The sequence below is a fragment of the Amblyomma mixtum genome, chromosome 5 (genome assembly GCF_055824585.1).
Source record: "Amblyomma mixtum isolate Tamu chromosome 5, ASM5582458v1, whole genome shotgun sequence".
NCBI lineage: Eukaryota > Metazoa > Arthropoda > Arachnida > Ixodida > Ixodidae > Amblyomma > Amblyomma mixtum.
Genome location: NC_143016.1, coordinates 141,673,230 through 141,745,318, shown reverse-complemented (window position 1 = coordinate 141,745,318; position 72,089 = coordinate 141,673,230). Strand labels below are relative to the sequence as shown.

Sequence of the window (72,089 nt, the reverse complement as noted above, 5' to 3'; positions counted from 1 at the left end):
TACCTCCCCTCCCCTCCCCACCCCCCCCTCCCCTCTCTATTCATCACCACCTGGCTCGACTGGCAGAACAGCGACTTCTGGTCACCCAGGCGGTCGTCATGCTCGGCCTGTAAATTATATTTGAATAAAGGTGTTTTACTACAACTACCATTTCGACGTCACTGAAATTATTGTTCTGTGCTGTATTGAGCGAATGTTTTTTCTATCCGGTCACACTGTTTGGTCTTTCGTCCTCAAACCTCCCCATTATACGATTTTGGCAGGCCGTCTTTCGATGGATCAAAGCTTCATTACCAGATCGTCCGTGGAATTAATGTTGATTTTTCAAATGCATGTTACCCACTTAACCGTAAGTTCATGTTACAAAAATGGGAACATTACGGAATTGTAGCAGTCACTTTACCACAGCTAGAAGCATGCAAATTGCGTCGAAAAAAAATTCTTGCTCACAATCACAGCTTGTAGAGAGTAAAGCCGATCCTGTCAAGTGTGCCCCAAGGCACGATACTGGCGTCTTTATTATTCCTTTCATATAGCAATGACCCATCCTTCCTATGACCTTGCGGATTTTGCTGTTGATTTGAAGGAACTCCTCTCAAGTAGCAGAGTAAATGAAACATTTTAGCAAGCCAATCAGTTGCTCTATTATCTAGACCAGTGGCCAAGTAGCCAAAATTTTAGGCTGAATTCTACAAAGACAAATGTAGTACTATTAAGGGCAAGAAATACTAGGGAGCAATACGACTGAAATTGTGCAAAGTATAGAATGCCTGGGTGACATTTTTTTGCATGGTATGGCGTGGGACGCGCAAGGGAATCACGTTCATCAACAAATGAACCCCGCTATATGTATTCTGTTCAGACTTAGGCACACCATTAAAACTCGAAAAAAGGTCTTCATATATCAAGCGTTGTTCCTCCCACAACTGACACAATATTTCAAATTCTGCGCAACAACGACCAAATACAAGACAACCAAATTGCCAGTACTACAAGAACAAGAAGATGTTTAATAGCCCAAGCTTGGTATCCTAAAGTTACTGTAATGTTTCCTTTTTGAACTATTTTAGATGTACACAACCGCGATAACGACTAAAACGAAGCCGCTCTCTCGTTTTTTTAGATAATCTAGCTACACAACCGCTTCGACACAAGCTCCCACGTTCCCTGGTTTTCGCAACATATGTGGCTATTAACATTAGTTATTAATTATTAACATATCACTTATGCACATGCCTACGAAGAGTGTAATAACTTTTCTGTACCTCTTAGACGGCAGTTAGGTGTATGGCTGTGTTGCAAAAATCTTCATTACGTCGAATCTCTAAGCACAGTTACACGCACTCATGTTGCAAGTGCAGGCAACGCGACAACACTGTGGCTTTCGGTATACATGTTACACCGCTGGTACGCGCATTGCACGTGCCGAGCTTCTGTGGAACGCAGACGGACGCTCGTGATAGAAAGAGCGTGTATTCGAACCGATCAGCCAGATTACATAGCGTGACCGGGCGAAGGTGAGGGGTGGAAGGAACGAGGGAAAGCGTGAGGAACATGCACTTGGCGTTCGCCACAGTGAAGACAGAGCGTTACAACACTACTTGGCGTTCGCCACAGTGGTAAGGAAGAGCGTTTACAACATTTCTTGGCGTCCGCCACAGTGAGAAGGCACAGCGTTTACAACATTTATCTTCCCCTAATAATAAAGTCGCTGTATTGGCTTGTTTTGGAGCGTGTAACGTAGCTGTGGCTGCGGCGTGCATGGTGGCTGCGCCGATGCAGTTTCTTTCTGCTGCTGCCGCGCCGCAGAGCCTTTTAAGACTGAGCTCCATGTACGCGAAAAAGTAAGCGACGCGACGAGGCGGCGCGGCGACGACGGCTGGCTGTCGCTCCTTCGCCCACCGGCCAAGCTCCATGCATAGCGACAACGCGAACGCGAAACGGAGACGACGATCAGTGTTGCTGGCATAATACACCGCAAAGCTGTTTGCGTTTATAACAGGAGTCACATTATTTGCAAGGATTACAATTTTGGGCAGAAAAATGTCAAATAAAACGTGTTTACAGCTTTGTCATTGTATGTCATTGCATGTCATTTTATGTTATTGTCACGGGCGGCGCCATGTTGCCTGAACGTGGGGCGCACACCTGTTTGAACCTCGCGCGCTTTCTGACCTCAAACGACGCATACTCGCTAAGCCTAGCAGCACAGTAAACACAAGCAATCTGAAAATCTGGGGTGTTTTATCGCTAAAAGTTTGTGGTTGACGCAAGTTCAGAGAAAGCGAAAGCTTCGTGAGCATTTAGTTTGCCCTGAACGTGGGGCACAGCGTAGCGACAACGACGAATCGGTGGTGAAGCAAGATTCCCGGCCAGAGCCAGCGCCATCTTTGCCAGAGCCGGCAAGAGGCTCGGTAGTGACGTACGCTGCCAGGTTAGCTGCTATTGGCTAATCGCGTTGGCAACTTCCGGGCGACGAGCGAAATTTTCTGTGAGTGCAGATCCGAGCGACGGGACAAGCGACACGGGTATTTCGCTTCGCGCGACGGTGCCGCTCGTCGCTTGCCGCTGTCGCGTTCGCGTTCGCGTGAGTTTTCGCGTACATGGAGTTCAGCCTTTAAGGCGAAAGCCTTTAATGCCTCATACTGTCGTGACCAAGGAATGTTAGCCAGTTTGTCCGCGTTTCGGCGTCACTACTTAAAAAAAAAGTGTGTCGAAACTGGGAATCGAACCAGGGCCTTTGGCATTAGAAGTTAAGGCGCTACCACTACCGCGCTACTAGAGACGATACCCAGGGGTTACTTTTTGGACGCTGTCCATGCCATCTTTTGGAAACGACAGCGAAGGGCAACTGACATGCGAGTGGCAGGTAATGTCAGGCGGCAGCAGAACGGGACAAAGCATCGGCGTCGTGTTTTCGGCCGGAGGGATAGATAACACGGATAATGTGTGTTTACAGGCGTATCGCCCAGCGAGCGAGGCGCCTTAAAGGATGTTTCAAGGAAGACAGCCAACACAGGGGATGGTAGTCCGTGACGACGTCCAATGAGAGGCCATAAACGTATTCATGAGATTTCTGGAGGAGTGCTGTTTCACAGCTCAATGGAAAATATCCACCGATGCGAAACGGCTCTTAATTAAAACAGCCTGAGCTTGAACGCACAAGCAAAAGTCAGTCGCAGAAAGGAGAACTGAACCTTTCACCTCGAATTCTGTGCACTCATGCAGCGCGTAGCCGTTTTGCTCACCAGGCTCTCATCGCAAGCTCTCAAGGGTGTTCAAGTTCAGTGTGGTTGTACGCTGCCGATGAAGTGGTAACAATAACATTTCAGCCGTCGAATCAGGGACTTTTGTGCAGGTTGAGGACGGCTTGGAATTTCAGTTTTTTTTTATTAATACGCGCCCACGCTTCAACGTGTGAAGAGAGATACGGGCGTGTGGTGTTGCACGTTTCATGTGCAGACGAAAGGTGAATATGCTTTGACAGGTGTGCTTGAGAACATGTTCCGTTATGGTCTACAGTGAAGAAGTTCTGCTAGATTTTTTGACATCTTCGTGCGAAAGAGCTAAGAGATGCACGAAATACTGCAACCCAAATGCTAGCAGCAATCTTTCCCGAATCCAGCATAAATGTGCTAAGAGCGCAGCGCTCAGAGTTAGATTGATAATCGATAATCGTGAGTGTAATCGACGAATGTGATATGTATTTTGATTATGGTTCGGTAATCGCTGCGAAATAAGAATGGGAAGGAAAAAAAAACGAGGAAAACGAGAAGGCGCTACCGCGAATCTCGCGGAGTGGAACTTGAACGTCATATTACTTAAAAAGAACTAATCGCTCACAGAAGAAGTCAGCACGAGCGAGAAGACATGGACAACCACTTGTAGTGCCAGCGTAAGTGAAGTGCATTGAAACAAGCAAGAAACCTAATGCCGGCAGCTTTCTCCGGGGCGACCGTAGTGCTCGAGAAACAATGCAGTGCGGTATGCACAAAACAAGAACGCAAAAATCCCAATTAAGGAAGCAAGCATTGCTATTATGAAGCTGAAACAGCAGGTCTTCGCAACAGTGAGAAATATAAGGTCTTGCTATTTGGGCATGCTAAGCCCGATTAGACCAGCTGTAGGATATACAATTACGCTAAATGTTAGAATGTCAACTTTGCCCGCTTAGAGTTAATGTACAAGAGTCTGTCGATAGGTGCCTGCAACTCGCTAATGGATCACAACGTTGCTGCACTGTGATGCCTAGAGTAATCTGCGCTTGGCTTCGGGAGGCTCCTAGCGGATAGATAGTAGCTGTTTTCCCACTGCCTTTGATTTGTCAGGGTGCTGCATGGGAAGCCCTTATTGCGGGTGTCCGCAATTAGTCCTCATGCAGCCTGCGTCTTTCATGCAAACTCTGCATGTTACACCACTGCGCAGCCCACGCTTCGATCTTTTCTACCAGATATGCAGGTTACAGGCCGGGAAGATGTGGAAATGGCAAATGCGCCCATGCCCAGCCCATTCAATTTTCTATGTAGGACCATGTAGACTTCTGGCGGCAATACTGGTGTTATGCCACACACAGCCTGATTGGCTCCGTCACGGTGGTGCACGGGAGGATTCTATCAGGGGCACTCACACTTCCCCATTATGAAGCCGCATCTTATGTGCACACGAACTGCATGCAGCCCATGCTTAGCCCGTTTATAAACTATTTTGGTTGCAGGCGGAGAATATATGGGAACGTCAACGCACCCATGCCCAGCCCAGGCGGTTCCGTCACGGTTGTGGCTCAGATAGCTGAAACTGCATGCCCATATACGTTTCATTACTCTGAAGCCTAAAGTTTAGCCCCAGTATTTTGCACGCGGGATCCTTGTAGGCTAAAGGCGGGAATACTGGCGCTTCACCCTTAAAAAAACACTGCGGCTTCCTCACCGTTATGTATGGGCAGTAGTGATGAAAAACTATCGATAGTACTATCGATACTATTGATAGTTGACTCACTATCGAACTATCGATGGTAAAAAAACTATCAATAGTACTATCGATAGCGCGCTATCAATGGTAGTATCAATAGTACTATCGATAGTACAATCAATTGTACTATCGATAGTTATATTGATAGTACTATCGATAGTACTATCGATAGTACTATCGATAGTACTCAGTTCATTTCTGTCAATAATCATCTTTCGTCCCCCTCACCCGTTTCGTCCGGTGTTCCCCAGGGTAGCGTTTTGGGTTCTTTACTTTTTCTAATCTTCATAAATGACTTACCCGCCTGCGTATCATCCAAAATCAGATTATTCTCTGATGATTGTGCTATACCGTAGCATTTCTAACGACTCTGACCGCCAATCTTTGCAAACTGATTTAGATTCCATTAGTAAGTGGTGTTCTTGGTTAATGACCCTTAATTCCTCTAAAACTAAACTTGTCTCTTTCACTCGCAAGTCTTGTCGCATCCCAACATCTTACACTCTCCTTAATAACCCGGTTGAACTTTCTACTTCCTACAAGTATTTGGGACCACACCTTCAGGCTAATTTAACATGGAATTACCATCTTAGCCATATTCTTGCAGCTGCTAACCGCTCTCTGGGTCTTCTAAAACGTAACCTTAAACAAGCGCCTTTCCACCTGAAAAAACTAGCATATGTTACCTTAATACGGCCTAAAATCGAATATGCGTCGGCCATCTGGGACCCGGATCAAGCATACCTTATGATGACTTCGAATCTTTGCAAAACCGTGCCGTTAGATTCATCTTTTCTGATTATTCTCGTCATACTAGCGTCACCGCACTAAAGGCTCGCGCCGAACTTGATACGTTATCACATCGCCGTAAAAAATCACGCTTGACCCTTTTCCATAAACTTTACCATCATGTTCTGCTCCATGACGATTTTTTTCAATCACCTGAATCTTTTTTTCCACGTCGCGACCACCCGCTGAAAGTTAAACGCATATCATGCCACACTTCTTCGTTTGCTAACTCTTTCATACCACGTACTATAGTCGACTGGAATAATCTTCCATCACACATCGCTTCTGAACGGGTTCTTAATAAGTTTCAGGACCTCCTTACCCAAATGTCTGTTTAGCTTCACTAATTGATTGTACCACATGCTGCATTCAGCTTTTTTGTTATTTTGTTTTGTTCTTGCGGTTGTTATGCCTCTAAAACACTATCTGTTCTTTTTTTTGTGTAAATTACAATGTATACTACAGGTTTTTGTTTATTTCTTTTGTTTTCTACATGTGCTTTCTGTTCTTATGTATAGCACATTGGCGCTTGCTCAATATTATTTTGTGTTGTGTGTCATTGCTCCCCCCTATGTAATACCCCGATTGAGGGCCTTTAGGGGTTTATTGAATAAATAAATAAATAAAATAGATAGTACTATTGATAGTTCTATTGATTGTACAATCGATAGGCGTATTGATGCTACTTTTTATATATAGTACTATCGATAGTATAAAATCAACCACGCGTCCTGATTGGTTTGTTGGTTTATGGGGTTTAACGTCCCATAGCGACTAAGGCTATGAGAGACGCCGTAGTGGAGGGCCCCGGAAATTTCGACCACCTGGGGTTCTTTAACGTGTACTGACATCGCACAGTACACGGGCGTCTAGAATTTCTCCTCCAAAGAAATTCTGCCGCCGCGGCCGGGATCGAACCCGCGTCTTTCGGGTCAGCAGCCGAGCACCATAACCGCTGAGCCACCGCGGCGGCAACCACGCGTCCTGAACTTGGTTAGAGTGTGTGGTATGAGTAACTGACAGGACTCGCCCGTTTTCGCACCCTACGAGTCACCCAGCTCTGCAGATGTTCCCTACGTAAAGTTTCTGGATAAAATGTCAGCGTGCGAATGTCCTAGTTGCGAAGCATGGTTGCGAAAACCATTTCTGCAGCGGTTACGTCGGCAAGACGACTTCTGCAGGGCACGATAGTGTCGTGTAAGCCAGCACAACCTGTGCTGTTTGTACTTTCATCGGATGCAGTTCCAGGTATTTTTCCTAACTGTCCCAGTGCGCTTTAAAGAACCACAGCTGGTCGAAATTTACCCGGAGACCTCTACCATGGCATCCCTCATAGCTTTAGTCTCTTTGGGACATTAAGCCTCGTAAGACCATCAAACCAATCAGGTATCGCAAATGTTTTGGTTATATCGCTGGCCAACAAATGCATAACATTAATATTGTTACTATCAATAGTCTTACCATGGACATTTTCACTAGCGATAGTCTTGCTCGCGATAGCGGCACTATCGCTAGTAGTACTATCGATAGCAACACTATCGATAGTGTTGCTATCAGTAGTATTACTATTGATAGCAGACTATCGATAGTATTACTATCGATTCTACTATCGATAGTAGCACTATCGATAGTTTTTTTACACTATCGATAGTTTCAAAAAAACTATCGATACTATCGATAGTCAATTTTTCGATAGTTTTGCATCACTAATGGGCAGCCACTTTTGGGGTTACTCGCACTATCAACATAATATAGCCCGTATTTTTGCCCGCATGTATTCGCGGTTGTACATAGGTGCGCTTTCCAGTTTGTGGAGGTAATGCATAGTTTCAGTTTAGGTTCCCACTAAAGAATGAAATGGATAGTCCAAGCGTTTTGTGCCAGCTGTGCAAACAAGGTGGACCCATCTTTTTTTCGCTGCAGGCAACAACCAGCCCTCACTCCCCTTGTCGAAACCGCATGGGTCGGCCACCTTTTGCTTCTGAAGAGAGGAAAGGACAAAATTTTTCGAGGACGCGCACACAAATTTTGCCTTCAAGGAATTAGTAACTTTCGAAAACTGAGTGAACATCAGGTTATTATGCCATTACAAATCTCGCCCCCTCTTTAGCATACGCTCACGCAGGCTAAAATGACTGCTCCAATGCAGTTAACAGAGAGCAGCCCTCATATATGGCTCAGCAGGATGCATTACGAAGACCGCAGACCACACCATCAGTAATTGTCTGGACAGGCAATGGATGCCTTTTCTTCCCTTCAGCTCTGACAACTTACCAGATGTACTATGACACTCGCCTAGCTCGTGCGGTTGATTAGTCATTGGCGGGCTGCGCTGAAACAATCATTAAGTTTAAAAAAATGTCAGGCATTTGGGTAAAAAGGCCAAATGCGGATGTGTGCGCTAGCATGACGTAAGTTGTCGGTTAGAGCTGTGGCCTACTAGATGATAGCAGGCTACCAGCCAATTAATTACCACCCCATTTTTTCTGTTTGGCTACTGTGCACTATCATTCAATCACGTTTTCCTCCTAACCGCTGCAGGCCATTACGCTTATTTCACGCACCTATGTTTGGTGCAGAAAAATTAGCACCCCAGGTTCTTGCCTGGTTATCACCAGTTACACCTCCGCTTGTGTACCATAAACACGCGGAAGAGTTGTCGTTCCCGCAGATTTACCTCGGCCATGCCAGTAACATTGGCCCAGAGGCCAAACCGAAGCCGTTCAAGATAACTTTGTCCGAAATGCGACGCACCGACAGAAGAGGTGCATTACCGATGCACGCACTGTAAATGGCGATGAAGATTATTCGTCATCGGGTATGTGGACACACGAATGTAATGTTCCGAAATAAGTGCGCGGCAAACAAGATGAGATGGGCCGACATTAAAAACCCCGAGAAGGTTAAGCAGATGATTGAACAAGATATGGGGTTATGGACGGTGTGCCTAACACTAGGCAGTACTGGCATACGCATAAATCCGAGCTTTTTACCACGATCCGTCAACTCAGCAAACCTACATTCTTTCTGACTCTGTCGGCATCTGAAGTTCACTGGCCTAACCTTTTCGATCTGCTTCAGCATTTAAAGGTCAACCCCACTGAGTAAATATTGCCGTCCATGAGATGGAGCGCCAGTAGGCTGCGGCACTCGTGATTGATGATCCGGCCACGTGTGTGATTTACTTCGAGCGCATGGTGAAGATAATAAATTAACATCCATTCTGTTTAAAAGACGGATAAGTCCCTTCAAGCCCAACTACGTGGTGGAACACTTTAAGCGCATAGAGTTACAACATAGGAATAGTGCGCACGCGCACTTACTTCTTTGGCTAAACGAGGCGCCCGACGAAGAGGTTGATAACTACAACATGCCGGAGACTGTAGCTCTGGCCGAAAGACTTCTGGGCGTCGACCACTTGGCTCTGATAGACCGAGGTGTCAGGGACACCAACACACACATACTTGCTGCAAAGGGAGCCGTCAAACCTGTCGATTTCACGTCCAGTTTTGGCCTATTCCCGTGACCAAGGGGCTCGCGCCGCTGACTCCCCGCAGGGGGTGACTAAGAACTGGAACGTTACAAGCATTTCAAGGCTAAACGTAAAACCTTGCTCGACGCTCTTGGCTCTACGGTCTACAACGATGAGGAGTCTATGTGTAAACACCACGACATCATCGACTGTGCTGAGTACACGAAGGTTGTCCGTACAGGGCTCGTTTGTGTTACAGTTATAGTTAGGCGAGGCGTACACCAATGCAAGGTGAACCCCTTTAATCCCTGGATGGATTTGGCGCTTGACCAGTACGGCTCGGTAGATGATACTCGACGTTTATGCCCGTGCTACGTACGTTGTGGAATATGTGAACAAGGCTAACCGGGCTGTTTCGCCTCTCAGCAGAGCAATGAAGAAGATGATTGAAGAAAACCTAGAGGCAGAACTTTCCTACGAAAACGCTCTCTGAAAGCTGGGGGTGCAGATGATTAACGCCATTTAAATGTCAGCCCGGGAGGCTGCTTGGATGCTACTGAAATTCAGTACGAGTAGCACTAATCTAGAAGGGGTGTATGTCACCATCTTTGGCCCGAGGAGATGACAAAGTCTCGAAAGAGCAAAGAGCAAATGGAAGAAGAACGGCTCGCTGCCAATAGTTTGACATTGGCATAAGAGTGCCGTTGAAAAGTACGGGAAACGTTCGGTGCAAATGAACGAAGTGACATTTCCTGAAGTTATCACTCACTACAATCGTGTAAAGACTGCCAAGCGACAAAAGACGGCCATCTTGAGATGTAGGATTACTGCTTGGATGACCCGGTTAATTACAGGTGGAACACGTTATGCTATACCATCCGTTTAGAAAGAAGATTGACATCCTCGGTGGGAACGCTTTCTAAAGGTTCTTTGATGAGGACCTGTAGCGCATCATGGAAGTTCACAGCACGTGTGCTAGTTTGGTGACCACATCCGAGTTGCTTGCTTTATGTCAAGACTTGACCGCTGATAACACCAACAACAGCGTTGTGGATCAGCGATAGCCAAACATGGGGTCTGTGGCTCCCAACCACTACACTGGTTGACATTAACGAAAACAGTGACTCGGTCCAGGAAGTCACGCCCTGCCGTTAGGCGTAGGGAATATTGCATGAGACTGGACGACTACTACCAACGAATGACACTAGTCAATCGCCGCCAGGCCATGCTGACCGAAGAGGTGATTCACCGCGTCACCGACGCAGACTACAAGCCACTTCAAATCTTCTTTACTGGTCCGGCATGATGTAGTAAGCCGTTCAGACTATGGCTCGTCATGGCCGTGTACAACAGGTTCTGTAAGAGTAGGAGAATCAGCTATGGCGAGGCTGAAATTTCCGGTGTGAACGCTCATATAGCGTGCGCCACTACGGGAAAAGCGGCAGTTGCCCTTAACGGAATAACATTACACTCAGCCTTCAAGATACCCATGACCACGTCTCGGGACGAAAACGGTCTCTCGGCTGCCGACTTGAACACGTTTCGTATCTTCTTTAGAGGTGTACGATGTGTTATTATAGACGAGGTCAGTATGTCGTCGGCCGATCTGCTAAGGCAAATGGACAGACGTCTGGGCAAAATTCGGCCCGACCGAATGCGAGAACCGTTTGGCAGTTTCGATCTGATTATGTGTGGGGATATGAGACAATTACCACCTGTAAGAGCTAATGAAGTGTGCAAGAGGCCCTAATCTGCCGAGGCCGTGTGCAACACCGATATATTAACCTGGCACCACTCGCAATACTTCCCCCTCAAAGAAATTTTCCGCCAAAGTGACGTCACGTTTTCGTCTTTGCTAACCAAGTTTGGCGACGCAAAAGAGATGAACGATAAGGAGATAAAACTGCTCAGCTCCCGTTTCGTCACCCACGAAGAAGCAAGTGCCAAATACAACGAGGCAGTGAGACTGTACTGTAGCAGTAAGAACAATGACGCATACAATCAAACTGTCAACGAAAGGAGTAGCAAGAAAATGATACACACAGCTCTGGATATGGCTTATGGCCATGGGTCTTGCGAGGAGAGGAGTCTTGACCAAGAACGCATGAGTGAAGTCGGTAGAGTCGAGGGTGAGAACCTGCCGGCTTCGGTAACTTTGTCCCTCGACAAACCGTACATGCTCCTTAACCGTACATGCTCGATGTGACGGATGGATTGGTCAACGTTATGATTGGCAGATTGCAAGAAATAGTTTAACGTAGGAGAAGACTTCTGCAGGCTCTGCTGAGTCGTCCGCATAACGTCGGACTTATGGCGAAATCTACATTGGTTCGACAGGCAGGTAAGCGCCGCCATACGTCGTGTATTCCCATTGACCCCGTGTCGATGCAATTTCAGTTGAAGGTGAAGAACGTGAAACACAAGTCGTTAAAGCGCGCCCTATTCGCAGTGGTTCCGGCAAGTGCAATGACAATTCACAAGTCACAGGGCGGAACCTTTCACGCAATTATCGACGACTACGATGGTAACCATCCTCAGAATTTGGTGTACGTTGCTCTTAGCAGGGTGGCCAGCTTGCAAGTAGTATACCTGACTAACAAGGAGAGTCGTCATGAATTCGTACGCACTATGCCTAACCCAGACCGGGCGCTGCGAGCAGAGTTTGAGCGCCTGGACCGGCATGCACTGGCTACTGCGCACGACTGGTGCAAGAACCTCGTCGAGACTCAAGAAATCGCAGTGGCGACACTCAACGTTCGGTCATTCATGAGTCGCATGAATTATATATGCAGAGACTCTTTATTGATGTCTTCCCACGTGCTAGTACTAACAGAGACGGGAGTCGCCGGAGACACCTCACAGTTGGTTGCCTGTTTTAAACTTGTCGGTGCAGCTCGGAGAGTTGGACAGGAGCGAAACGCCGAAGTTCGCGTTTACGTGAAGGACAGTGTTAACGCCGCACGACTCCTAAACTCTGTGCTCGGAGAACATGGCGAAACCGTGTGTGTTAACCGTGTGTGTTAAGCTAACGGGTGTATACATATCTCCGCGAGCCACTACCGAGACCGCTCTGGGCGTCATGACTACCGGGATGCCTACCCGTACTGAATGGGAGTTAGTGATTGTGACTGGCGAATTAAATAAGGACCTCAAAAAGACCCTACTTTTCTACAGGACGCTGAAGAAAGGTTCCAAATGTAGGTGAACAAGGCTCAACCGAGTACGAATACACTATGGGGCTCAAGCTTTCATTTCGATCTGCAGCACTCCTTCGCAGAGTCAAACCATGCAATCAACAGTGTAGAAACAGTCTCACTGCTTTAGTGATAATTGGAGCGTGTTGATTGGGATAAATAAAGCTCATGTCGGTGCCTAACAATGCGTTTTCGCTTCATATATAAATTATGAAAGGCCGTGGTCAGCCAAGATAAACAAATCCAGCCACTAAAAGCATGGCCATAGCGAAACTACGCGTAACCAGTGGTACGTAGTTACCGCTTCTAACCAGGTTTAACCAGAGCTAAAGAACAGCCAATTTTCCAATCACGGTCCGCAAATTCAGACTTTTGGGTAGAGTCTGAATTCCTGCACACACACACTCCCCTCACCAAAGTGCACGGAGAAAATTTCAATGTCTCTTGAGACAGGTCCCATCCCTGAAAATATCGATGTCCGGGTACTGGGGCTCTTTATACATCAAGACAGACGGTCAGAAACAACATTGGCCAAACTCCCTCAAGTGGAAGGCCAGGTGGGCTGCTTGGTCCCTGGGTCTCTAACAAGCGCGGGGGGCGGTAATTTTTCGAGAGACGACCAACACTCACTTTTTAACCACCACAACAGCAACTTGCGACCGTGCCATCTGCGTAGTTTTGCTTTATTTCTTCGTTTTGCTCTCTTGTAGGGCATTTCTAACAGACGTACTGACGCCCTTCTTCCCATAATTATACTAGGCTGTTTCAACCCATGCCCGGCAGTACGCTTCCCGTGAAAAAGCGGCATCCGTCGAGGAAAATACTGAGCTAAGCCCAAGTACGTAATGAGAATGCAGAGATGAGTTTTGAAGTACAAAACAAAACAGAGAAAGAGCATGAGAAGTTAACACCAAAAATATTTATACAAAATATATAACACAAAAAAATATTTACACACACACAAATAGAAAAACAACAACTATTGGTGAAAGGTGGCGCCAAACAAGTAAGACATGGTCATAGAAATCTTATAAAACTTGGCCCAGTGCACGTTGTTTCGAGAGCTGCGTGCACGCGCAGTTTAAATCATTCTGAGATTATCGAGTCAAGTCCATGTTGGTGTAAGTAAATAACAAATGACTAGGAATATGTAGAAAAAAATTAAAGCGAAAAAGGCACGGAAGAGGTAAAGTATAATACAAGAAATAATAAAAACATTTTTAATATATAAAAATAATAATATATCTGTGCGAAAAACGCGAAAAGCCTGCGGCCCGCCGAGCTGCAGCGTGGTCCCGATGAACTAGATGATAGACAGATTACAGGTGTCTATTTGGGATTAAACACGCATGCTGGCAAGAGGTTGGGCAAAAGAAGTACTCATAAAATAAAGTGCTATATTCCCAGGCATTCCAGAGTGCGGCTGAAGTCGTCAAGTTCCGGCGTATTCTGATGAATAACGCTGTTCAATGCCTATGACGGGTGAAATTTCCTACGTTGGCTCCTTTAACCAGGAAAGCTGTGGAGTGGCAGACGCACGTGTCTGGAAAGGGATAAGTTGGGTAAGGATGACTCATGGGCTTTGTGGTTGTTAAAGCGGAAACGAAATCAGGTCTTGGTCTGACCAATCTACTCTTGCCAAAAATCTCGCACTGAAGTTTGTAAATCACATTGCTTGAGGCGCAGTCCAGGTCTTCACTTATGTGAAATACAAAACTATCGAACTTGAATTTTGCCAGTTTGATATCTGAAATGTGTGGACATACTTTGCGAAGAGGCTTTCCGCATGGGTGGCACCCAACCCGGGTAGAGTTCTTTTTTTCGCACTGACGAGCAAGTCTCTCAAGTTCCTGTCTCTGTGGTACACCACTCGAGGTGGTTCCTTGAATATTCGTGACAACCTATTATTCTGTCTCATTAAATTAAAATAAAGGATTAGTATTTTGTTTACCCTAAGAGCCATTTCGGAGTGGGTAAGAACTAGGTTTGCTTTGCTGTCGTTTTTCACCTTCTCCTCCGCCAAGATGAACGAGTGGTCCAATTTGCAAGACCGATGCTGCACTTCTTCGCGGACGATTTACTCAAGGGTCGCTACATGAGGCTGATTGGAAGAGGGTAACAGGCGATGCAGCTCTTCCTGTACACTTTCGTGGATGACATCCCGCAGATTGCCTCCGAATGCTGTGCCATCCACGAGGGTAGTCACTTGGAACTGTCGAGGGAAATAGCGGTTTGGTGCTTCAAAGGTTTCGAAAATAGCGGATGCTTCGCTGCTGAGTTCAATGACTGCCTTCGGTAGATTGCGGTTCACACCACCAAAAAGTGCTTCTTTAGCATCACCGATCAGAAGCTCTATATTTTCTCCTCCCTGATGTCAGGGGCAACACGTCGAAATTGAACTTCATGTCTTCTACGCACTTGGTCACTATCTCATTCGGGTGCTGGGTGCGTGACTGTAGAAGCAGCTGAACTATTTCTTTCCCCATGATGCTTGTGAATGCCTTTAGGACCTTTCGCTTGAATGATTCTCACATCGCCAGAAAAGATTCGTGGTTGTCGAAGTAATTCCCGATGGTCCGTGCAAGGCAATGAAAATGTGGCTTACTTTGCTATGGTAATCCCAACTGTTGAATACGGCCACACGCTCAAGCTGTTCCAGCCATTCTTCAGGATCCTCACCTGGGTGAACCGTCGCACGTAGGCGGCAGTCGGGGTTTTTGAAAAAAATGGAGGCTTGTGTCGCGGCCATGGTTGACGTCGGAATTGTAGAGCTCTTTGGTCGCGTTCGGTCCGGTAGTAGTCCGTATTCAGGTGAACGCCTCTGGAGAAGACGGCTACTTCGCCCATAATCTTCGTCTTGAATGGCTTCTGCGGCTTTCTCATGATATACTTCTTCGATAGGGCTCGGGCTGCTTTGGCGGCTCCCAGGGCGTGCTGGTCACAGGGGCATCTGCTAGCACTTCCACCAGATGCCACGTAGTGGTGACGGCATTCAGCAGACGAGGAAGGCAGCGAAAATAGCTTCTGAACAAAACTGTTTATTTGGGATCATTTGCGCCCGCAACGAGCTGAATGAGTCGGCGGCGGCGTAGCAACAAGCGGGCTTGGCGGCCGTCGAACCGAATGCCCGCCGCTCTCGGCCGTGCTCAATTTTTAAGCTAATAGCGAACTTTCTAGACAAATCATGCAACGTTATTAGAACCTTTTGGAAAAACCTCGACTCGGCTCCGCCTGGACGCGATCAATCGAGGTAAACCTGCTCGCATCTTGCAACACAATGAAAGTGGTAAAGAAGCGTGCTGGAAGCTTTGAAGAATGAAATAAACACTGCGAAGATTGGCGGCAGTATGAAAAGTCTATGGGAAAGAAATATCTTCGCTTCAAACTTTTAGCTTGCCCTTGGTCGTGAAGGCGACATCCTGCTGGCGGAATCTGACGTTGTCTGCACGTGTTCTGGTTTAACGGGATCAACATCCCAAACAGCCTCAGGCTATGAGGGACGCCGTAGTAAACGGCTCCGGAAATGTCGACCACCTGAGGTTCTTTAATGTGTAATGACATCGCGCATTAATCGGTCCTCTAGAATTTGGCCTCCATCAAAAGTCAACCACCACGGCCGGGTTTAAACCCGCCTTTTTCGGGTCAGTACCCGAGCGCCATAACCGCAGAGCCAACGCGGTGGCTGTCACGCGCTCTCCTGCACGCAAATGGCAGCAGGGCTTTTGCCGCTCGCACAGCGGTTCTGCGCAGATGAGATGTGTCAAAAAGCCGAATGTTCGTACCAATTGTCTGCGGTTCTGCGCAGTTCAGATGTGTCAAAAAATCGCATGTTCGTAGCAATTGTCTGGTTAGTTATCCGCGCCTAATATCTGTCGGGGAATACGTAGCAAAGCCAGCGTTACAAGCTGCAGTTAATTTTTACTTCTCCTGTTTTTGTAACCACTCATCTCAATGCATCCGTGCCCACGTACCGTGAAAAATGAAATTGTTGGCCATATTCATGCGTGAGGTTGTTTTTGAAGATTGTTCAGTTCAGTAAAGTCGATAAGCAGAAAAAAAGCTTAAAGAGCTCAATAAATCATATAGCTAATGGCATTTCAGCGTTTATGCTAGCATTCTGTGGGCTGTGGCCTGTGCTGTTATTGGTTTCTCAGGCCCACTTCGCCGTATATAAATACTGCGTAGACCTCTCCTCGGTGCTAGCATGGTGGGACTGAGAACGTCGAGAGGGGTAACGTATTGAATGTTATTTTCAACGTAGTTGAGGATTTTTTTCTAGTCGGCAGGCGCAATAGAAATGTATTCTTGAATCCCTGGACATCTTCTGTTTCCAGCATTATAGTCGTATTATGCATTATAGCTAATGTCATTGGTTTTGACTTGTTACCTACGCTTGAAGGTATAGAATTTGGGGGATATTTGAACGTGACTCAACAGCTTCACTTCACGGCCAGCATCTTTTTGTGGCCTCGCCTTATTTCTGTGCCGTTGCATATTCCAGCGCTAACGTCAGAAGTCCAGAAGCGTCCATGCACGCTCATCCAGTTCAGAAGAACATACCAGATCATCAGTACCTGTCCAAAATATTCTTAGACCTTGCATCAACACACGATGTCATATTACACATATCGCAGTTGAAATGTTATTTATTAGCACCGGACTAATACGATTGACCGGCTACGTGCACAATGGTACCCTTAGCAAAAACTAATACGTTTGGAATATACGGCAATTTAAATTGTATTTTAAATATATCTTGTATTCAGGAATGCACTACAAATATGTAGAAAATACATTCCCGAAATTTCATGCTTGGTATTCGAAATATATTCTTAAAATATATCAAAAATACCTCACTTAAAGTATACTTCGAGCACTTTTCAAATACGTCAAAAAACATGTATGCAGTTTTAGCATCTTGTCAGTGTATTAAAAGTGTATTTTCGGAAATACTAAATTAATTCATCCAAAGTATACTTCAATTCTAAAAAAGGGGCTGTCCTTGTAAATGTATACGTATGCAGTTTTCGAATCTTGTCAATGTTTAAAAGTGTATTTTAGGAAATATGAAATTAATTCATCCGAAGTGTACTTCAATTCTCAAAAACGAGCAGTCCTTGTAAACGTATATATATGCAGTTTTAGTATCTTACCAATGTATTAAGAGTGTACTTTCGTAAATATGGAATTAATTCATCCCAAGTATACTTCAATTCTAACCAATGGGCAGTCTTTCTAAACGTATTTGCAGCATACTTCTAGCTGCTGTTGAACAGTCGAGTGCTCGAAATCGTGTTTCGGGAAAAGGCATTTGCTTGTTGTCAACGTATTTGAAGTGTACTTCCGTAAATACGCAATTAATTCGTGCAAAGAATACTTAAATTCGAAGCTAATTGGCAGTCCGCCGTAGCATATTTGCAGCACACTTCGAGCTGCCTTTGAACAACCTAATGCTCTAAATCGAGTTTACGGAAATCGCATTTCGGTGTTGGCAATGTTTTCAGTCTACTTTCGTAAGTACGCAATTAATCTGTCCAAGTATACTTCGAATCGAACAAATAGGAAGTCCGCGTCAACATATTTGCATCACACTTCAAGCTACCGTGGAACAATGTAGAGTTCGAAATGACGTTCCAGGGAACAGTGAAAACTCTCCCTTTCCTGTCCTTCTTTCGTTGCAACACAGTAATCATAGCGCGGGAACAACGCAGGACAAGGACGAGCCCGGACGAGAACGCCTGTGTTGTTCCCGCGCTATGATTACTATGTTGCAGTGAATTACCAACCTGTCCAAGCCTTTTCTGTTCTGAAGTCCTTTCGTTTATGGTAACTTCTAGCTGGAAGGTAATCACCAATTATTTACACTACGTGCGGAGAACGTGATAGCATGATACCGGTAAAGGCGCCTTGGGTATTTCCGGGCCCGAATATGCCAGCGAAAAGGACCACGGCCGGCAAGGCCGACCGGCTCCCATTGACGCCCGTGTATCTGTTGGTTGACAGACTTTTGACCTACTTCTAAAGCAAGTTTCGACGAACAATTCTGTTCTAGATCGCCTTACGATTCGAACGCGACCAGTAGGGCACTTCTCGTATAATTTTTGGGCCCACAGTCTTTGCGCAAATAAATGCCTCACAGGGCAAGATAGTGCGTCGCTCTCGGTGGGTATATAAAGCCAAGCCAAGCATGGTGCTTGTCGGAGCATTTGCTGTTCGCTGCGTCCATTCCGCAATGGTTTCCTGTGTAGGTATCTTCGCCGTTCCCATGCCGTCACTTGACCTTATAATCTCGTGTACAATGTGACTGATAATAATTACGCTTATACAGTTTGTTCTGAAACTGAAGCTTTAACCCGTATTCTGTGAAATCCGCCTTTTATTAAGCCAAAGTGAATATCTCTTTACTGCATTAAATGTATATTTTTTGTGTATTTCTATTGTAACCTAATGTATTTAATGGGTATTTTTACTATACTTTTAATGCATTTTAAATATGCTAATCGGGAAAAATGTACTTTTCACGTATTTTAAAGAACGTTCAATATATTATTGCTACTATACTTTGAAAGCATTCGTATTGCAGTTTAAGCATAGGGACAAAAATTGCGAACTCAATATGAAATTAATAGAATATGTTTGAAATGCATTTTAAGCACATCCTCTTTTTCGCTAAAGGTAAGTTTCACCACTGTGCTAAGGCAGCGCAATAAAGGCTGTTGCGATGTATGTATTGCTTTCGGATTAACACATTTTATGCTATATCAGCTTTACTTCACGCTTTGTTACAGTGATAGCGAAAACGATAACAGAAGCTCCTCGAGGTTCAATATGCTGGCTCATAAGCGGAGATTTTTTCTGTTTGTGCTTGCCGTTCATATCATTCTGCCGTGGTGAGTGCCTTTACCATTTAATTTTTTTTCCTTGCGCTACACGCAAAACACTGTTTCGAATGTTTTTAAGAAGAGTTTATTAGTTACAGACTACTCTTTTGCGGGTTATATGCGAAGTCGAGAACTTCTTTGCAAGAGAAGTTTTTTATACTCTCTAGGTAATTGCTACCATTAACTGGTTAACTTTCTAATTACTATACTGAAGTTGTGTAGCTATGTTTCTATGTGGGAAAGATTGAGCATGTAGTTTTCCAGCTTCTTTCTATATTGTTATAGGCCTGCAATGGGCTCGTACTACGGGATAAGCGTGGTCCTGCTTTCCGTTAAAACAGCGCCAATCTGAAACCAGAGTGCACGACCTGCGCCGGAAATACCACTGACGTTTTGACGTTATGAATGGCGTTTTTTCAAGTTTTCTTCTTATTGATCTGCTGTTCCCCGACTTTTCTCTCGCGCTAGAAGCGCTCCAGCACCACAGCAAAAAGAGAAAGTAAAATTGAACTTTCTTCGCGTGTTTGTAAGACGACGGTTCGCAGCTTATCGCAGTTTTCTTGTATTTCAATCTATTGGACTTGCTTTTAAAACAGAGCTGTGCTTATTATTAGGCTGCCTTGCACACGTTGCGAAATGCAACAGCCTTACGCACGCATAAAGAAAGGCCGTACTTCTGTAAAAAATAAAAAACAAAAACAAATTATGTTTACTGATCAGAAAACGTTTGGCTTCCCAACAGGAAAACCCGGCATCGCCCAAGAATTGTTTTTACAGAACTCGTGACTAATCGAAATGATGACGTCTTCGAAGAGCGGGAATATACGAAATTCAGCCAGTGGCATTTATTACCACCCATTACAATTCCACCTGTTGCAATTTACGATGTAATATTGTAAAGTTTGAATAATATTGTAATATATTTGTATTATAGGAAAAATAGATTTGGTATAGAACTGGATTAGATTTCATATGCTTTCGCATAATTCGCACGTGAGTTCCTCAGGTGTCCTGGTGCGTTTCAGAGCTTTAAGCTATAGTTCTAGCATTTCAGGTCACAACATTACATGTGTAGGGGTGCGTTTATTAGGCGTCCTCAAGAGACCGAACCGCCGTGCAGGATCTGGCAGCGTAGACGGGCGTAGCCAGCACCAAGAGAGCGGGGCAATTTCGTCGTCGTCAGGCGCAGCGTAGTGTCGGCGCATAACTTCGTCGTCGTCAGGCGCAGCGCAGTGTCGGCGCATGGCGGTAGCGGAACCTGTCACAGTTGGCACACTACAGTTTCCCCCGGGTGAAAAGGAGCCATCCTGGCGTCTTAAGGGGAAGGAAGAACAGAGGCGTCGTAGTACGGCTTCAGTCGGTCCACGTGGACGGTTTCGCGGCCACGACGACGCAAGTCCGCAGCGGGTGCAACAGGCTCAACAATATAATTGACCGGAGATGTTTGCTTGAGAACCCGCTAGGGACCATGATACCGATGCAGCAGTTTCCGCGAAAGGGCGGGAGTTGTGGGAGGCACCCAGAGCCACACAAAGGAGTCGGCAGGGTAGGAGGTAGAGGCCGCGGAAGTGTCGCGGTCATGTTTTTGCTGCCACAGGGTCTGCGTGGTAAACGAGCGAGCAAGCTGGCGGCATTCTTCGGCGTACCTGGCAGCGTCGGACAGTGGCGTGGACTCGGAAATGTCGGGTCGGTAGCGAAGAAGAGTATCCATCGTGCAGGGGGGCTCGCGGCCGTACAGAAGAAAGAAGGGAGAGAATCCAGTGGTGGTTTGTGTCGCAGTGTTATATGCGTAGGTGACGAAGGGAAGAACTTGGTCCCAGTTGGAGTGGTTGCCGTCGACGTACATGGACAGCATGTCACTGAGGGTTCGGTTGAAACGCTCGGTCAGGCCGTTGGTCTGAGGGTGGTAAGACGAAGCGGTTCGATGGATAATGCGGCATTCCTTGAGGAGGGCCTCAAGAGCGTCAGACAGGAATACGCGTCCACGGTCGCTGAGCAGTTCTTGAGGAGCACCATGGCGAAGAATCAGGTTCTTTAGAAGAAAGGAAGCCACGTCGCGGGCGGAGGCAGATGGTAATGGAGATGTTTCAGCATAACGTGTGAGATGATTCACGGCCACGATAATCCAGCGGTGACCAGCGGGAGTGGTAGGGAGGGGGCCGTAGAGGTCTATGCCGACGCGGTCAAACGGGCGGGCAGGGCAGGGTAACGACTGCAGTGGAGCAGGCGAGGTGTGAGGCGGACATTTACGCCGTTGACAGGATGGGCAAGATCGCACAAAGTGGCGAACAAAGCGGTACATGCCACGCTAGTAGAATCGGGGACGCAGACGCGTATAGGTTTTCAACACGCCGCCGTGGGCACACTGGGGGTCCGCATGGAAAGCGGCGCAAATGTCGGTGCGTAGATGGCGGGGGATCAGTAGGAGCCATTTGCGTCCGTCGAACAGGTAATTGCGACGATAGAGGAGACCGTCCCGAATAGAAAAGTGACGGGCTTGACGTAAGAGGGAACGGGACGAATTATCAGTTGTAGGACTCGAAAGGAAGTTAATAAGAGTGTCGATCCAAGGGTCTTTCCGCTGCTCGGTGGAGATGTCGGCAGTGGCAAGCGAGGACAAGTCGTAAGCAGACACAGGAGCAGGCGATGAAGCACTAGGTAGCGGCGAGCGGGAAAGAGCGTCCGCGTCGTTATGCTTGAGGCCAGAGCGGTAAATGACATGAATGTCATACTCCTGCAATCGCAGAGCCCAGCGAGCTAGGCGGCCTCACGGGTCTTTGAGAGAGGCCAGCCAGCACAGGGCATGATGGTCGGTTACTATACAGAACGGGCGACCGTAGACATAGGGACGAAATTTTCCAATGGCCCAAATGATGGCCAAGCATTCTCGTTCGGTAACAGAATAGTTGGCCTCCGCTTTGCTCAAGGTCCGACTGGCGTACGCGACCACATATTCACGGAAGCCAGGTTTGCGTTGAGTGAGAACGGCACCCAGTCCAATACCGCTGGCGTCAGTGTGGATCGCAGTAGGCGCAGTCGGGTCAAAGTGGCGCAGGATGGGAGGCGAAACCAAAAGGCGGCGCAAGGTGTCGAAGGCGTCATCGCAAGCAGGCGTCCAAGCGGAGAGCTTGGAGCTGCCTGCGAGTATCTGGGTCAGAGGAGCGATGATCGTGGCGAAATTCAAGATGAAGCGATGGAAGTAAGAGCAAAGGCCAACGAAGCTACGGAGCTGCTTCAGTGAGGTGGGCTTCGGAAATTCGGCAACTGCACGAAGTTTGGCGGGGTCCGGAAGAATGCCGTCTTTAGAGACTACATGTCCTAAAATGGTGAGTTGTCGGGCAGCAAAGCGGCACTTTTTCAAATTCATCTGGAGCCTAGCGTCAGTAAGACAAGTCAGAACGCGCTCGAGGCGGATGAGAAGAGAAGAAAAGTCCGCAGAAAAGACGACGATGTCATCGAGATAGCAAAGACAACTCTCCCACTTTAGTCCACTAAGGATAGTGCCCATGAGGCGTTCGAAAGTTGCCGGGGCGTTGCAAAGGCCAAACGGCATGACGTTGAACTCATATAAGCGGTCAGGTGTTATGAAGGCAGTTTTTGAGCGATCAGCGTCAGCCATGGGCACCTGCCAGTAGCCTGACCTGAAATCCAGCGAGGAGAAATACTCAGCTCCCTGCAAGCAGTCCAGGGCGTCATCGATTCGTGGCAGGGGATAGACGTCCTTGCGTGTGATGTTGTTGAGACGGCGGTAATCAACACAGAACCTGATGGAACCATCTTTCTTTTTTACCAACACAACAGGAGACGCCCAGGGACTGTGGGAGGGCTGTATGACACCCCGACGGAGCATGTCGTCCACGTGATCAGAAATGACGCGGCGCTCAGAAGCCGAGATGCGATAGGGGCGCTGGCGAAGAGGGGGTGTGTACCGGTGTCGATGGTGTTCGCAACGAAAGACGTACGGCCCAAGGCAGTCTGAGGAAGATCGAAAGAAGAACTGAAGCGCTGGAGGAGGACGACGAGTTGATCACGTAGCGCGGGTGGAAGGTCGGCGTCAATGGCACGGTGGAAGACGTCGGAGGGCGGTGCATCATTCTTAACATCACAAGAGCTGAGCACATCGACATCGAAGGAAGCGGTGGTATCAAGAATAGGGTAGGGAAGGCAGGAATCAAGTTCTTCAACACGCCCGAGGCATTCACCTCGGAGCACTGCTGACGGGCACGAAGATGGGTTCGAGACGTATATTGCACTTTGTCCATGGTCCATCGTCAGAACAGCAAAGGGAAGCAGGAGGCAGGGATGGCGGGAAGCGGTTTCCGAAGGCGTGAAGAAAACAGTTGAATGAGGGACGCCGACACAGGAGAGCGGCACGAGGGCAGCAGAAAACGGAGGAATGTCGGTATCAGTCGCGACCACAAGTTTGGCAGACTGCGTAGGTACGTCGCAATAGGGAGCGTCACACAGCGGAGAAAAGGCGATTTCAGCTCGAGCGCAGTCAATAACGGCACGATGAGTCGAAAGGAAGTCACATCCCAGGATGATGTCGTGTGAGCAGTGAGACAGCACAATAAACTCGATGGTGTACAAAACATCTTGAATGAGGACACGGGCCGTACATGCGGCTGAGGGTTGAATGCGCTGTGATGAGGCGGTGCGAAGCTGTCACCCAGACTTCGCGCACTTTTAGTGGGAAGCTCCCAGACACCCTTAGAGCATGTGGGGGAAGCGGTCTCGGACTCGAAGGAGCTGCCCTCGACTCAGCGTGGCAAGCTCAGCGGAGACCAGCCACCAAGTGACAAGAGGTTTTTGGGCGTTCGGTGCCCAGCTTTCGCTGGTCGCAAGCCAGAGAATGGGTCGGAGCCAAAGGTTCACAAAACAAAACAAAGTTTATACAGCAATTGAGACGATACAGAGGATTACACAATCACTAGTACAAACACATACAAAGTGATTAACAGAAAAATGCAACGCGTGCAAAGTTAAAACTCGAGAGAGAATACAATACAAAGGCAATATTGCACGTAAAGTGCACTAACACAAGAGAGAGAGGTAAACAAACAAAACACAATTTGTTCACCGGGCACTGCGGCAGTCCGACGACCAGAGTTCCACGACGATGCCGTCCCGCAGACTGGCGAACGTTGCCTCGTTGGTCCGTGGCTGGCCGAGTGGTGTTTTCCCCGGGAGTCGAACGGGCGCGCTTCGATGAAGCTTAAACGGCGGTCCGGACTGACTGATGGCGCTCAACGTTCTTCTTTATAGGCTCGCTCTCCCGTCTGTTCGTTGTTCGCGCCCGAGTAGGCGCGCACATACACGCAGCATTGGCAGTGCTGTCTCCCTTTCCTCTTCTCACCGGCCGCGCGTCCCCATTGGTCAGAGGTCGGGGGTCGCATCTCGAAGTTTCGAGCGTGTTCTTGAGTGGCGCCGACGCCGACGGGCGAAGGGGACGTGTCTTAGTGCACGCAAGGCTACGCCCTTTCCCCCCGTCAGCTGTAGAACCGACTCGCATGTTCGAGAATCTTCGGCGGGGATGACTCATTTCCTCGGCGCACGCCGCGGCGGTGGAGAGAGAGGCACACGCTCGGCGGGGGCTTTCCCTCTCCCCCATCGGGCTCGCGCCGGCGAGACGCCGTGCGCGCGGCGGTTTTTCTTTGTTTGTTCCTAAAATGCGCCGAATTTTGTGACACTGCCCCTTCCTTTAAGAATATTGTGTAACAATATTCACAAACCACAAAATTCGCGCGCACATGCATGCGCTCACACAGTCAATGGCGAATGCCAAAGTACACACATCAATACCTTGATGCGTTCACATACATAACACAGTGCAATAGACAGGTTGCACTTCAAAGCACGCCTCAGTATGGCGGTTCAATTCGCGCGCACATGCATGCGCTCACAAACTATATGTGAAAATATCTACATCAACACCATGATGTTTCACATACACAACTCAATGCAGGGTTCACAATGTACATAAGTACACACCGCGATTCGGCAGTACATTAACACAAGGCTACAAACATGGAGCACACAAATACAAGGCACACTTTCGCCTAAACTTCCATGTTTGGCCTACCGAGCGGGCTCGGAACAGGATTGTTTCGCTCAAGGTTTCAGTCACGCTTTTAGTTCTCTTACGCACCCGACTCTGACTTTTCTTCCTGTCGCGCGTTCTAGTCTTCTTCCGCCAGGACGGGATAAGGTCACCGTCAAGCTTTTGACGAACCTGCCCGACTTGGCATACCAGTCCCTCCTGGAATACGTCAATGCGATTTGGCGCGGGGACACCCCCCTGCCAATCGAATGGAAAACGTCTTTGGTCACTTTTATTCCTAAAGCTGGCAAACCAATTGACACAGATAACCTCCGCCCCATCTCTCTCACCTCATGTGTGGGCAAACTAATGGAGACGATGGTGCGGGATCGGTTATCTACATATCTTGAAAACAAACAAGTCTTTGCGAGCACCATGTTCGGATTCCGCCCACACAGATCCGCACAGGATGTCCTCCTGCAACTCAATCGGGAAGTCCTTGACCCCGTCGAATGCCCCCATAATGACCGGGTAGTACTCGCCTTGGATCTTAAAGGGGCATTTGACAATGTAACACATGAGATCATACTCACTAACCTAAGTCACACCGACTGTGGCCTCAATACATTCCAATACATAAGCCAATTTTTAATAGATCGTCAATCCTACATTCGAATTCAAGATAGAGACCATGGTCCTTACCTACTCGGCACGCGGGGAACCCCTCAAGGCGCGGTACTTTCCCGCTGCTCTTCAATCTGGCCATGATGCACCTGCCGGCCCAGCTGAGTGGTGTCGCCGGCGTGCAGCACACCCTGTACGCCGATGACATCACTCTGTGGGCCACGCAGGGCAGCACAGGAGACATTGAAACCAGCCTGCAAACAGCGGCGACGATAGTACACCGCTACGCCCGCCGCTGCGGTCTTCAATGTTCCCCTCAAAAATCGGAATTTGTGCACCTCCGCCCCTCACAGAAGTGCACAACTAAAATATCTCTCTCTCTTGAGAGTGGTCCCATACGCGAAAGTGATGAGATACGGGTACTCGGACTCTACATCCACAAACACAGGCGGCCAGACACTACATTGGCCAAACTCCGTAAGGTGGGGGACCAGGTGGGCCGCATGGTCCGCCGGGTTTCCAACAAACGCGGAGGGTTACGAAGTAACGATGCCTTGCGGCTGGCAAACGCCTTCGTAACTAGTCGAATTCTCTATTCGACTCCTTATCTCCACCTACGGAAACAAGAGGAGGACGCCCTTGAGGTCATCCTTCGCAAAATTGTTAAACGTGCCCTTGACCTCCCCATCACTACTTCAAACAGCCGGCTTATGGCTCTTGGGGTGGTGAATACTTTCCGGGAACTCCGGGAGGCGCACCTTACAAACCAGTACACGCGCTTGTCGCTAACGGAGTCGGGTCGCCGCCTTCTTGCTCGACTCCATATCCAACACACCCCTCCAATGGAAGACAGGTTTCGCATCCCGGAACTGTGGAGACGTGCCCTCCACGTGCGGCCTCTTCCAGCAAACATGTCACATGAAGACCATAATGGTCGGCGCCTGGCACGAGCGGAAGCGCTAGCCCGATATTATGGCAACAAAACAGGTGTATACTACGTGGACGCCTCCGGCCCTCACCACGGGGGATGGTACACGGCCGCGGTAGTTCACAACAGCAACACAGTTAACGGCCTAACTTTCAGAGCCCGCAGTGCAACACAAGCAGAAGAGGTCGCGATTGCTCTCGCGGCCTCACATTCCAATTCAAAATACATAATCATCGACTCGCGAGGGGCCTGTCGGAACGTCGAACAAGGCTGCACTCCCTTCCTAGCCTATCGAATATACCAAAATTGCATACGGGATACGGACCCCGCACACCGTCACCTCATATGGGCCCCTGCTCATCAGGGGTTGGCAGGAAACGAGGCAGCAGACGCAGCCGCCCGCGCGCTCTCTCACCGGGCTGTTTTCTCCTCCCCGTCCGATCACGAACCCGATATTAATCCGGTCTATACATTCAAAGATATTACAACATATTATCAAAATTGTCATCGCCTTTACCCTAGCCCATGTAAAGGCCTGAAGAAGGCGGATGAGCGGCTCCTTCTCCGCCTTCTCACCAATACATTGCTGTGCCCGGCAGCGCTAAAACATTTTGACCCCTCCTTTAGCGGCAGCTGCCCACACTGTAGTTCAGTGTCTTCTGACACTTATCACATGGTGTGGGCCTGCCCCTCCAACCCCGCTATTCCCCCCATCCCCAACCCAACCCGGGAGGACTGGGAGGCGACCCTGCTCGGCTGCCACGACTTACAGGCCCAACAAGCCTTAGTCGGGCGCGCCCGGGCGGCGGCAACCGCCACTAGGGTCCCATACTAGGGACCTACACCTAGTGTTTGTAAGGATCGGTCCCTTACGGGCTGATCTAAACATACCTCCTGCTCATTCGTAATAAATGTTTTCACCACCACCACCACCACCTCATGCTGAGGCTTCTCTTGCGAACGCGGTTTTGGCTCAGCTTCCAACTCGTACTCCTGTCTGGTTCTGCGGCCAGTCTTCGAGCCCTTCTTCTTTTCCTCTGGCCAGCGCGTCTGTTGCGAGAAAATTTAACGCCAGTTCGCTTACGACGGCTGCACTTCAGGTGTTTGCTCTGTTTTCTGTGTGCGCTCTTCTGTTTCTGTTTGCGCCTCCACACTGAGTCCTTGCTGTAGGCTGGGCTCGCTCCTCTGAGCTTCTTTCTGACTTTGCTATGATGTTCGGGCAGCTCGCTTGCATTCGGCTCGGCTGTCTTCAGCTTAGTTTTCTTCCGATCCATTTTCTTCCTGAATTTTCTCCAGGGTTTCGGCAGTTCGATTCCACCTGTATTGGCGGTGCTCGAGTCGCTTCTGTTCCTTTTTACTTTCTTCCTGAATTTTCTCCAGGGCTTCTGCTTTTCTGCTTCACGTGCTTTGGTGGTGTCCGACTCTTTTCTCTTTCTTTTTACTTTCTTCCGAACTCTGCTTTGGGCGGAGCCCGGTTCACTGACGATTGCGTCATCCGAGTTGTTCTCTCGCGATGCAGCCATTGGTTCAGCTCTTTTTTGTTCTTCGAGGGCTGAGCTTTCTTCTTCCAAATCCTTTTTCTTCTTTTGGAGCCTTCCTTGTGAGGGGCATTCTGAGCATGGCTCATTAGCCCCTGATGACTCATTCTCCTCACTTTCGCTCAGTGTTGCTTCCTTAGCTTTCTCTGATACTTTCCTGAGCTCGTTAGTTTCAGTGCAGTGGTGCTCCATTCCTTGTACTGCACTGTCTCCTTCCTCCGAGGGAAGAATTTCCTCGTCTTCCTCATAGGCAGAAATTTCCTCGCCTTCCTCTACGGGAAAGCTCCCCTCGCTGCTCGAGGGTTCACTCGGAACGGCTTCCGGGTCTTCACTGAGTGCGCTTTTCTCAGGTATTACTACATCTGAGCTTTCACACTGAGTGCCATTTAACCACTCTTTCTCGTGGTATTCCCTGCCGGACTCAGAGGTGTAGCACTCGGACTCCTCCATAGAGATCTCGACTGCTTCTTCGTCCTCAGGCGGCTGCTCTAGGGTCCCCTCTGACTGACGCGTCAGATTGGCCTTCGCCTCAGTGCCTACCACCTCGGTAGTAGCTACACAATCAATTTCTAGAGGAAGCGACACTTCGTTCTGTTCTTCACTCTTTGTGGTTTCAGTTGCAGGAACAGGCTGTTCCACAACCTCATTCTGACCTGTGGAGCTGGCTACAACCTCTTCCGTGGTTGTCAACAAAACAGACTCGTTAGTCTTCCACCCGGCCTCTCCGGGGTTAAGCTCCACTGGATCTCTGACGTTCCTCAAACGCCGCATTTCAGCAAGCTTCTTCTGAAGGATTGCCATTTCTTTTTCAAAAGCCCTTTCGGCTTCTTCACGTTTCCTTTGTCTCTCTTTCTCTCTCTCTTCTCGAGCTCTCTCTCTTTCCTGGTCCACCCATTTACGCAGTTCGGCTCCGGTCATCCCCATCTGGAGACCGGCCTCTACTAGCTCCTTTAGCTCCTTAAAGCTCATATTTGGAGACCGAACTCTACATTCAAGGCAATGAATACCTCTCCACGGTGAACCTCACTAACCGCTTCAGCGCGGCACCTCACGATATCGCTCTGCTGATAACACTCGTTTATGACATCTTCGTAAAATCCTTCAGACTCTTTCTCCGTTCTCTGTGCTTACAAACACCAAACGTCCTGTCGCGGACGCCAGAATATATTGTCACCCAGACTTCGCGCACTTTTAGTGGGAAGCTCCCAGACACCCTTAGAGCGTGTGGGGGAAGCGGTCTCGGACTCGAAGGAGCTGCCCTCGACTCAGCGTGGCAAGCTCAGCGGAGACCAGCCACCAAGTGACAAGAGGTTTTCGGGCGTTCGGTGCCCAGCTTTCGCTGGTCGCAAGCCAGAGAATGGGTCGGAGCCAAAGGTTCACAAAACAAAACAAAGTTTATACAGCAATTGAGACGATACAGAGGATTACACAATCACTAGTACAAACACATACAAAGTGATTAACAGAAAAATGCAACGCGTGCAAAGTTAAAACTCGAGAGAGAATACAATACAAAGGCAATATTGCACGTAAAGTGCACTAACACAAGAGAGAGAGGTAAACAAACAAAACACAATTTGTTCACCGGGCACTGCGGCAGTCCGACGACCAGAGTTCCACGACGATGCCGTCCCGCAGACTGGCGAACGTTGCCTCGTTGGTCCGCGGCTGGCCGAGTGGTGTTTTCCCCGGGAGTCGAACGGGCGCGCTTCGATGAAGCTTAAACGGCGGTCCGGACTGACTGATAGCGGTCAACGTTCTTCTTTATAGGCTCGCTCTCCCGTCTGTTTGTTGTTCGCGCCCGAGTAGGCATTGGCAGTGCTGTCTCCCTTTCCTCTTCTCACCGGCCGCGCGTCCCCATTGGTCAGAGGTCGAGGGTCGCATCTCGAAGTTTCGAGCGTGTTCTTGAGTGGCGCCGACGCCGACGGGCGAGGGGGACGTGTCTTAGTGCACGCAAGGCTACGCCCTTTCCCCCCGTCAGCTGTAGAACCGACTCGCATGTTCGAGAAACTTCGGCGGGGATGACTCATTTCCTCGGCGCACGCCGCGGTGGTGGAGAGAGAGGCACTAGCTCGGCGGGGGCTTTCCCTCTCCCCCGTAGGGCTCGCGCCGGCGAGACGCCGTGCGCGCGGCGGTTTTTCTTTGTTTGTTCCTAAAATGCGCCGAATTTTGTGACAGAAGCGAACAGTCAGAAAGTGGGGTAGTCACTTTGCGGAGTCGGCGGCAGAGACCTTCACTTATGACAGATACTGCAGCGCCCGTGCCGACGAGGGCGAGAACCTTGGCACCTTCCACGAACACTACGATTACATTAGCGGGACGACACGGAGGACTTGAGGAGTTCGAAACAAGCGCAGTTCTTGCCCCCGGAACTGCGGCTGTTAGTTTCCCTCAAGCGCGGAGCTAGAACGTCGCAGCATCGGAGAAGGGGAACGGCGTCGAGGGGAAGGCGATCGGCGAGTGGTGTAAATTTGGCGATCAGGGGAAACAAACGGGGGACCAGTTGGCCTTCTCGGCGAGGATAGTTCGGCATCGTACGGGTAGGAGCGCAGATCAGGTCGAGAAGGCGGAAGGCGCTGGCGGCAAAGCCGCGCGACATGGCCGGGCAGACCACAGGCGCAACAGATGAGACGGTTGTCCGCAGTACGCCAGGGATTGGTAGGATGTGGGCGAACCCTTGAAAACGGAGCTTGAGACGGGGGCTCAGACGGCGGCGGAGGACGGAAAGAAGGGGCGGCCTGGTAGGAATCGGGTGCCGGCGTATGTCGTGGCCTGGCCACCGCTTGGGCGTACGTCAGGGGTGCTGTCACAGGCGCGGGCACAGGGCTGGACGGTAGCAGATCAGCGACTTGGTCTTGCACGACACGGCGAATGGTAGCAGCCAAAGACGGGGTCGAGTCAGGAACTTGGCGGGCGGGGTCTTGAAAATGGGATATGAGGGACAGCTGGCGAGCGACCTCTTCACGAACGAAGGCTTTGATTTGGTTGAGAAGAGGGGAGTCCTCAGGAGTAGTACCGCCCAGGGCCAGTGTGGAGAGGGCTTCGTCGCAGACACCGGCACGCCGTGTAGAAGCGTGCTGCTTGCGGAGCTCGTCGTAGCTCTGGCAAAGCTTAATAACCTCACTGACGGTGGTGGGATTTTTCGCGAGCAGCATCTGAAATGCGTCGTCAGCGATGCCTTTGAGGATATGGTGGATCTTGTCCGCTTGTGGCATGGCGGCGTTGACACGTTTGAAGAGGTGAACGATGTCCTCAATGTAACTCGTGAAGGTCTCGTCGGTGTGTTGAGCGCGGTCCCGTAAGCGCTGTTCGGCACGGAGCTTGCGCACCGCAGGGCGGCCGAACACTTCCGCAAAGCTCTTCTTAAATACGGGCCAAGTGGGTAGGTCCGCCTCATGGTTTCGAAACCAGAGGTTCGCCACGTCCGTGAGATAAAAGATGACGTTACTCAGCTTGATAGTGTCACCCCACTTGTTATAGCTGCTCACTCGCTCATACGATGACAACCAGTCGCCAACATCTTGGTCGGCAGTCCCACTGAAGAGGGCAGTGTCACGCTGCCGGATGGCGCCAGAACAAATGACGGTGGTTGAACTGGCCGCCGGTGTTGGGGCAGTCTCATCTGGCATGGTTGACACAGGCGGCAGCGTACGGCTTCGGAGTTCCAGGTTGGTAGGGGACGTACCCCGCACCTCCACCAATTGTAGGGGTGCGTTTATTAGGCGTCCTGAAGAGACCGAACCGCCGTGCAGGATCTGGCAGCGTAGACGGGCGTAGCCAGCACCAAGAGAGCGGGGCAACTTCGTCGTCGTCAGGCGCAGCGTAGTGTCGGCGCATAACTTCGTCGTCGTCAGGCGCAGCGCAGTGTCGGCGCATGTCGGTAGCGGAACCTGTCACAGTTGGCACACTACACATGTTATAACACAAATCGTAACCTAGTTGTTGCCTTGGTAACCGAGGTGGTTACATAAAGGAATAAAATAATAACAGGCGGCAGCATCCCTGTCTATATCCCTGTCTGGCAGGCTTCAAAGTCTGATTATTTATTCCCGACATTCGTGCGAAATTTGTGGGGCAGCCGTTTGTCGCTGAACTCACTACTTATGTTGGTGTTTAGCTCGCGGTAGGGGTTCGAACCGGTGACCTATGCTAGGTGTGTTGACATTCGATATTCACTCGAGCGTTCACTTTCGTGGTAGCACTCACCGCTTTCAAATTCTTAATCGAACGAAATTTTACTGCGGCTTAACACTGCAAATATACTTTTACGCTAAATGAACGTTGCAAATTTATTTTTAAGGAACATTCAAATAATTTAGCCCAGAGGACGGGACAAGAAGAGAGGCGACAAGAAGGAGTAGGTAGAAGAGGAAAGGCAGGGAGGACCACAACCAGAACTACTACACCACCTTCACGAAGCCGCTGCGGAACGCATTCCGACGAAACGGAAACATTCGTGACATTTAAAGTTCCTCCATAATTAGTATTCCTTCAAGCGCGGGCTGCGCACCCTGTAAAAAGCGTCGTTGCAGGTCTGCTTCCAGATGACGGCATCAACCATAGCCTTCAGCAGAGCTTCCGGCTTTTCTACCAAAACCAAAGAATCTTTAATTGTGACAGCTCGAGCGTGGTATACCTTCTTGAGTGTTCAACGTCTCAGGTTTAATATATCGGCCAAACAGAGACGCGCGTCCGAATACGGTTCAGTAATCATCCTGGACATGCAAATCTCTTTTCTATGTCCTATTACCGAGATATGTTGAAATTGCTCGTCAGGAATTTAGTAACCTGGAAATAGCCAAGCTTGAATAACTTCGGCACCTATAATGACAGAGAAGCGTAAGAGTCGCACCTCTTCTATAAATTAAAAAGAGCTGACTACCTCAGCTGTCTACCTAAAAATGAAATTGATAAGCAAATAAAACTTTATCAAGGAAAACATGCCATTTCCGCTTCTTAGTCATGAGCCGCAAGAGTGGCGGGACTGGACAGCACAATTTTTAAGAATAGTTTTTGCATTTCTTTTCCAAAAATATTTTCGCAGTCTTAGTTACTTTCTACTCTCTACAATTTCGTTTCTATTCCCCCTTTTCGCCAGCGGTACAATTAATATCATTATTTTCACCTGTCCTGAGACTCTCGCGTGTAATCACTGGGTGGCGTTGACGCGGCAACCCAAGGCACGCCAGGAACCAAGGGGGCAAATGCATAGGGTGGAGCCTGCCATATTCCCTCCTTTCTTCCTCCATCTCTCTTTGCGCCCTTTGGCCAGATATGCACATGACCTTATTAAGTAGTCGAACCCACCATTTCTGAGTAAAGTTAGGGGTAACTTCACCCACAATACCTACAGAGCCTAGCCGTATTCTAGGCTCGAAGACCAGTATTCCTCTTCCCATGCGATAGAGCTCTTGCCGGATAACTAGACCGGCCTATCGAACTCACATTGCTATCCGTCTCACACACGTCCTTCCTTCAATAAAAGCAAGCATATTTCAGATCAAGAAAACGTGTTTTGACGAAGGCGCCACGTGCTACGGACAATGAATTTATTAGAAACTCAACTCGAATGAATTGTGTGCGTATGCGTGTTCCGGGGTTTTCTGCTTCGTGTGTGTTTTGCGGTACTTTGTGCTGTGCGTATTAGTGTTCCGCCGTTTTGTGCTGTGGCCCAAGTGCGGCCACTGGACACCCTTCTTGACTGTGATTCTTCATGTAACAAGCGCGTAGGTGCTAGTTTTTTAAACGTGTTTTTTTTTTCGTTTTTAGATGGGCGGCAATTAAGTCAGTTGTACTGTAGGAGCCTTTTCCGAACCCATATAAATGTCCAAGGTGGTGGTTGTAAAAACTTTATTGAGTGCACTGGGGTTGGTTTTAGGGGAGAGTGGAGGTTTTCACCGCTTCATTACCGGGGGGGTAGGCCTTAGTCCGGGACGCCATTGGCGGTAGCCGCTGCTCACGCTCTTTGAGCCTGAGCTCTCTGGGACTTCAGGTCGAAGCAGTCGGACAGGTTGCCTCGCAGCCCTCTCTCAATGGCTGATTTGTTCTTTTTATTCCTGGATTTTTTTTGCAGGTCCACGCCTTAAGATATGGTGTCTGTCGACGTGTCACAATACGTTCAGCACCGCGTCTCTGTGTTTTAAAATCGCAGGGCTTAGAAAAAACCCCGTTTGCAGCCTTCTAAGGTGTCGCTCCTCATCCAGGCCCTTGGCGGCTCTAGGAACGACTGCCAATTGGGGAGCAGATATGCCCTGATGTGCGCATAAGCCGCAAGCCGATTCAGTAGAGGTGTCCCGACAGAGCTTGAGTATTCAGCAGAACTCCAGGGGAGAGACACTCGGGTGGCTCTGTGCGCAGTGTCGTTCTCTTGCATTCCCTGGTGTCCGGGCAACCATACCAATTGTTGTGTTGTCTATATTGGGCTATGTTGCGTGTTTGCTAAACCTTTGCTGTCAGGCGGTGCTATTCTTTCCTTTATATTATTTTGACAGACGTCTGGAAAACATTTTAGGGCATATAAGTCTGCTCATGAGTCTGCCGCTTAAGTCTGCACTTAAGACATCATATGGCAAATACAACATGACATACTCGACCCAGGCCTTGCCTGAGCCACACGGAATGTTCTCGGCCTCGACGTTAGTAAGGCGTTTGACAACATATCGTACACCTCCAGTTTGAGAAATCTCGCTTACATGAATGTAGGCACTCGTGCCTACAATTACATCGCCGACTGCGTGCACAACCGCACCATAGAGCTCCATATTGGAGAACTCAGAAGTGATATCATCACCCTGGGCACCAGAGGAACCGACAAGGCGCTGTCCTCTCCCCTTTACTGTTTAAAGTCGCAATGAGGCGTCTTCCCCCCTTTTTAATGCCATACCTCAAGTAAAACTCCCCCTATACGCCAACAATATCACCCTTTGGACCAACTGTGCCTTCGACGAGGAGTTTCAGAGCTCTCTCTAGAGATACATTGATACCGTCCTCACCTTCGTGTAGGCGAATGGCCTCACATACTACCCAGCATTATGGGAACTGCTCGTCATCCACCCATGAAGCACGTTAGCTTATCACGCTCCCCATAGACACACCCTATACCTTGCGTCCAAAGAATTTGCATCCTCGGCATGCTGGGACAGGAGAATGCACAACTCAGAAGCAATGCAACGCCTCCGCACCAACGCTCACTAATTAATTGGCCTTATTCACCACACCTCCACACGCAGTAGACGTGTGGAGGTGCGCAGAGCCGGCAGAGGACGACCTCTACCGGCTAACACAGGCGTTTCTCAGCACCAGGATAGTGTACACCTGCCCTCACTATCACCTTCGAAGAAAAGATGACTAGGCAGTAAGCAGCGTCATCCGCTCGGTGTACAAAGCTGCCCTAGGGTTGCCACAATACGCCAGCAAACACCTCCTCCAACTGGGCATTCACAACACCCTTACGAAACTTATAGAAGGACACAAGACAGCGAAATTCACCGCCGCTTCAGAACTAAGCATTGGCGTCTCATCATTGACCGGCTAAAGGTCAACCAAATAAGCGATCCCCATCCCACAGCACCCCTCCCGACAGGCGTACAGAGCGGCCTATCAGTGAAACCGCTACCCGAAACATGCTGCCTGACCGGCACGACGCGCGCCGTCAGCGCAAAGCCCGAGCAGTGGATGATTTCTATCGTGCCGACGAACGCGCAATATAGTGGATGGTTCAACAACCTGCGTGTTCTATGCAACCACGCCACAATCTACCCTTACCTCCACCGCCATCGTGCGCGCTCCTTCCCCATCGCTGCGGAAGAGACAGGGATAGCGCTGTCTATCGCTGACCGCCGTAGGCGCACAGCCCTCAGGGACTAAAAACGACCAACTTAAATTACTCTGCAGGCTGCATCTGCATTACCGCCACACGCATACTGCGTGGCGGCACCCCGGACAGCAAAATTAACCTAATTTGAGTACCAGCCCATACCGGCAAATCTAGAAACGAAGTGGCTGACCGACTTGACCGAAGATTAACGACCAGGGTGGCAGCCCTACGGATCGAGGCGCCCTCGAAGAAGCCCCCAAACTTTTGACGACTGCACCAATTTTCACAAAGAGACGAGACGCCGTTTTCCGCCTCCCCACCATGAACTCGACCGACCGCAAGCCACCCTCCTCCGCAGCTTGCAGACACAATCAATTATTAGGCACTCCAGGCTATTACTAATTACCAACGCGGATTATGACCCCAATACCCACATTGAAACCAAGTAGAACAAGCCACTCAGGCGCACGTCCACTGGGGATGCGAAAATAACCCGCCCTCATGGCCACTCCTTCCAGCTCCCTTTGCGGAAAGCTGGAGTACTCATCTTTCACTCATTTCAAGGGCTCAGGGTATCGCCTCTTCCTGGGGGCCATGCAGGGCCCATCTGCCCTAATTCCGACATCGGCGGCAAATAAAGTTTTTTTCTCTCTCTGATCGGTCCTAACCCCTTTCGAAAGCTGCCCTACCACTTCACGTCTCCACATTTCGGTGGACAGCTCAACCACACCTTAAAGGAAAGTGCAGTCTCAGAAAGCATTTAGTTAAAAGTGCATATTTCATTAGTCCGAACAGCTGTCGCAAGCTAACCTCAAACTTAAATAAAAAAAACGTGTAAGCTATATATGTTAACTCTATCTACCGCCAACTTTTTACACAGAGACTGGTAGATGGTGAAGTATAGAGATTTTTGAGCCTAGCTGTGCATTCACAGCAGCTTCTTTTAGGCTGTCTAACCAGAGACGCTGACATGCGGACCCACATTCCGGTATTTTCGGCGCCGGAATTAAGAAACACCTTTCGTCTAAGAAGCACGATGTGCCGTCGGTTTCAGGCACGACATGTCGAGATAGTGCTTTACTATTGAGCACACTAGCTTCTCAGACAGCGAAAAGTGGAATATTGGCTTTAGTTGAACTGTTTCAGCTGAGAAAATGAAGCATGCATTCTAGCAGAGTTCTTTTCATAAAAGAAGGCAGTTTTCGACTATCTTGATGTCAGTGTTGTTCTACACGAGTCATTTTATAGCCACGGAAATTCTGCTGAGAAAACTACAGTCAGCAACTCATATTTAAGCTCCAGGTGAAGAAAGCTCGTGAAATGACCGAGAAGCATCACTGGAACACGCTAGCGCAGTGCTTCTGTAGAACAGGTTGCTTCACAAATTCGGCAAAGAATGTACAGCCGGCCAAATGTTTAGCTGTCGTGCGCGATGGCAGCTTTTTCTGCGCTCCTGCGCTTTGCAACGAAGCAAACTTGAGGAAAGCTCAATACTAAGCAGGGGTTTAGTGAGCCTGCGCTTACATTTGTTATCTTACCAAGTTTGCGCCGTCATAAGGTGCAGGAGCACGGAAAACGCGGCCGTCACGCACGCCAGTTAAAGATTTGGCCGGCTGTACGCTGGCGTTTATGCACGTCAAGCTGCTTGAGACTGAAAGTGAACGAAGATAAAAGGGAGATATCTCTGCTGTAGCTTCTGGATCGATTTCTCTCGCAAAGAAACGCAGACATATATTGATAGGGAGGCTGAAATATCTGGTTGTAACGGATGGAAGTTCTCTCCTTCAGGTATGGGATTTGTAAACTGAGGTGTTTGTGCAAAAGTGAGTGTTTTTTGACAACATAGGGAGCTGCCTACACAGGAGCAGGCACTCTAACACGCTGAGCAGTCATAGCCGTCATAGTCTAGGAAATGTCTGTTGAGGAATGCAAAGCCGTGCGTGACGCCACTGTCTTAAGCGTTGTTACCTGCTCCAAAACTCGTCAAAATGACCGTCCTGAAGTAATGGTGAGCCAGTTGCTCGATCTTCGGGTTTTGATGTTTTTCTCAGGTATATATTTTCTGGCTTTAATGAATATTTGCCCAGGGAATTAGACAAGCGATATGAGAGTAGCAGAGCTGCATGTAACAACAGGGTGAAGGAGGTTACCGTCGTATTTCTCAGCACGAATGCTGAGTTTTGAAGTGTAGTATTCAAAACCATAAACCCAATTTCTCACTCTCGAAAACCAGCCCAGCTGCGTATCCCCTGTCCTGCTTACTTCTCGAGAAGCGAACAATGCTCGCCACTGGACCCGTCCTGATACCACTCTGAGAAGTTTCCTCATGCGGGTATTACGAATTTAACCACATCCACAGTGATATAGGCATGGTCAGCAGTTATACCTTTGTCCTACTTGACTGTTCCCAAGCATGCTGCTGGCAAGGATTCCCTCCTAATCCTGCTACGGCCGAAGCCATTCGTCCCAAAACTACGTCCACTATAATAGACCTTTTCTGCGGGCTACCGTCGTCATCTACGTCATAAAGGTTCAACAGTTGCCCACTCACAGGCGTTGTTTACGCTCAAAGAGCACAGTATTTCGTTTTGACTCTGCGACACCTTTATATAACTGTGCTGTATTGCTAATGAACACCATTAAAGGTCGAATACAGGATCATGCCGTCATCCATGCTTACGCCTCCATGTAAGATACACCAGCCGGCAAGTCGGTAGTAGTGTCCAACCGTCAATTCGAACCTCAGAATAATTTCAGGAAACTATGGCTTGCAGTTAACATTTCCTCCACATGCAAACATGCCTCGATTGAAGTCATTTGATGATGCACTGTAAAGTTGATTTGTGCTCCTCAAGGCTCCCACAAGCCTCGTCTTCCCTACACGACCGAGCCCATCCCCCAACCCCTCAAAAAAAAAAAGAAACTCCAAGCTTCCGCCACGCTCAACTTCATGTTCTATCTCAACGGTCCCCGCGTAAGAAGCTATTATTGTCACGACAGAGACGAGTGCACACAGCTACCGCCTATAACGTGGTGCTGCAAAGTGGCACCCCATTTAGAGGTCGAACGGTTTTACACTCTCAGTATCCCCTGACCTGTCTGCTCCTCACGACTAGTTACATCAGAAATGTTTTCGCTCGTTTCAATAATCCCTAAAGGCAGCCAGATGAAGTGTTAAGCGCCGCTGCGTGCCCGATATAGTTGAGCTAGTGGCGTCTTCAAGACTCAATTAGAGATGAAAAACTAAGTCGGATTATAAAAGTTCTTTCTCTTTTCCCCACTTTCAGTGCTACAGCTAGCGGACCAGACTGTCCCGAGCGACCACCCAAACACGCAAATTACTCTTGCGTCGGAGAGGTGCGTGTTTTTCCATTCCTGGCGTTTTTGTATAGCGTAGGAAGTTTACTAGGCACCTGTGCAAACACAATACACTTCACATCTTATTACGAACATTTATCACTTGCTTGACTTAATATCGGCCCTTCACACTACCTATTCTGTACAATAAAATTTCAGCGCCCTTCTGTCACTCTTCGCAAAGCTTCTGACGGCCACCCTCCAACACAGAGACCTGCCAATAGCCCGATCGCAAATCAAAAGATGAAAAGAATTCAGCGCCCTGGAGGGAGTCAAGGGGCTCATCGATTCGCGGCAGCGAGTAAACATCTTTGTGGGTAATCTTGTTATGGCGCCGATAATCGAAAAAAAAACATATTGTGCCACCTTTTGTCGTCAATAGAATGTCAGCACTACTGTATGGTTGAATTACGCCTCGCTGACCCATGTCGTCCTCCTGAGGGTTTATAATCTGCCATTCTGCTGCTGAAACGCGGTACGGGCGGTGACGAAACATGAAATGGGCTCTGGTGTCGGTCTCGTGTGTCACGGTAGACGTGCGATCCAGTCAGCTTTGAGCGACCTCAAAAAAACACCGTAATTTGTCCATTAAATAAAAAAAGTCGGGCTCGCTGCAGTGTGGAAAGACTTTCGTCGACGGAATCACGAAAGACATCGTCCGTGGCCGAAGCGGTAGGTGCGAGGAAGGTAAGAGAATGAGTAGGAAGGGAACATGAGTCGGCGCAACAATCGGGTTCGAGCACAGTCGACGAGCTGAATATGGCCAAGGTATTCGCCACGGAGAATATGTAGGAGCTCAGAAAAGGGTTGGAGATCGGGATCAGGCGGCAGCCGTCTTCAACACGGAGCACAGCGAATAGCAGAGGAATACCGTGACGTGAATGACGACGGCGCTATCAGGTGCAGTGAGGAAGGAGACAGGGATGGGCACCGATGGTTTGGTTTGGTTTATTGGGTTTAACGTCCCAAAGCAACTCACGCTATCAGGGATGCCTTAGTGAAGGGCTCCGGAGATTTCGACCACCTGGTCTTCTTTAACGTTCACTGACATCGCACAGTACATGGGCCTCTAGAATTTCGCCTTCATCGAAATTCGGCCGCCGCAGTCGGGATCGAACCCGCGTGTTTCGGGTCAGCAGCCGAGTGCCGCAACAACTCAGCCACCGCGACGGGGCGGATGGAGACAGATGAGCACGAAGGAATCTCGACGTTTACTCCCCGAAGATGTGTCAGGCAAAGCAGCGCCGCAGGGGAGAAGTTCGAGCGCGGCATGAGCGCAGTCGATGAGCGCTTGATGTTGGTAAGGTCCCAACCGAGTATAACGTCATGCGAGCACGATAATAGAGCGACGAACAGGAGAGTATATAAATAACCGTGAATGGCGACCCTGGCTGTGCAGGCGGCCAAAGGCGAGATATGCGGCGCAATAGCTGTATGAAGCGAAAATCCGGATAGCGGCGTCGTCACTTCGCGAATTTTGCGGCCCAGTTTTACATTCATCACACAAACAGCAGTTTCATTATCGACAAGGGCCAAGGCGGTGAGGCTCCCCATAGAAACGTCGAACACATTCGCAGGGGACAAATGAGGCCTTAAATGTTCCACCGAATACGCAGTTCTTGCCTCGGGAACTGCGGCAACTAGTTTTCCCGGGGAGTAGCGGAATAACGGCGCAGTGGCTAAACTGAGCGCCACTGCGAGGATGGCGAATGGCGGCGAGCATACGGGAGGCGACGGGATGCATCGAGTGTTCGGCAGACGACAGATGTAGAGGGGGCTGTGGTTCCTCGTAGACGTAGGTTCGAAGGTCACCCATGGGTGCTAGCCCACAGCGACAACAAAGACGCACAACGGGAAAAGGGAGACTACATGCATAACAAATCGGAAGGTTGTCACGGGTGCGCCAATTGTTAACAAGAGCAGGGGGCGGCCGGTTTGGAAAGGCGGGCGTCGGCGTTGGAGGATAAAATGGTACAAACGCGTTAGCCCTTGGCCTTCCAACGGCTTGGGCGTATGTGAGCGGCGCCGCAGAAACAGGAGCCGGCGGAGAAACAGGTCGTAGCGCTTCTCGCGAATCACAGTCTGGAGGGTCGGAGCCAGATTGAAGGGAGGTCCCTGAACGCCGTGAAGAAGTGACAGCTGTCGAGCCACATCCACACGCACAGCCTTTTTTCTGGTCAAGCAGCGAGCTGTGAGAGGTCGGCACAGCGAGGCAGACGGAGCCCCGGGCAGCGAGGCAGCGAGGCCCCGGGCAGACGGAGCGAATTCTGTCCTGCCAACGTCAAAAAAGGTCCGCCGGCCTCTGGGTCGGCCGCACGCAAGGATTCCCCCAGTCGGGAGAGGCGTCCACTCATCCATCACAACAGTGGGTTCTGCACGGTGCCCCAAAGCCTCCAGTGAGGCGACGGACGCAACACCAAGCTCTCCTCCACAGCAGCGGCGGCGGAGCTCTCTGGAACGAAAAAAGAGAAAAATCCCAATAACTGGCCCTAGATAAATAGAGACCTAGTTGTTCAATATAATCCCAAAGAAATCAAAATGGCATTCCTAATACACTGGAATTGTAGGGTGTTAATTAACAACTTAAATGGGATCAAAGACATCTTAGCCACTTTCTCACCTGTGGCCTTATGTGTTCAAGAAACAAACTTAGGACCCCAACAAACAAAGGTACTCAGGAAACAGTCTTTCGCCGCGACCAAGAAAACACAAGCCGGCTCACAGGTGGCGTTGCCATCATAGTAAAAAATGCTGTCCAAGCTCGTGAACTTCAACTAAAAACTAAATTTGAAGCAGCAGCAGCCACACTGTTCACACACGAAATATTAACAATGTGTTGTATATATCTTGATCCTCACTGAACAGCAACAATACATGTATTAGAAGATCTTTTAGAGCAGCTACGGGAGCCGTATCTAGTAGTTGGCGATTTTAACGCACATTGATCCATCTGAGGGAGTGAAAAAACGGACAGCCGAGCTCATATTACAGCGTATTTTATATTGAACAATAACATTTGTCCGTTGAATTCCGATACAATCATACGCTGCTCCCCATCCACAGGTAAAATGAGCTGTTTAGATTTCTCTTTCACCTCTCCATCTTTTTTACCGATTTTAAATGGGTTGAAATTGACAATCTATATAGCAGCGATCACCTCCCCATAATAATAAATTTATTATCTGCACCACAATTCATCCCAACCCAACCGCGACATTGAAAGCTTCCTTTAGCCGACTGGCAACTTTTAAGAGCATAAGTCACATTATAAGAAATAGTTTTATAAAATCTTGATATCAATGAAATGAATGAAAAGTTCACAAATTGTATATTAGCTGCCGCAAATTTACCTAACCCTAAGTATTCTGGAATGGTGCAGCAAAATTACAAAGTGTGGCGGACACAAGATTGTACGGATGCAAAAAATCGTCAAAATAAACCCTGGGGTATTTTTCGCAGATACCCCCCACAAGAGAACCTCGTAAATTTTAAAACGGCATGAGATAAAGCTCGGTACGTTGGTCGTACTGCCGAGTAAGTATGACGGCAGGCTTATGTCTCATCCATAAACAGTCAATTCACATCGAAAAACAATGCGCGAGCAGGCAAGAAAATTAATTGATAGTTTCTTACTGTTCACAGTTACACTTTTGAAAACACCTAGTGGAGAAACGAGTCTAAGGTAACAGGCAGATATATTAGGGTAGCACTTAGCTGCAGTTTCTAGTTTGTCACATTATACCTAGTCATTTCTAAAGCAGAAAAATATAGCCGAAAAGCAACGACTCCCACCAAGTGGAGGTACTAAGCAACAATACAATAGATTAATTACCCTCCAGGAAATAAATAGACTACTCTCTGCCGGGAAAAATACTGCTCCAGGACCAGATCAAATACACTATGAAATGCTGGACAAGATTTACCAGCCCTCTTCTCCAGCACACGTTTCTGTCACCTACCCCCACTCAAATTCACGCACTTGTGACCGTCGATGTTCGCAAGGCCTTCAACGGTGTTTGCCACGACCACATCCTTTCCCAACTCTCCTCCCTAGACTGTGGCTCCCGCATGTATTGTTATATCCGCTCATTCCTCTCTAAACGTGTCGCTCGCTTTCGAGTCGACACCTTTCTGTCCGACCCCCACAACCTCACCCGAGGCACTCCTCAAGGTGCTGTTCTCTCTCCTACCCTTTTCAATATTGCTATGGCCCCTCTCGCCTCCCAGCTAGCTGAAATTCCCGACCTGCATCATATATTTTACGCCGATGACATCACTCTCTGGTGTTCGTCTGGCTCTCCCGGTCACGTACAGGACACCCTGTAACGTGGCCTAGATCTCATCGACTCCTTTCTCACCACTGCTGGCCTCTCTCCTGCTCCTGAAAAATCCGAGCTCCTTCTCCTCAACCATTCCTCATTTCAGCGCTCACACAACCAATTCGTCTCTCTGCACCTTTCTGGCTCTCCCATTCCTGTCGTCACGCAGTGCAAAGTTCTTGGCTTTCCTTTGCATGCAGCCAAGAACGTGCAAGCCCTCCACCGTGCTGTCACCACCTGCCACTCCGTAACTCACCTCCTGCGGCGTGTGGTCACTCGGCGCTAAGGTCTCCACGAGGCTCATGCGTGCCGAGTTGCCCACGCGCTGGCCCTCAACAAGGTCTTGTACTTTGCACCCTACGTTTCCTTCAATCAGACTCAACTTAACGCTCTTGAGACTGCCCTTGTGGGCCTCTACAAGGCGGCTCTCAACCTCCCTATCACTACCTCTACTGCAAAGATCTTTGCAACAGGCCTCTTTCATCCTCTCCGTTCTCTGCTCTCTCTCCATCATGACTCGCAGATTGCCCGGCTTTCTCTTACCCGTCAGGGTCAGTGGTTACTGACTCAAGCGGGTATCTCGCCCATTCCCTGCGCCCCGTTTACCTCTCCTATTCCCACCCCGGCTCCAAATCTTCGGATCCTCCCTCTTCCGTCCAACATGTCCCCCGTTCTGCACGCCGGCCGTCGTCATGCGGCCGCACAGCACCATTCCCCTCTCTTTGATACCCAGGGTGTAGCTTACACGGATGCCTCCTTCGTGGCTCCTCGAGGTTCCTGCGGCTACGCCCTGTACCACCCCCACCTCCCCGCTCCTGAAACTCACACTAGCGGACCGTTTGTACGCCCTCCGGATGCATTGTCCCTCGAGGTCCTCGCCATTGCGCATGCCCTCCAGTCATTTGCCCTCCTTCCCTCTCTTCAAGAGTACACAGTCTATTCAGACTCACAAACCGCTATACACCACATACAGAAACGCACCCTAACCCCTTCTCTTCAACAGGAGGTCGAACGAGCGGTCTCCGCTTTGCAGCCTTCCATCGTTTTCCTCCGCTGGGTCCCTGGGCAGTCAGGGATTGACGGCAATGAGCTGGCTCATCAGCTCGCCCGTGACACACTTTTCCGGGCACTGTTGATCCCCTGGCCCAAGCCCTCGGAGGACGGTGGGAGACTCACCCTTCGCCGCACCATAAAAGAGGTCTACCTCGAGCTCCGCCTCGACAAACGCCTTTACCCTCCCCCTCATCCATCACTCACAGTGCCGGAGGCTCGCCTTCTTCGGCAAGTTCAAATGAATGCAATCATCACCCCGTCTCGCCTCTTTCTCTATCGCTATCGATTGGACCCTTCCTGTCCCAACTGCCCCTGTATCTATGCGGACCTTGCCCATTACCTCTTCTATTGCCCGGCTGCTCAGCAGTCGGGTTCCTACCCCCCACCTTCTTTATCCATCACCACCTGGCTCGATAGGCTTGGCGCTGAAGGGGAGGAAGAACAGCGACTTCTGGTCGCCCAGGCGGTCGATATGCTCGGCCTGTAAATTTTGGCCGAATAAACGTCTTCTACTACTACTACTACCAGCCCTTCCGTAGAGGCACTTTTAAGATTGTTTAACAGTGTTTGGGTATCGGGTAAACACCATTTCATAAACCTAGGAAACCACCAACCTATCCTAGCAGTTATAGACCCATAGCCCTGACCAGCTGCCTCACCAAATTCTTTGAAAATGTCCTTAATATAAAGTTAACTTTTGTCCTTCTATCCGGTGAACTTCTTGACAGCCATCAGTGTGGTTTTAAAAAGCGATTCTCCACTACAGATCACCTGGTTCCTCTCAAGAACACTGTTCGAGAAGCTTTTTTTTCCCAAGCAGCACTGTCTTCCTGTCTTTTTTTATTTGAAGAGTACACATGATACTGCGTTGAGGTTCGTCATTCTTCAGGACTTACCTGAGCTTAGCCTCCGCGGCAGGATGTTAAACTGTCTAAAAGACTTTTTATCTAACTGTTCCTTCCATGTACACCTTGGTTCAACCCTTTCGAAAAATTTCATCCGGGAGAAGAGGGTACCTCAGGGGTGTATTTTAAGCACCACGCTCTTTATTGTAAAAATCAACTCTCCAAGTAAAATAATCAGAAGTTCAGTTATGTACTCCATTATATGCGTTCGACCTCCAGATATATTGCACATCCTCTTACATATCAACATGTGAAAGACAAATACAGTTAACAATAACATAGGCAGACAGAAATGGTTTCCGGTTTTCTCCGAAGAAAACAGTGGCCATTTTTTTCTCACTCAAACGATGTGTACAGGCAGATCCCATCCTATATCTTAATGAAATAGAGTTACCCATAAAAAATGAACGTAAATTTCCAGGCATAACATTTGACAGAAAACTCACTTTCCTGAATACATGGTAATTGTGTGTTTCGCGCAACTACCATGTCTGAAGTATTCAACCAACTATAGCCCGACAACACGTTCTACTCACTTTCCAGCCTCACGTAAACGCACTTAAAAATAAAGCCTCCCGATTCCTTAATATACTTAAAGTACTCTCCGGAAAACACTGTGGTTCTGATAGGACATGTCTTTTACAAATTTACGGCTCTGCAGTGCGCTGTTCTCTGGACTATGAATCCTTAGTATATGGGTCAGCGAGAGCATCATACCTGAAACGACTGGAGCCTGTACATAATTTTGGTTTGCGTCTTTCTACTGGTGCATACAGGATGTCACCCGTCAATTGTCTTTATTTAGAAACTAAAGAAACATCACTTACAGACAGAAGAAAACTGTTCACGTGTTTATACATTTGAAAAATTCATTCACCCCCTCAACACATCTGCCGCGAAATAGTCGCAAAGTGCCCATCAAGAACACTATTTAACCACAAACCGCAGACAACTAGGCCACTACTCTTGCGTTTGGAAGAGATGTGCGAAAACCTCGGCATACTAGGTATATTACCTGGCATTACTCCAAGACGAGATCCATTACCTCCATAGTGCCTTTATCCTGCAATCTCCGATTTCACTCTTCCGAAGTTCCGCAAAAAACAAACTCCAGAGCAGCATATAATACAAGAATTTCTTGCACTTGAGGGAAATTACAGTACTTTCCCACCTTTGTGTATAGAAAGCTCAAAAAGAGACGTTTACGTTGGAGGCGCTGTGGTACAAGGGAACTGGAATGAAATAGTAAGGCTTCCCAAAGCGCATTAATCTTCACTGCGGAATGTTACACCGGCTGTGCAGCCACTCAACAAATAGTAAACGAGAAGCTCACTAACAGCATTATTTACACAGAATAAGTTTCTTACTTGTTCGCACTCTAGAAATTCAATCACTCCGTTACTTGGTGTCCTCATATATATCATAGTAATGGCCACAGCTCAACAACAAAACGTAAAACTCTGCTAAAAGGCAATGCGAGAGCAGATAAAAGGCAATGCGAGAGCAGATTTCTGCACTGCTCATGTTCCTGACAAGCAAATAAGAAAAGCAAATATAATGTCTGAAGATTGCTTTAGCTTATTTCATCGTAACACAAGACAAAGATAGCAGTCCATATGGAAAAAAGAAGCAAATAACAAATTGCACTTAGTAAAGTCGATTTTAAAGTCCCTGCACCCGCAAAGAACGTTTCAAAGAAGTGATTATCGGTGGTCTTCGTATAGGGCACACGCACTTCACTCATAATTTCCTACTAACAAAACAATACACGGTACAATGTGGATTATGCGAAGATGAGCTTACAATGAACCATGTTTTATTTTCACGCACAAAACTACAAAAACTGAAGAATGAGATTTTTACAGTTTTTTATATTCCCTAATACCATTCCATCCAAGTTTGCTCTTAGGTGAATATGCACTTGGCATTTCACAGATTTTTAAGCTTTTAATTATAGTAGGTGTTTTAAACAAATGGTAGATATAATAAAATATGGTCAGTTTTTTTACAACAAGCAGATGTTTTCAACCACACCTCAGCCGCTCTCTCGTCCTGAGAAGAAGGATGAGGTCTTTATTCGGTTTGTTGAGAGCCTCGACACCTTGCGCAGCCAGGGATGGTTGCAGAGTTTACCCGACATTCTTTACAGCTTTTACTAATGGCCATTTTTTTAAATATCTTTTTTTTTGGCATCCCTGGTTAGTGAAAATGACATTTTAGGCCCTCTACACCACCGGTAACTTCATTTTTATAAAATTCTGTAGAAAACATTTCTATAGCTTGTGCTTGGCGCATGATGGCCTTAGCTGCTTATGTGCCATTAAACACAACACAATTGTTTCACTGGTACAAAATTAGTAAAGAAATTAGGGTGTCTACTCAAGTTCAAAGACTTAATACAACAGACTAGGATGTAGCCAAACAGTTTAAACGAAAAACATTAAAGAAGAAACGCTGGTATCATTCAAATATGATTCAAGCTTCTCCAAACGTTTAGGTGTTAACAGCCCATGCCACCTCTGCAGATAAGCTGTCCCGTCTCAGGAAGGAGGGAGGAGAGTTGAATAAAGAAAGAAATTGGTGGGCGGAAAAACCACATTTAATTTGGTGATAAAACTGCGGTAACCAGGCCGCAAGCTGCATTGCGAAAGCATAATGAACCGTGGTATAGTTTATAGGATTAAAGAGCCGGCCATAACTTCTGATGGCGTGAAAGGAGAGTTGGTATAGCCTTGTTACCATAGTCAGATATTGTCATTAATTAGCTACAAGGGTTCATGCACAGTTTTGCCTTGCTTATAAGGGATCCAGCAAGCGTGTTAGATTCGTATTCCGGGCGATGCATGTGCGCTGAAATCGAGACGAGAAGTATGCAGCGTTTTCCAGAACTGTTTTTATGATTAGGTAGTACAAGCTAGATTTGAGGAAAATTCGAGATTATGACCTCTGCTGATAAAACCTTTGAGGAAGGTACGCACAATCCTATATATTTCGTTCATCATACATGATCTGTTGCGACGATTGTATCGAAGCTGGAATCAGGAAGGTAGGTGACGGTTTTTTTAAAATTTATACACTACATCCCTAAGCTGCCTAAGTCCACCTAAATGTCCGCCTATTGTTCTGCAGTACGCTTGACCTACAGACTCGCAATTATCAAGGAATACGTGCACCACGCCATGAAAAACGCGCAGTTTTTTGGTATGTTCGGTTGCAGATGCACAAGCTGACAAAATTGAGGTACTGGCGTCATTCACTGCAGCATTCTATCCTACCAGTTGTCATAGCGGTCATCAGGTCGCCAGCAATAACTTAATGAAGGAACAGAAACAGCCGAAAATTGGAAAAAAATTTGTACTGATGAGAGCAGTGCATTTTCTGTGAACAGCAGCGCCGCTATTGTTATGGATGTATCGCAGAAAAATTTACCGTCCTTCCCTGATTAGAACAGTGCCGAGCTCCGGCTTTGCCAGCACATAGCAAGTTACTCTCTTTTATAAACCAGACTTGTTCCTCCAAATTAGCTTTCTAACGGCAGGACTCGCGATCCTATTTAATGGCTTCGTCGGTGGACGTTGACCAAAACAAATTAAGATAAGATGTCTCACAAAGATGCGCAGCAAGTACACACGCTGCGTAGTGCCTTAGGTAAGCTGGCCGAAAGCTGGACAGCTTCAGACAAAATTGCTTGTGGTATGCGACGCGCCACAATCCTGCAGCATGAATGGATAGCGCTATTCTACCTTCACTGTCAGAACGAACGTATCCTGCGCTTAAGTTCAGCGTTTGTAATTAGGATGCATCAAGGTTCCTTTCAGACATCTCGTTAAAGTAATTGCTGTGAAATACAGTTGGTACCTGCACATTACGAAAAAGTATTCCTTTAGCACAGCCACGCCAGCTTTGAGTCGAGAAGAAGAAAAGCTCGTTTAACTTTGAGCTAAGTCGGAGACTTGAATCATTGCTGAGACGTTGGCATTTCGATATATCTTATTTAGGAGGGAAAAACCGCTCAGATACAAAGGTTGAGAACGCTGTGAGACTATTTTGACTTATGGCAGAGGCGTTGGCATTTTGATACATCTTATTTAGGAGGGAAAAACGGCGCAGAAACAGAGGATGAGAACGTTAAGAAGAAAACGAAGCGTACAGAACAGTAATGCCGGCTGCGAATAGGACATGGAGATACTACCATTAGCGCGGGCCGTAAATGGCGCCTTCAGGAAGATTTCTTAATCCGCACAATTTTTACTCTAAATCAATTTCAGATATTAGGCTACGTAGTTGCTACCAACAAGAGATGTTTCTAGACTCATGGGGTGTCGCTAACGTTTTAGTGTATGAAGCGACTAAGTAAATGAGCCCTCATGTGTAGGTGCAGTTGCAGAGGCGAGTTAAATTTTTTTCCCGAGCGCATTTATTATGTAGTACCTTTTTCTACATTTTTATGTTAAGCAGCAAACCACGAAGAGGCTGAATAAAATGGCTATCAGCACTCCGTGCTCCTTTATAGCAAAAGCTGTTGTCCGATTTTTCTCCCACGCAATATTGAACGGAACCTCTGAAATCTAGATGCTTCCAATATTTGAGGGTCCTTCATAGAGCCCTTTACAAGTGACCTGCTTTTCAGCTGGGGATTTTCTGTTTAAAGGAGAGAGCATTGCACAAAGCTAACGTAGTTTTTTGTAGCACATATAAGGCGCTCGGCATCAACAAATAAATCTCTAAAACATTGCTGGCATTCATACAGACTTTCTGGAACGCAGGTCTGCCCATACGACCGTTTGTGCAAGTCGCCATGTTTCTGCGCCAATTGGAATTTTTACGGTTGCTATGGCATCTGTCGCCTCCCTGTCGTGCCCAATAAAAAAGGGCGCTAGAACATTGCGGCGACCACAAGCTTCCGACTTGGGATGATTTTTGCTCCTTTTACATTAAAAAACCTTCATCGTTGTTTGCCGGTAAATGTTCATCTCTTTTTAGAACATTACGCCATATTTTGTACATTACGATTTCTACTGATGGTTTGGTTTTGCAGAGGAATAATAAAGCTATTTAAGGCTGCTGGAATTGTGGCAGCAAAGGCTCGTAGGGTTAGAAAAATAACCGGAAACTAATGTGTTTCTAACCGCAAGAAGCAGGAAGAAATATTGACTAATCAAATTCAGATTGCCTGTTTACCTTTTGCCGGTTGGTGGCCCTTGTCAACGAGCTGTAATGCACCAAGATTTTGTTGGATGTAAGAAAATTTTTCTAATTTTATTATTTACTGAACGGACGATATTGATGTGTATTAACGGAGCGCGTACGCTTATATTCGAGACCAGTGAACTGATGGGAAGAAGTCATATTTGGCATTTTATTTTCTGGACTTCAAATGAACACAACCACCCAATCCTGCTAGTCGGGCGTTTTAATCCGCCTTTGCCGCATTCGTTATATGCACACCTTTACTATCAGCGCGAAGCCTTCATTTCATTTCATCGTTTACAGCGCGTGAAACCTCGGCCTGTACCGCGGAATCTTATGCACGCATCTGACCCAAATGAGCACAATCGGTGCGATGGCTGCTTGCAGGCTAAGGCTGGAGGGCATGTCTGTTGCCGAAGTGGCACATGCGAGCTCTAACCATGGCATCGGCATTTTAAATGAGCAAAAATATCTTCACCATGTTTGCTTACGCGCTGTTTGTACCAAAAGAGGCGTGGAGAGGCAAACAGAGGCTTATTGCAACAACAACGAAAAAAAAATTTTGCAAAGCTTGTAGATGTTTATTTTTTTCTCACTTTATCTTGAATTGATTTGGGCAAAGCGGTTATATATGCACCACGAAGAGCGATTTTTGTCATTGCAGTGTTGATAAGGGAAGCGCGGCGCCGCTGGTCAGAAGAAAACGAGCCGCGAACAAAACCTCCTAGCACACGCGCGGACGCGCAATAGGCTTAGTATGGCGTTGTTGACATCGAACCAGCCAGCACACCTGTTTCTACTGTATAAGGCTGCGAGAAACTTCAGAGTGATTACTTTCGGGAGTGCCGCCATGGACCGCCCGGAGAGGACCCAAGTGTCAGCTGATTCCAATTACGGAGTTTGGCCGGTCGGAGTGCAGGACTAAAACGAAGGGGCTGAGTTTAAGCAAAACCAGACCCCCTTTCCGAAGTGCCTGCACGTGTCAAACGCCGCCGCCGCGGGGAGAAGGACGTTATCTTCCCCAATTACCGTGACCATGCCGGGGAACAAAGGGCTTCGTTTCCTGTGGCTCTTTGGCGTGCCAGGTACCGCGACGAGCTGGTGGGCATCGTTGGAACGTCTCCAAGGACGAGGGACTACTTTGAGGACTTTTCGTGACAGCGCGTTCCGGCCTCGAGCGGCGGGTGTCATTTGATGAACAACAGATGTCGGTGACTCGCGGGACTTTCGGCTGGCCGGAAACCACAACCTACCGCAGTCGACGCCTCGACGGCAACCTTCTTTCCCTCGGACTGAACACATGACAGGGGCGTGACCCTAAGTGCGGTGTTCTGTTTGTGCGCCCAAGTGAAAGCTCTAGGCCCCTCCCACTACGGTGTGGGTGTCCTCAACCTAGGGACTTTAGGGAACAAGAAGGTGATAATAAAGTCGACAACGAATGCGGCAGAGGAGCCCCACTTCAGCTTCACTTCAGTCTTACTTCCATTCATCATGATGTAAAAATGTAAATAAACCCACTTGTAATCATCCTCCCATCACCCAACCTCTTCGCTCAACGGCACTCCTGTCCTGGTGGTGGTGGGAACGGGCGTCGGCTTGACCACGGTTCCGTCAAGCAGCGAGCAGCAGCAGCAGCTAGAAGCTAGCAGCGACTTCGAACTCCCCCCTATCTATCCAACAGCTTGCAGCCACTCGTTTTACGGGCCATTCTCCGCTCGATTACGTGGTTTTCCTTTTTCGCTTTGCCGCGACGGAACGCATGCAGTAACTAAAACTAAAGGTGAAATTTCTAATTCTGTTAGGCCTCACGGATTTTAAATAAAAAAAACTCAAGTTGTTGTTGCCGGAATCACATGCAGGTGACCAATCAGAAATTTTGTTCAGCCGCCAATTTTTCTGGTTACCAATGTTTCGTCTGTTTTCCGATAGCCTTGACAATTCAAATGTGCATTTTTACATCCCGAAAATGCTACTATCGAGATACGGCCCTCGAGGCGCGTTGCAAACAAAATGAATAGCACCAGCGTAGGCTTCTTCAGGATTCTAGAGAATTGATGCGCCCAAACAATAAAATGCGGCCTTTTAAAAATTTTATTAGAGTCTCAAAATTTCGTGATTGGCTAGGCAGGTGGGTTGCCAGCAGGTGGCTAGGCAGGTAGGCGGGACCACATGCAGTTAACACTGTTAGGTCCTTGTGTTGCCAACTTAGACGAAAAAGGCTGAGGCAGCCCATCAGCGACCTAAACCGGCCCTCTGTTTAAAATCTAGGAACTGATAGCCGAAATCGGTGTGCCTGTGTTCTTTCTGAATAGTTCCCATGTTGGGTTTTGGCGCAGTTACGCAGGCCCATATTCCCGTACCCCGCCTGATCGATTCCTTGCCGACTTCGGGAGGGGAAGCTGAATGCAACTAAGGGTTCTATGCTGGAAAAACCTTGAATAGTCCATAACGACGGTAGCCACGAAAAACTCGTGCTGGCCCTCCAGCGTGATCACCTAGAGAAAAGAGCAGGTATGCCTCTAAGCTACCAGGTTCAGATTCTAATCCCTTTCTCAGAGCATATATAACGCTAGCATTAGCTCTATCCGCGGACAAACTGCACAATTCGAGAATGCGGATGCCAACGAAGTTCCGTAGAACGGGCGAACAAGCCATTAAGCTCGGTTCTTACTTGTATGCATTTTTTTCATCAGGCTACCAATAAAGGGCTGTGTTTAAGCAGGGCGTTTGACGGCAAGCGTACATTTAATACATTATTCAGTTGACTTTGAAAGCGTGCCCTAGGCTCTAGCACTCGCATGTATTGCGCAAAGTTATTGCAGCCCACTGGCCTGAATCGGCTCTCTTGCTAAAAAATACCAGAATGCAGCATAATTCGCCGTGGTCTAGGGCAGCAAGGGACCCATGCGTCAGAAAAAAATGGGAAGACTGCACTAGGAGACCCAAGGCACTAGTTCGTGAGGACCTGTCGGTGGCCTATATTGGCCTGACGTCAGTAATACAAGAAAAGTGCATAGCATTTCACCGCATGGATCTAACATGGAACCAGGTAGCAGGTCAGACATGGCCTGTTTCCATTGGAGCCATAGAGTTTCTTACTATTACCTAGAGGGAAAGCTGGCAGCCCGTCTATGGGAGTTTGCATGGCGACCCCTCGAGACCACTTCAGCCACCATGGGCGCTCAAAGCATCATGGGGCGGTGAGCTACTTGTTGCGGAACTGCAACTTTTGGCCAAAAAATAATAGAAAAATAAGGCTGTTTGATAACTAAAAACGTCCTAACATTCAATATCTTGTCTAATGATTGCAACAAGCGAGCAGAAAAGCATTTAAGTGCGAAGTTTGCCCAAAATAAAAGACTACTCGCTCTCCTATTGGCCAAGTAATGAACACTATAAAAACTAATATTTCGTAATTAACAAAAGCATTTTTAAAAATAAATATGTTTCTTAAAAAAATGTTGTTGCTTAGATACTTTAAAAAGTTTTTTAATGGCATTTCGGAAAAGTGAAACCTTTTATTGGCGTCGTGTGTCTATGCCTTTTTACTACTATGTTTTTTGCACACTGCGTTCGCGCGAAAGTCGTCTGCGCACACACGAACAGCGTTTTCGGAATGAAACGTCTCAGTAGTGCCACTCCGTGTTCCCGAAAAACTACGACTGTGCCGCAACAAGTAGCTCACCGCCCAATGATGCTTTGAGCGTCCATGTTGGCTGAAGTGCAGCGCCGCCAGCTTTCCCTCTAGGTAATAGTAAGAAACTCTATGATTGGAGCCACGATAACCCCGCGGAGAGATTTTTTTTTCATACCTTCGCGAAATATTGTGCAAGTGTTGCACCCAATATTGGGCCGAGGTGGCCCCAGGTGGGAATTTCTCCGCGCACTCAGACTCCCCTCATAAAATTTATGTCTGGCTCCTGGGTGTAGGAGGAGCAGCAGGAGCATTAACCCCTATCAGAGGCTAGTACTAGAGTAACACAAAAAATTGGCAGTGGTATAGCGCTGGTTGAACCTGGAGGATTGCGACAGGAACGAGGAGAGAGAAAGAGCCGATAGAGTGCGCGCGGCAGCGGCGGCGGCCCCGGCACGCTAGCTATGCGCCGGCACTGCGCATGCGCAACTGGCGAGCGCGGCGACGGCCCCTCTGAGTCACCCGCGCACAAGGAGGATATATAAAACTTGCTAGTTTTATATATCCTCCTTGCCCGCGCAGCGACGGCGGCGGCGCGCCAGCTCCTGCTCGTCGCGCATGCGCAGTATGGCTTTTCCTCGGCTCCGGGAAATTGCTCGGTGCCTCACGTAGTGTTGTTTTCGCAACAAAAAGTGTGCTTGATCCTCAAGTTCCCTACTTCACCTGACTTGTCCTTGTGAAACGAAGCACCGAAAGGCCCCTCCGCCGTGGATCAGTGGTTATGGTGGTCGCCTGCTGACCCTAAAGACGAGGGTTCGATCCCGGCCGCGGCGGCTGAATTTCTTTGGAGGAGAAATTCTAGAGGCGCGTGTACTGTGCGACGTCAGTGCACGTTAAAGAACCCCAGGTGGTCGAAATTTCCGGAGCCCTCCACTACGGCGTCTCTCATAGCCTGAGTCACTTTGGGACGTTAAACCCCATAAACCAACCAACCAACCAAGCGCCGAAAGAGAAAGTCTGAGGGTTGCCTTTTTGGGAACCGGTTTTACCCGCATCAGTCCCATAGCGGTACAGGACTGGCTAGACAATCTTCCCCCTCATCCGCGCCCTCTTATGTACAATATAGAACTGATAAAGGAGCTTGATGAGCTGCCCGGATTAGGCGGCTAGCGGCCCGCCGGCAGCAGCACACCGGCAGAAATTGAGCTTCCTACATGAATACAAGATTAAACCCAGGATGAATAAAGGTCGGAGGGGCAACATACGCTGCTACCCGTAGGTCACTGCACTCCTGCGGAACAAATATTCTGAAAAATACTCTGCGTCGGGCTTCTACTCCTGGACTCGCCGTCGGCATTCAAGCAAATATTAAAGGAACATTGTTCCGTGATCGCTGAGAATCGGCATTCTCAACAATGGCGATGAGAATATAGCACGTGCATTTAGCTCGTTTTTTTTTTTGCAATATGGGCAAAGCATCCCGTTGAGCTCTCTAGCCATAATGGGCCCTGATATCTTGCTTCTAAAATTTGCGGATTTCTTGAACAGTTTCAAGGTAAAAAGATGTCGCAAGAAATCGCGTAAAACAACCGATGTAGCCAAATTTAAGAACCAATGTTGTATATAACATCAAAGAGCCGGTATTTGCGTCCCATTTACAGTAATTTCTCAGGACCGAGGAAAGAGCGCTGCTCATTTCATCCCTCCACTATAGGCAAGAAAAGAAAGGTTTACTTCCTGAACTTAATGCAAAAGGCAGTACAAGAGCTTAGATATTCTCATAATAAATACTTCTTCGGAATAAGAGAACGAAAACTTTTTTGCTAGGCAGATGACTTAATGTAGCTTGCCCGGTAGTTAGTTTCTGGAGCTCGGAAAGGATGCTCTCGTTACGGTCGTGACCTGGGTTTCATCATCGCCTGACAATAGTAAATGAAAACAAAGAACAGGTGAACGCTCGGCATCAATACTACAGCAGCACTGAGGGCTCGGCACCTCCATTAAACGTAGTTACTGGCTCCTTAAAGCATATAGGGAAACATTTTACTAACGTCCCGTGTGAAAAGTGGGGCATTAGTTTCCGCTGATGCACAGAGCTTCGAGGATGACTGCATGGTCTTTATATGTGTGATATAATTGTCAGATGTTGATGTTCCTTATGATGGGTCTGTCCACTTATGGTCCAATATGACGTACTCTGGTGGTGGTAAGGGTAGTTAATGGGGCAGCAATGATGATGGGGCAGACGGAAGAAAACAGCTTTTTTATTTCACTTCAGGGCGATGGAAGAAAAATGATGAACAGGAGGCAGACAGAAGAGCAGCGAAAAGCAGTTTCACAGCGAGGGCAAAGACCTGCATTGTGAAGAGGATTAGTAGTATGCGCTGACACACAGCTACCAAGCACACCAGAAGTGGGGGCATGGTAGCTCGGTAGAGTAGTTGTAGGCTGGAGCTACTGCCTACTAGACGGCAGCAGCCTACCACATAATTACCACCCCACTTCTGCCGTTTAGCTTCTGAGCAAAAATCTTTCGAATCACGTTCTCGTCCTAACTGCTACTGCCCACTGAGCTTATTTTGGTGCGCTTAGGTGTGTTGCCGTCAAATTAGCTCCCCAGGTTCTTGCCCGGTTACAACACGCTACACCTTCGCAAGTAAGACACCCGGTGGACAAGTGAGCAATGGCGCAGTGGTACAAGCAAGTTCTATGAGAGGTGTTGCCATCGGTGGGACCTGGGTTGCTTGGTGTCGGTTGCGACCGACGTTGGTCATCCCGACCAGCCTCTCACGATTCAATGGGCTTCTGCCACACAGGGTAGGCAAGTGAGCAGCCTGCCACAAAACCGGCTGCATACAAGGAGACACTCAAGCAAACACACAACGCCAAGTTGCGGGGAATGGCCGCTATAAGTTCTGGCGCACTAAAATGGCAGTCGATTACATAATATAGGCGAAATGTGAATTACGTGCGCCAGTAGGTTGCTTTCCGGTTCGGTTCTGGTGTTCAGATCCTGTGTTCAGGGATGGCAGTCGTTCGGATAGCGATGATGGGTTAATGTAGCCTGAGCAACGGACAACTGCGGCATTTTGGCGAGCTAAAGCACGAAACATTGAAACAAGCCAAGCGACATGCCTGCTGATAATAAAGGTCATGCACTATACCTATCACGATCCCAGATGCCGCCTGTAGACGGTGTTACAAAGCAGTTTTCCGCTGCTCTGGCTACCGCCGCGTGGAGTATACCACTTTTGTCCCCGATAGTACATATATATGCCGAATTAGTCCTTCTATTCATGTGTCTTCCTACGATTCGTGGCGCAGTGGTGCACTTTGAGCTAAAGTGCGCTGCTGTTCTTATATGGCACGTGCTGGCTGGCATTGGTGGGACTTGAGTTGTAACCCGTGTTGCCATTTCGAACGATGAACCTCTCACAATAAAATGAGCTGCCACCTGACACGGCGGTCAGCGCCGATTATATATATATATATATATATATATATATATATATATATATATATATATATATATATATATATAAGAAGGGGGTGAAGATCGGATGGATCCGGTAGAACATAAACGTAATTGGGTTGACACACGGTAGAAAAACAACAACTTTATTCTTACGTTTCGACCAGGGTCTGGCCTTCGTCAGAGTGCCTTCGTCAGAGGTAATATGGATCACTCTGACGAAGGCCAGACCCTGGTCGAAACGTAAGAATAAAGTTGTTGTTTTTCTACCGTGTGTCAACCCAATTACGTTTATATATATATATATATATATATATATATATATATATTGAAAGGAAAGGAATTCATAAGAAAGGAGACGTCAAGGACTTGAAGAATTACAGACCAATCAGCTTATTGTCCGTTGCCTACAAGGTATTTACTAAGGTAATCGCTAATAGAGTCAGGACAACCTTGGACTTTAGTCAACCAAATGATCAGGCAGGCTTTCGTAAAGGATACTCTACAATAGACCACATTCACACTATCAATCAGGTGATAGAGAAATGCGCAGAATATAACCAACCCCTATATATAGCCTTCATTGATTACGAGAAAGCATTTGACTCAGTGGAAACCTCAGCTGTCATGCAGGCATTGCGGAATCAGGGTGTGGAAGAGTGTTATGTGAAAATATTGGAAGATATTTATAACGATTGCACAGCTACTATAGTTCTCCATAAAGTCAGCAATAAAATTCCAATACGGAAAGGTGTCAGGCAGGGAGACACGATCTCGCCAATGCTCTTCACTGCCTGCTTACAGGAGGTATTCCGGGGATTGGAATGGGAACAGTTAGGGATAAGAGTTAATGGAGAATACCTGAGTAATTAGCGATTCGCTGATGACATTGCCTTGCTAAGCCACTCAGGACAAGAACTGCAAAGCATGATCAACCAGTTAGACAGGCAGAGCAGAACGGTGGGGCTAAGAATTAACATGCAGAAAACCAAAGTAATGTTCAACAGCCTAGCAAGGGAACAGCAGTTCGCAATTGGTAGCGAGGTGCTGGAAGTAGTAAGAGAATATGTCTACTTAGGGCAGGTAGTGACCGCAGATCCGGATCATGAGAGGGAAATAACTAGAAGAATAAGAATGGGGTGGAGCGCATATGGCAGGTTCTCTCAGATCATGAATGGTAGCTTACCAATATCCCTGAAGAGAAAAGTATACAACAGCTGTATCCTACCGGTACTCACCTATGGGGCAGAAACGTGGAGGCTAACAAAGAGGGTTCAGCTTAAGTTAAGAACAACGCAGCGAGCTATGGAAAGGAAAATGATAGGTGTAACGTTAAGAGATCGGAAGAGGGCGGAGTGGGTGAGGGAACAAACGCGGGTTAATGACATCTTAGTTGAAATCAAGAAGAAGAAATGGGCTTGGGCAGGGCATGTAATGCGAAGGCAAGATAACCGCTGGTCCTTAAGGGTAACGGAGTGGATTCGAAGAGAAAGCAAACGTAGCAGGGGACGGCAGAAAGTTAGGTGGGCGGATGAGATTAAGAAGTTTGCGGGGATACAGTGGCGGCAACTGACAAAGGACAGGGTTAATTGGAGAGACATGGGAGAGGCCTTTGCCCTGCAGTGGGTGTAGTCAGGCTGATGATGATGATGATGATGATGATGATATTGAAAGGGCGTTTCTGCACAAATGGTACAGGGCGTGGTGTTCACGGCAGGCGACACAAAGCGGCGAGCAGAACGGCGGGCAGCGCAGGATACGGCCAGTCCAACCCAAGCGATCTCGTGCAGCGCGGCGGCACTTCGTCTTTTAGCGACGCTTCGTCGTCGTCGGCGCTCTGGCAGCGATCGGCCTAGGCGGTATCAGGCGCGGCCGTCGTGGTTCGCTTAAATTGTACCCGGGACAGAAGAGGAGCCACCCTGGCGACTTATGGCGAGGGCAAAATGAGCGGGTCGTAGTAAGTCTTCAGGCGGCTGACGTGGACGGTTTCCCGACCGCGATGGCGCAGGCCCGAAGAGGGGTTGAGCGGCTCCACGACGTAGTTGACTGGCGACGTTTGCTGGACGACGCGATAAGGCCCGTGGTATTCTGTGCGAAATTTAGATGACAATCCGGTTGGTGTGCCGGGAAGCCATAGGCAAACTAGGGATCCAACGGGAAAAACGTGTTGCGTGCGAACGTTATCGTGGCGATGCTTTTGGCCGCCTTGGGATTCGGAGGTAAAAGAACGCGCCAACTGGCGGAAGTCTTCTGCATGCTTTGCGACTTCGGAGAGAGGCGTGCACTCGCAGGAGTCAGGAGTATAAGGTAATATGGTGCCCATCGTGGACGACGGCTCACGCCCATACAGAAGGAAGAAAGGGGTAAAGCTGGTGGTGGACTGCGTGGCGGTGTTGTACGCGTATGTCACGAAAGGCAGGACGGCATCCCAGTTGGTCTGATCTGCTGCGACGTACATCGTGAGCATGTCTCCGAGAGTACGGTTGAAGCGCTCGGTCACCCCGTTAGTTTGAGGATGGTAGGCAGTGGTGGTCCGATGTACGCTGCGACATTCGGCAAGCAGTGCTTCAACGACTTGGGAAAGGAAGGCGCGGCCTCTGTCACTGAGCAGCTCGCGCGGCGCGCCGTGACGAAGAACAAAATGGTGCAGCAGGAACGTAGCAACTTCGCGGCTAGTTGCAGCAGGAAGGGCGGCTGTCTCGGCACACCGGGTGAGGTGGTTGACGCCGACGATAATCCAGCGGTTCCCAGAGACCGTACAGGGAAGCGGTCCGTAAAGGTCAACGCCAACGCGATCGAAAGGACATGCTGGGCATGGGAGTGGTTGTAAGGGGCCGGTCACTCGTGGAGTGGAAGTCTTCCGCCGTTGACAGGCGATGCAAGATCGGACGTATTTTCGAATATAGGCGTACATGCCGCGCCAATAGTAACGATGAGAAATTCGTTTGAATGTTTTAAGCACACCAGCGTGCGCACACTGAGGGTCAGCGTGGTAAGATGCGTAAATTTCAGATCGTAAATGGCAGGGGATCGCGAGAAGCCACCGCCGACCATCAGGCATCTAGTTGCGGCGGTATAGAAGGCCGTCCCCGAGGGCAAAGTGCGGAGCTTGACGCCGTAAAGTTCTAGAAGGCGCACCGTTTTGTGATGAAGACACGGTGTCTATGAGCGACGCAAGCCACGGGTCTTTTCGCTGCTCCGACGGCATATCAGCGATGGTAAGAGACAGGCAGCGTCAGGCAGGAGCAAGGTAGGTAAGAGACAGGCAGGAGCAGGCAGCGTCGCTGGGAAGGGGAGTCCGAGACAAAGCATCGGCGTCCATGTGCTTACGGCCGGAACGGTAGATGACGCGGATGTCAAACTCTTGAAGGCGAAGAGCCCACCGAGCGAAGCGACCGGATGGATCTTTCAGCGACGATAACCAGCAGAGCGCATGGTGGTCCGTGACGACGTCGAACCGGCGGCCGTACAGATAGGGCCGGAATTTCGTTAGCGCCCATACAATAGCTTAGCATTCCTTCTCCGTAACGGAATAGTTTGATTAAGCTTTGGTAAGCACACGACTCGCATACGCAACTACGTATTCTTAAAAACCATCTTTTCGCTGGGCCAAGACAGCTCCGAGGCCAACGCCACTCGCATCCGTATGGATCTCGGTAGGTGCTGTGGGGTCATAGTGTCTGAGTACTGGCGGCGAAGTCAAAAGATGGCGCAGGGTAGTGAACGCTTCGTCGCACTCGGCCGACCAACCAGATATGTAATTGGTCCCGCCAAGTAGCTTCGTCAGCGGCGCAATGATGGACGCAAAATTGCGTACGAAGCGCCGGAAATTAGAACACAAACCTATGAAGCTTCGAAGTTGATTGAGCGAAACGGGCTTAGGAAATTGCGCCACAGCACGGAGCTTGGCCGGGTCAGGGAGAATGCCTTCCTTGGAGACGATGTGCCCCAATATTGTCAACTGCCGAGCTCCGAAGTGGCACTTCTTGAGATTCAGCTGCAGTCCGGCGTCAGTCAGGCAAGTGAAAACCTGCTTTAAGCGTGCAATGTGTGTGGTGAAATCGGCGGAAAAGACAACAATGTCATCCAGGTAGCAGAGGCAGGTCTGCCATTTCAACTTCCGCAAGATGTCGTCCATCATCCTTTCGAATGTGGCGGGGGCATTGCACAGACCGAACGGCATCACGTTGAACACGTAGAGGCCGTCGGGGGTAACAAATGCTGTCTTTTCACTGTCAGGTGCAGCCATCAGTACTTGCCAGTAGCCGGAACGTAGGTCAAGGGACGAAAAATACTCAGCGCCTTGGAGGCTATCAAGAGCGTCGTCGATGCGGGGAAGAGGGTAATTGTCCTTGTGGGTAATTTTGTTGAGGCGGCAGTAATCGACACAAAATCGGATTGAACCATCTTTCTTCTTGACAAGTACCACCGGCGACGACCAAGGCCTGTGAGACGGGCGGATGACACCACGGTGCAGCATGTCCTCATCTTGTTCGCTAATCACGCGGCGCTCGGCCGCCGACACACCATATGGCCGCTGGCGAAAGGGCGGGTGAGAGCCGGTCTCAATGCGATGACCGACAGTGGAAATCCGGCCTAGAGGAGCGTGGGCGACGTCGAAAGCGGAGCGAAACGTGTCTAGAAGAGCTAAGAGCTGCGTCCGGTAGGCGGAAGGAAGAGCGTCGTCGATGGCGGTTTGGAAGAAGGCGTCGGGCAACGGATCAGGTGCCGAATCAGGATGAAGGGCATTGATGGAGGAACTGGGGGAGGTCACAGGGTTATCCAGGTTAGAGAGAAGGTGGGCAGGTTGAACTGAACCAGGAGACTCGCTACGTAGCAGGGTAAGCGGGCAGGAAGACGGATTGTAGATAACCATCGTCGCGAGACCTCCATGAACACCGAGAACAGCAGACGGCAGTGGCCGGTTTTTGCGATGGACGAAGGAAGACGACGGAGTAAATAAAACGGTGACGGCGGGTGTGGCAGGACACGAGAGGGATACAAGCGCTGAAGCCTCGGAAGCGATGTCGACGTCGTCAGTTACGGTGATCTTCTGCGGACACAGGGAATGGTGGTCGTCGGCCGATTCGTCACACAATGCAGAAAATTCTAACTCTGCGCGGGCGCAATCTATCACGGCGTTATTTTTTGACAGGAAGTCCCACCCGAGAATCACGTCGTAGGAACAGCACGGCAGGACCACGAACTCAACACTACAAAATGTCGGCAATGACAACCCGCGCTGTGCATGCGGCTAAAGGTGCGATCCTCTCTTCGTTAGCAGTTCGAAGCGACAAACCAGAAAATGATGTCACTTTTCGTAACCGACGGCACAGTCTCTCATGAATCACAGACACAGCAGCACCCGTATCGACAAGCGCGTACACAGAAAAACCATCGACTGAAACCAATAGAATGTTCGCGGGAGAAAGTTGAGGCCTTGAGCTGTTTGAAGAGCACGCAGTTCTTGCCTCGGGAACTGCGGAATTTAATTTCCCTCGTCAGCAGATGTAGGGCGACGGCGCATAGGTGAAAGTGAACGGCGACGTGGGCACGGGGATCGACGGGTCGTATACGGACGATCGTCAGTGGCGTAGGCTTCCGGAGGTGGAGCAGAACGGAGCAGCTGAGGTGAGCAGGCAGGAGGCGCAACCGCTGTAGGGGCGACCATGCGGCGACGACAGTGACGGGCCACATGTCCTGGGAAGCCACATGAAAAGCATATAGGGCGATTGTCCGGTGTGCGCCAAGGATTGTAATGTGGTAAAGGGGGAGGATGAATCGGGGCTGCTGGTGGGGCCGGTGCCGGGCGCAGAACAGGCTGACGAGGTTGTAACGCCGCAGGCCGTGCAGCAACGGCGGCGAACGCCAACGGCGCCGCCACAGAGGTGGATTGGCGATAATGTGCTGCGGCGCCGGCGTACGTCAAAGGAGGGACGGAAGGAACTTCTTGTAGAGGAGGAAGAGCTTCCACCACTTGTTCGCCGATGACGCGCTGCAGCGAAGGCACAAGAGGAGAGGAAGCGGCAGTACTCGGGCGGGCAAGAGACAGCTGTCGAGCAACTTCTTCGCGAATATACTGCTGGATCTGCGGCAGCAGTAGCGATTTGTCGGAGGCAGACGTCAAAGCGGCCAGAGGCTCTGGGGGAGAGAGTGGACAGCGAGTGAGAAGACGGCGCTTACGGAGTTCGTCGTAGCTCTGGCATTGTGCTATGACGTCGACGACGGTGGCTGGATTTTTGGCGAGAAGCATCTGGAATGCGTCGTCGTCATGCCCTTCAGAATGTGGTCGATCTTGGCGCTCTCGGGCATCGTTGTTCGGGAAAATGACGTTCACTTTTAGGGGATCGTCCCATTTGTTGTGGGTACTGACCCGCTCGTACGAGGCTAGCCAGTCCTCGACGTCGTGGTCTCCGGTACCGCTAAAGACAGCGGGGTCGCGCTGGCACAAAGCTCCAGCGCAGACGACTGTCGGCGGCTGTGGGGCAGGAGTGTGTGGCAGAAGGATCCGTGGCTGTTCGGAATCTTGAGGCATGGTGAAAATCGGAAGCGGACGGCCTTGAAGTGCCAAGATGGCAGTAAATCCGCACCTCCACTAAGTGAAAGGGGGTTTCTGCACAAATGGTACAGGGCGTGGTGTTCACGGCAGGCGACACAAAGCGGCGAGCAGAATGGCGGGCAGCGCAGAAGACGGTCAGTCCAACCCAAGCGATCTCGTGCAGCACGGCGGCACTTCGTCTTTTAGCGACGCTTCGTCGTCGTCGGCGCTCTGGCAGCGATCGGCCTAGGCGGTATAATAGTGTACTAGAATATATTCTATACACTACATATACATATTCATATACATATACATATACATATACATATACATATTCTAGTACACTATAGCGGTATCAGGCGCGGCCGTCGTGGTTCGCTACAATATATATATATATATATATATATATATATATATATATATATATATATATATATATATATATATATTGTTACGCCGTGCTGCGGCGCTGTCGCACTGCAGTGCAGTGGAAAGAAGAAGAACACGGTGTGCGCGAGACCGTGGTGGAGCCCGCCTGACGCTGACCGTCCAGTGACGTCCCCGATCCCGACTTGTAAATAAACCCGTTCCCGTCCTCGCAACTTCGTGCCAATATATATATATATATATATATATATATATATATATATATATATATATATATATATATATATATATGTATATATATATATATATATATATATATATATATATATGAAAGAAGCCAACAGCCACAGAAACCAAGGGGCACAGGGGATTTTTTTAAAATAATTCATTTATTTTGTGGTGTTGACCAATTTAGAATATTACTGAACATGTTATCGCTTAAAGCTAATTGATTAGAAAAGCAGAAGAAAAAACAACCACTGCCGCCGGTGGGATCCGCGTGACTACCTGCGGTAACTCAGGACGTTCTACGTCCGCCGCTTATGAACGTGGGTGGCGCTGATGAACACTCTCAAGGTTAGGTTACTTGTAAACATAAATACCCCCGAAAGCAGACGATTTGACAGCCGTCGCCGTAGCTCAGAGGTAGAGCACCGGACGCGTAATTCGGAGGTCGTGGGTTCGGATCCCACCGGCGGCAGTGGTTGTTTTTTCTTCTGCTTTTCTAATCAATTAGCTTTAAGCGATAACATGTTCAGTAATATTCTAAATTGATCAACACCACAAAAAAAAAATTAATTAAAAAATCCCCTGTGCCCCTTGGTTTCTGTGGCTCTTGGCTTCTCTCAAGAATTTTACTGTCGCTTAAAGCTAATTGATGAGAAAAGCAGAAGAAAAAACAACCACATGCCGCCGGTGGGATCCGAACCCACGACCTCCGAATTACGCGTACGGTGCTCTAAGCTTTAAGCCAAAGTAATATTCTTACTTTATCAACACCACAAAAAAAAATTAATTAAAAAATCCCCTGTGCTCCTTGGTTTCTGTGGCTGTTGGCTTCTCTCATATATATATATATATATATATATATAATAAGTTAGGGAAGTCACATTGAACAACTTAACAGATTTATTCAACGTTTCGACCAGGGGCTGGTCTTTTTCAAGAATGATCATACAGTGCACGGACGCATCTTCTTATAGCATAGAACATTGCACACAGAGGGCTTGAAAAAGAAAAATATATCAGCAAATAAAGAAAGATAAAAAATTAAAGAAATGAAAAAAAAAATCAAAGGGAAAAGAGGAACACAGCCGAGAAAGGAAACCCAAACTACAAGATGGTCCAGCAAAGGCGCCGCTTGAAAGAGGTGAAAGAGGGACGCGGGCCTGGGCGGGCCGCGACTAGTTCGGAAGAGGGAAAAAATGTGGGGGTGATTAACAAAAGAAGGTAAGTGCCTGCCAATTGTGTTCGTCAGTATGGCTTCTAGCCGCGTCTGTGTGGCCCCGCGCGACTTTAGAAGATATCACGAGCACGCACAAGTTGCGGGCTGCGCTTAAGTGTCTCCACACGGTGGCACGTGAGCCCCGTGTGGTTCGCATATGGTGACCACATGGAAAGGTTCCTCGTTTGCAGGAGTGAAAAAAAGGAACAAAAGAATAAATAAATACAGAAAATGGCACTGCGATGTCCAAAAGAAAAAAAAATAACACACACACACACTCAGAGGTGACATGAATGCACAGAATACACACAAAATTGTGTCACTGTTGTAGCATTTTTCAGGAGGAGATATGTGGGGAAATGTATATATGCCCAAAAATGAAGTTAAAGACAGCGGCAGAGTGTTAGAAAGTGTACCAAAAAGACAAATTTCATCCCAGGGAACACCGCTTAGACTTCACACAACAATATTAGAATAAATACAAATACCACGCGAAATAATAGAGGCGCACAAAAATACAGTTCACGAGTAGAAAAAATGTCCTAAGAAACAAAGTTTACCCAAACGCAGTGATCAGCAACAACCAAACGATAATAATGCGATAAATACACATGAGAGACGAGCGTCACAAAATTCTTGCTTAACCACAACAAGAATAATGTCAGTACCTCGACTAGAAATGAAAGTGTTAGATACAGAACAAAACGTTACGCAACTGCCATCATAATGGATTTAAGACACAATATTTTGGATGCAAAATAGTTCACAAGGAAAAGAAAAAACAAACAATACATTGCAGGAAGATTTAGCCGGAAAGGCAGGAGAGTTTGCCAGGGCTTTCATTAATACCAGCAGACAAGGTGTTAAATTTAAATATTAGATATGATTCACACGCTCCCCTGTCGTAATGTGTCTGGAAGCGAGATTGCAGTATCGTGGCCTTGAACCTTCCAAATGGATGGCCTTTTGTCGTTACGTGTTTTGAGAGAGGCAGATCTGGCAGTGATCGTATCTGTGCTCTGTGGTTATTTATTCTCAATCGGAAAGGAGTTTCAGTTTGCCCAATATACTGAGCATGGCACATACCGCACTCGAGAAGGTAGACTACGTTGCTGGTGTCACAGTTGAAATCTGCTCGAATTTTGAATGAGAAAGACGACGCTGTGCTGTGAGCTTCTGTGACCTTATTTATCATTGGACAGAGTTTGCAGCGCGGTTTATTGCAAGGTGTGCACCCTGATACTTCGCCGTTGTCTAGTTTCGAGGAGGTTACGGCATCTTTGATATTTTTGCCCTCCGATATACGACACGGGGGGCTTCGGGAAGCAAGCGCCTCATTTTGTCGCTCTGAAGGAGAATGTTGTGATGCTTTCTGAGAATAGGAGTAACATTCGGTGCTGATGGAGAGTAGGTTAATATCAGATTATTTGGGTAGTTCGTCTGCGCAGTCTTGGTGCTATTTAGCATTGTACGGCGGTCTTGTGCTGCAGCTTTTTCCAAGGCATCGTCGATGACAGACCTCGGGTAGCGCTGTCGGACTAAATACTTGCGGAGTATCTCACAGTTAGAAGCGAAGTCCTCTTCACGCGAGCAGATACGCTTAAATCTCAGAGCCTGGCTATATGGTATTCCTTTCTTGCAATGTTTTACGTTGCTACTTTCAAAGTGCAAGTACTGGTGCCTGTTTGTTGGCTTCCTGAACAAGGAGGTGACCAGCTTGTTTTGCGAGATCTGAAGTTTGACGTCCAGAAAGCTGATCGTAGATGTCGAGTAGGTGTGGGAAAAAGAGATGCTTCTGTGAGCGTTATTAAAGTTAGCAATGAATTTGAGTAGCTCTTCTTCACCATGGCACCATATAAGAAATATGTCATCTATAAACCTCCTATAAAAACGGGGTTTGAAGAGACAGCTCTCCAGGTATTCAGCTTCCAGAATGCCCATAAATATATTGGCATAATTAGGACCTACTCTTGTGCCCATTGACGTGCCACTTATTTGCACATAGTGGTCGCCATCAAATTCAAAGTTATTCATTTCCAGCACCAGATGCAGAAGTGTTTCAAGGGTCGTGCCATCCACTGGTCTTTCCACTTTGGAACCTCTGTAAGCATTAGCGACTGCCCTAGAGATTTCAACTGTGACACCAGCAACGTAGTCTAACTTCTCGAGTGCGGTATGTGCCATGCTCAGTATATTGGGCAAACTGAAACTCCTTTCCGATTGAGAATAAATAACCACAGAGCACATATACGATCACTGCCAGATCTGCCTCTTTCAAAACACGTAACGACAAAAGGCCATCTATTTGGAAGGTTCAAGGCCACGATACTGCAATCTGGCTTCCAGACACATTACGACAGGGAAGCGTGTGAATCATATGTAATGTTTAAATTTAACACCTTGTCTGCTGGTATTAATGAAAGCCCTGGCAAACTCTCCTGCCTTTCAGGCTAAATATTCCTGCAATGTTTTGTTTGTTCTTTCTTTTCCTTATGAACTATTTTGCATCCAAAATATTGTGTCTTAAATCCATTATGATTACAGTAGCGTAACGTTTTGTTCTGTATCTAACACTTTCATTTCTGCTCGAGGTACTGACATTATTCTTGTTGTGGTTAAGCAAGAATTTTGTGACGCTCGTCTTGAATGTGTATTCATCGCATTATTATCGTTTGGTTGTTGCTGATCACTGCGTTTGAGTAAACTTTGTTTCTTAGGACATTTTTTCACACTCTTGAACTGTATTATTTTGGGGCGCCTGTATTATCTCGCGTGCCATTTGTATTTATTCTAATATTGTTGTTTTGTTATTCTTAAGCGGTGTTCCCTATAAAGAAATTTGCCTTTTTGGTACACTTTCTAACACTCAGGCGCAGTCTTTATCTTAATTTTTGGGCTTTTACGCATTTCCCCACATATCCTCTGCTAAAAAATGCTACAAAAGTGACACAATCTTGTTTGTACTCTGTGTATTCTTGTCACCTCTGCGAGTGTGTGTTTTTGTTCCCTTCGGCCATCGCAGTGTCATTTTTTGTCTTTATTTATTCTTTTTTCTGCTCCTGTAAAGAAGGAGCCTTCCATATGGTCTTCATATGCAAACTCATCTGGTCTTGGGGTCCACGTGCCACCGTGTGGAGACACTTACCTCAGCCGCAACCTGTCTGTCCTCGTGTTTTCTTCTGGAGTCGTGCGGGGCCACACAGAGGCGGCTAGAGGCGATACTTACGCACACAATTGGCAGGCGCTTTCCTTCTTTTGTTAAACACCCCGCGGTTTATTTTTTTTTCCAGCTAGTCACGTGCCCGCCCGGGCCCAGCTCACTCTTTCACCTCTTTCACGCGGCGCCTTTGCTGGCGCATCTTAGCGTTTGGGTTTCGTGTCTTGGCTGTGTTCCTCTTTCCCCTTTGATTTTTCTCATTATTCTTTTTCAAGCCCTGTGTGTGCCATGTTCACTGCTATAAGAAGACCCTTCCATGCCCTGTATGATCATTCTTGAAAAAGACCAGTCCCTGGTCGAAACGTTGAATAAATCTGTTAAGTTTTTCAATGTGACTTCCCCAACTTCTTATATTTTTAATCAGTTGCCTTGAAGATTTTGTTATCCCTTATATATATATATATATATATATATATAGCGAAGTATACGCTTCGTTAAAGGAAACATTTATTAAACGCGACGTTTCGATCGGAAGATCGGTCTTCCGATCGAAACGTCGCGTTTAATAAATATGTTTCCTTTAACGAAGCGTATACTTTGCTATATATTCTTATAAGCAGTCTAGTACTTCACGCTTTCGCAACCTATATATATATATATATATAAGAAGATGGTCATTAGCCAAGCGTCACTGCCATCGCTCTCAGTGAGACCCTGCCCAGCCTTACCAATGGTAGAATACCACTGCTTCACCGCTGCTTCCGTCGTCCTCACAATGATCATATGAACCACACATAGATTTGGTGCTGGCTACCGTCCCTGTATGTCTGCAGCCACACGCCACCGGCCCCAGGTATGCCACGCCCTTACAATATATATATATACACACACACATATATATATATATATATATATATATATATATATATATATATATATATATATATATATATATAGCGAAGTATACGCTTCGTTAAAGGAAACATATTTATTCAACTCGACGTTTCGATCCGAAGACCGACCTTCTTCAGGAGTGATTTTACATTGTGAAGGCATCCCCTTTTATAGGGGCGGGCACAGAACAGGAAAGTGGGAAACACAAAGCACATAGCAGAAAAATACACATAAAAATTATTAGAGGCAGTGCGACCCACACACACATACACCAAAAAAAAAGAGTGCGAGGAACAGGTACTCAGTCAGAAAATACAATGTCCAGATGCGGCCTCTGCTTTGTTAAGCACCACAGGCTTGCTTATTGACTGTCAATAAGCAAGCCTGTGGTGCTTAACAAAGCAGAGGCCGCATCTGGATGTTGTATTTTCTGACTGAGTACCTGTTCCTCGCACTCTTTTTTTTTTGGTGTATGTGTGTGTGGGTCGCACTGCCTCTAATAATTTTTATGTGTATTTTTCTGCTATGTGCTTTGTGTTTCCCACTTTCCTGTTCTGTGCCCACCCCTATAAAAGGGGATGCCTTCACAATGTAAAATCACTCCTGAAGAAGGTCGGTCTTCCGATCGAAACGTCGAGTTGAATAAATATGTTTCCTTTAACGAAGCGTATACTTCGCTATATATTCTTATAAGCAGTCTAGTACTTCGCGCTTTCGCAACCTATATATATATATATATATATATATATATATATATATATATATATATATATATATATATATATATATATATATATATATATATATATATATATATTGTTACTTGACGGCAAGCCAATGAAGAGAGAGCTACATGAGAGATGGCTATGACATGATTTCATGGCGGCGGGCGTAGCGCCAGAGCTCCAGGTGCACTTCATCGTCTTCTACTTCGTGATACTGCCCCGTGTCACCAACTGATTGTTACAGTCGAGCGAAGTAGAAGAATGGCAGTGACGATGAAGCTTAACACGTGACAGGATGCATGAATACAGAAGAGATGTAGGGCTTCTCGTCACGATGAAAGAGATAAGAAGATGATCGGATGAGCACTGGTCTACAAACCTAACAACACACGGGTCACCTTGAGCCGACGGCCGAGGACCACGGGCGTGCAAAGTGGTTAGGGCGGAGAGGCGCCTGGCTCTGTGCTCACCGGTCCTAGATTGGTTAGGTCGCTTAGGGTCTGGAAAGTAGGATCAGTGTGTCGTGTCTTCTGGGCGATGATCACCTCGCCCGTCCCAAGAAATCAATGTCACCTACACACCGTCCTCCTTGTCACCGGCAGCCGCAGCTACCTTCCGGTTCCGAACTTTAGCTTCTCTACTGAACTTTTATTTTGTGGCATCGCACTCCCTGAACTGTTTCCTTTGGTCGAATACACCGCTTCTGCTCTCACAGCTTAGTTTCAGTTTGGTCTGCATGACATTCCGCCTCGGCCATTACATGT

General features: G+C 48.1%; 1 long non-coding RNA gene across 1 annotated transcript; it reads left to right on the top strand.

Annotated features, from left to right (window-relative positions):
* Positions 1 to 16,551: 16,551 nt before the first annotated feature.
* LOC149343926 (uncharacterized) lies at positions 16,552 to 50,860 on the top strand. The gene is made up of 4 exons (XR_016283160.1): positions 16,552 to 16,654; positions 19,212 to 19,313; positions 39,538 to 39,607; positions 50,651 to 50,860. It is a non-coding gene; the product is annotated as an uncharacterized LOC149343926 (long non-coding RNA).
* Positions 50,861 to 72,089: the final 21,229 nt, after the last annotated feature.